We start from the raw sequence: 53,045 nt of genomic DNA, 5'->3' as shown, positions 1-53,045 counted from the left end.
TATATTTATTGATTTTCTAATTCCGTTGATTTCCTTTGAAGCATGCTTAAAGAATATTCATCCATCTCTTCAGTTACATGATAACATGAATAGCAATTGTTAATTTCATATATCAATTTTGAATTTTAGCATTAGGCTTTTAATCTATGTGTCTTTTGAAGCATGTATAATATAGGTAACGTAATTGAGAATTGTAACTCATGATTTTATTTTATTTTATTTTGGATTAAAGTGATTTTGATTCATGATTTATATTTCATGATTTATAGAATGTCTTCTTCGGATGCATTGAGTAATACTCTTAAGAAGAATATTCTATCGGAAGAACCTATAGGTACTAATATTCAAAATACATAAGAGGCTCCTCAATCTCAACCTCAAGAACCCCAACGGATATGTTTAGATGTTTGGATATGTTTAGATGTTTATGTTTGTTATTATTGCTATTTAAGTCTACTTATGGATATTATGTTTGTAATGGTAATTGAGGATTATCTTTGATTTTCTCTAATTTTTTTATTTTTTTCAATTTTTATTAATTTTTACAAAAATCCACAGATATCCACGGAGACCTAGGTCCCCGGCGGATACGGAGTCCCCGTTACCCGTCATGGGGACGGGGCGGGGACGGGGACATATATTGGGGATGGGGTGGGGGGCATGTCCCCGCCTCCATGGGGACCCGTTGCCATCCCTATCCTTGTTAGGCGTATAACGTTTCAACAATCTCAGTATAAAATAATATATCAGTGGTTTTCAGAAATCATTTTTAGTGCTCAGTAAGGCCATCATTCCACTTCGAGTCCTAGATTCGTTTCAAACATCATCAAATCCATAACTCTACAATTCATCATACCAAATGTCTTTATAGTACTATACCACCTCACTCAACTAATCCATCATCAGTACTCCAGAAACCTAAGGCTCCGTCTTCTAAGCTTTTTACCAGAAAATATTTAGTTAAACTCACTTAGGGTATTCTCTATGTTTCAAAGCCTAAAAATAAGTTAAGACACCCTAAATAAGCATTACGGAAGTTTACAAGCTTGCCAGAAAGGTAAAACGGTTAAAAACAAGGTTTTCATTGAAAAACAGGGCAGTGTGCGTACGCATAGGGTTGTGCGCACGCATACCAAGTAAAATTTTCCATTTTGAGTGCACGCATGAATACGTGCGGACGCCCTCAACAGAATGCACTTCCCAACTTGTGCGTACGCATGATGTTGTGCGTATGCATAACTTGCAAATTTCACAGAGTGTGTGTGCGCACAATAGTGTGCGTATGCACAAGTGAAAACATGGCTCCTACTCAGAGTACGCGCACAACAGTGGGCGTGGGCACACAAACCAGAACTCAATTTCTGCAACATCACAGATTTAGATTTTTGACACCAACTTTCAACGATCATATCTTTTTCTACAAAAGTCTAATTTCCACGAAATCTATACCGTTTTAAAGCTCTTTGAATTATCTTTAATTTGATATAAAATTCAATCAATTTTAAAAACTGTAACTCAAGATATGATCTGCCACAGTTGGCCCAAAATCTATTTTTACCAAAAACCTTAAAAACTCAATTTCACCAAACCTCTCAATTTAAAACCAATTGCTCTACATCCAAACTAGTCCTAATGTATCTAAATTACATTCATATATCTTCCAATTCATTCCACAACCTATAATTCACATTTTCATCATTTTCACACCTAATCATCATTTAATTTATTAATCTCTCAAACAATATGCAACAACATCACACATCAATGATTCCTCGTACATACATTCATCACTTACCACCCATCATTATCATAATAGTCATCCATCATGCAACATTAACTCAAAATCAACACTATTTATGAACAACAATCTCATTTCAACAATTATCAACAATCAATACAATTCTATCCTAAGGTCCACTAGTCTAAGTGTTTAGAAATATTACATATTACATAGAGAAAACCGAAATTATACACCAAAATTTGACCCCAACCAAGCTTCCACAAGTTTTTAAGTTCAATCAAGCCACCATACACAATCCAAAAGCTCCAATAATCATAATTTCCAAGCAATACACAATTAATTCATCATAATTAATACTTAGAGTTTACCAAAATCATGAATCCATAAGGGTTCAAGATATTCTTATCTTACCCAACAGTTTTGGGGGCAAAATCCAATAGCAACCAAGTGTTAGAGTGTACCTAAACACCCAAAATCACAAAAATCTCTCAAAAACCAAACTTAAAATTTCAAAATTCACAATAGCTGAAAATTGGGCAGAAATTTTCGAGAAGCTTACCACAATACCTAGCTAGAAGAGACGGGCTCAGCGAGAGTTTCGCGTATCTACAAACGACACGCGAATCGGAACACCATAACTCGAGTTATGGCCACCAGAAGTGGAGAATGAATAGTAACTTCCTCCTTCTCTTTTCTCAACTCAGGCAGCTGTGATTTTAAGTTATGTGGTGAAATGGGGCTGAGTTAGCCTTACTTAAGGTGTTTTATATGTTGGGTTAGGCCTAACTTGGGTCCGGTCTAATCCGTTAGCGTTTTTTACCCAACTTTGGGCCGAACCTTTAAATTTAGCGCCCGCTTTTTAATTCTAAATGTTTTCCTAAGTTTTTCTTCTATTTTTATCTTTCTCGCACAGTACCGGACATATTTAAGCCGGTATTGCCAATACGCGTTTTTATGCAATTTTTCACAAAAAATTATATTTTCAAACTCAGAAAAATATACTGAGTCCAAAAATCATATTTAAATTTTCTAATTAACATTCTAAATTTTCAAATCTTATTTTGGGCAAGTAAATTAATTAATTAAGCAGTTAATTAATCGCGGTTCTTACACCCTGCATATTGAAGGAGCAGAATTTTCTTGCATAGTTTCAAAACATTTTTAGCAGTGATTTCTTGTCACGTGTTGTGCAACAGACAACACGCACTCTGCGTATTGACCACTTGTTCAGCTGGTCTCCATGCACCCGACATGCATGCTCTGAAAACTGGCTGGTATTAGTGGGTTAGTACCTTTAAAGGGGAGGGAGAATTACATGCTTTGTGAGGAGCTTGGTTTCTTCATTCACATTTTACATTCCAGAAAAGGTATTTGAGAGAGATTAAGAGTGGAAGAAGGTGATTTTTGGTGAAAGTGAGAGTAAGTAGTGTGTTTAGTAAAAATGGTATGTAATTATAGAAATGCAACAGAATATGTTATTAACTATTTGAGACAACCTAATTATCTAAGTTTATTATTTTTGTTAATTTAGAACTTAGTATTTGAAATGTATAATTTTTAGTGGGATTATTTTAGTTAATATTATTATTAACCATTGCAATTAATTAAATAATTTAAATACTTATTTTTTATTTTTCTGCGATAATATTAATAATTTTATTTATTTTTTGTTATTAATTCTTTTTTTGTTATAATATTATTGTAATTTAATATGTTAATATGTAATTATTAAAATTAATAAATAATAAAAATATTGATAATTTTTTTAGAACTTCCGTTATTATATTTTTATTTCTTTTTATGTTAAAAATTATTTTTATTGAAATTAGTAAATAACATAATTTATCCTATAATTTTTAAAATTAATAAATAATATAAATCACCTTTTTGAATTTTTTGTAATTATGTTTTTATTTTCTGTTATAAAATTATTATTATATTCTAATTTGCATAAGCGTTTTTTATTTTCTGTTATGATATTATTATTTTTTCAATCTATGATTAATAAAATTAATAAATAATATAAATGGATATTATAAACTTTCAAATTTTTTGTAATTACTTTTTATTTTATTTTATGTTATAAATTTGTATTTTGTAATAGTTAGTTGGTAGTTATTAATATTAATAAGTAATATAAATATAAAAATGTGATTTTTCAAATTTTATATAATTTTTTTGTTTCTCTTTTATTGTTATTTTTATTTTATTGTAATTTTTATTTTATTAATTTTAGTAAATAATATAAATACTAATGCAAATGATCTATAATTATTTTTATTTTATTTTTGTCATTATTTTTGTATTATTTTTTGAATTTTATATAGTTATTTTTATTTTATTTTTAAATTAATTTTTATTTTATTTTTTTGAATATTATATAATTATTTTCTATTTTCTGTTTTCGGTTGTCCTGTACTAGGCTAATAGAAATTTTCTATCCTATAAACTTGATCGACCGGAGATGTGGCATCCGGCGGTTGACTAATCCTTACGAATAACGGGATTCTACCATATCTCGAGAGTTGGAGATATCAGAGAGCATTCTGTGTTGCTATCTGCTCTTGTGGGAAGGTAGAAGCCGGAGACTCATACATTCGTATTGCCAGTCAATGAGGTTATAGTGACACTCGAGGAGTTTTACGCATATTCGGCCTACCGATTGATGAAGAGGTTGTCACCGGTTGGACCAATAGCAGTCAAAACTTCTTAGTCACCCAGAGTCTGGCAATTTTTTATAGCGAAACCCATTGAGAGTAGTTCTAAAACTACATAAAGTTTGCCTGGGTTCACCATATCAGAGACATACAACCTTTAAACACTTAGAATTTTGTTCAGTGATACACTAAGTGTCACATCTTCTGTCTGTTGGGTACCACCTTCTTCGCAGATAAGTTGATGGCATATGCACATGCAAAGTATCTACCATTGTTTTAAAAGTTTGAGTAGATCGGCACCTACAGTTAGGGGTCAGCAACTCTCGCGCATCTTTACAGGTCACTGTGCCATGCATCATGATATGATTGCAAGGAGATGGATGGCCCGCTTGATTTGTTTATTTGAGCGTGGGAGCGAATGTCATAGTTTGCGCCCATTTCAAGGTAGTAGCTTCCACTGGCTGATATACCACTTGCACGGAGGTAATATTACATAATTTATTGGAACTTTACTCGTATTTTATTTATGTTTAACTGGCAATATGTAATTTAAATTCTGTTATAATGTTGTGTATTGCAGTTGTATTGAACTTTACTTGTATTGCGAAATTAATGCATTTAAAAATATTGAGAATTTTTAATTTATATAAAAAAATGAGAAAAAATTGGTGAAGGGACTAGTTTGGTGCACGACATTCAATTTCGGGGACTAAAATGAGTCACTTAATGCAAAGTGAGGGACTAATTTGGTGCATATACAACGATGACATAATGGATGACACGTGAACGAACACTGTTGCGACACGTGGCACAAACGGACACGTGGCCAAATAACATTGTGACACGTGGCACAACCATCCACGTCAGCATGCCACGTGTCACTAGTCACCATATCATCATACCATTACACGTGGCCAAATCATGAAGTGACACGTGTCACTTACAGTCCACGTCATCATGCCATGTCATCACGTCGTTAATGGAAAATGGGTCAGGGACTAATACGGTGCACTTTTTTAATCTCAGGGACGTAATTAATTGGTGCAATTGGAATCTCAGGGACGATTTTAGTACACGACGCCAATCTCAGGGACCATTTTGGGGTTTAACTCGTTGGAGTCATCATCCATGAACTAGAGCCTGGATGTCGATGAGAGCAGCGTCTATTAGGCAAGACAAAGACTATATGGATAAGGTCAGTATGGGTATTAATTTACAAGAATAATTTACGGTATTAATAATTTAATGGCCCATGCAATATTTTGCAGTTTGTCTGGCGGTCGTACATTGGCATCATCGTATCTGCCGAACTACAAGCACACCTTGATGTGTGTGACACGATAGGACCGTTGTTTTCATTCGAGGGTGTCGAATGGTATCCTGCGGATTGAGTGGTTTTTGCAACCTTTTTGTAGTTGATGTTGTACTCCTCCACTGTCCTTGAATACCCAATGTTGACCACAAGCTTTGCAAGTATGGAATCTTGAATTCTCTTAAGAAGTTGCTACCAATGTGCCGAATACAAAACATCCACCATACTCTTGGAGGTTTTTAATCACATCCGCTACAATTTACTGCTTCTCAGATTGACTCATGACGATCGGATATTATACCCACATCGTCTCTTTTTATAACATGCCTTCGTAAATTACTAAAAAAAAAGTGTCACGCATCAGCAGTTTCACCCTCCACGATGGCAAAAGCAATTGGTATAATGTTTTGATTCCCATATTGTGCAACTGCAACCAAAAGGCAACCTTTATATTTTTTGTATAGGTGGATGTCGTCAAGCTGAACTAGCGGCTTACAATATTTGAAAGTTCTTATGCATGGATTGAAACTCCAAAATACTCAATGAAGTATCCTAATACCGTCCACCTCTTTACTCCCATTATACAAGGATCGTGTTTCTATTTGGACTCGTGAACCAGTCATCTTCTAAACTATTTCCAAGAACCACAACAGCAAAACTTGGTAAGATTCTTCCCATCAACAAAAAAATTTGGCTATTGACTTATGCTTTGCCAACCAAACCCTTCGGTAACTAACAATATAGTTGAATCTTGCCTGGACTTTCGCACTTACAGATTTCATCTTTATAGATGGGTCGGATTCAACCAATAGTTTCATAACCTTAGCAATCGTGTCCGAGTCTAACTTGGAGTGATCCTGTGAAATCGTTTTCATGAAACATGTGTGCCTCCCATTGTATCTCCGAATCTCCCAATAAGCTTTCTTTTGTATCAAGCTGGCTCGAATAAGCCAATCACATCCGCGTCCATAAGTCTTGCATTTTGCATAGAATGTCTATAGCTCAGATTCATAAACAATGTAATCGACTCCTCTAGAGATAGTGTAACTCTGAATTGCCGTGATAACTGATTTTCTGGAACTGTATTCCATTCCAATCCTGAACTCTTCGTCCTCAAGACTAGCAACCCCTATAAAAAAATAAATTGTCGCTCATCGTTCCGTCAAAACAAAATTAAGGAAACATACTACCCACTACTTACATACCTATGTTCGCATATTTGGGAAACTCCAGTGCATGCGTGGTGTCAATATCCAAGCTACGCGTAAAAGGTGGAACGTCTATCGATTGACTGACTGCGGGTGAAACCACTAAAGTTTCCACGACTGCCTCACCCCCCATCACCGTCCTCGTCCTTGACACGGCTTTGTACGTAGCTTCGAACTCCTCGTCGCTATCATTGTTCATTTCTTTGTATGTTTCAGCTCTGTCATCTTGCACATCTGGGTCATGTTGAATCTTATCCGCGACTATATGTTCAAATTCAACATACAACTCAATCCTTGGGAGTTGCACCTGAATTTTCTGGTGAATATGAAACATCTGTTGAATACTTGTTTCGTCAATAATCGACATAATCTTAAATTGTATTAAGCTGCCAAATACAACAAGTGGACTCCTATAGAGAATGTTGCTCGCTCTCTATGATCTGACTGAGACCGTATTGTAATTTCACGAATGTTATAGTGCATGAAATCACAAACAAAAATGTATTCTCACACGCAAAGCTCACTCCTTCATACGAATTTTGTATAAGTTCACTGTTGTGGTAAATCACTATATTTGCAGTGTCCTCCATCACACCAACAATGCACTAAAACACCTCTCACAATGAAGTAAAATGATAACGAATTTCGATTTTTATAAGCAGAAAATTTACTTCGTAGGTTATGTGTTACAATACCTTTCAACCAGCATTTAACACATGTACAACACGCAAAGATACGTGTACTTACATGCCTGACATGTATGTATGCGTGTTACTTGAATTTATGCCACATAGATAACACGAACAGTGTATTGTTTCTGATTAAGATACATATCCACCACACTGCATACATGCTGACGTTACATTTACTATATCTTCAATTTTCACCTACATGTATATATACTAAAAATCTCCATTTCTAACAAAAATTCACATTTTCCCTCCATATTAAAAATTTTTAGCCGCAATGCGACATAAGACTCTGAAATGAGTTTTCAAAGGGAATTATATAAATATTAAATACATAAATGTTAAGGAAGCAAAAATGGAAATGCAAGAAGGAATTGATGATTTGTATAGTGTTTATATATGCAACGCATAAATACAATGTACATTTTATTTTTTTAATAGATATGTATGAATTATCTACGCTAACATTACTTATATATGATTTTAATATAGTCACCAAAAATACATGATCTTAATATTTATATATAATTATATTATTTGTTTAACATTATTATTTAGTTTTTAATGAAAATAATCATATAAATATATATGTCTATTTATAATTATTTATAAGAATATTTTAATATATATTAATATAATATTTAAAATAATAAATAAAAAATAAGTAACAACTAAGAAAATATAACACATAATAATTTTTTGGTAAAAACTCAGGCGCACTTAATTTCATGTGAAGTTAATAGTCGAGAATCATTAAATGATTTGATAAGTTTGACTAAATTATTATCTAATGATTCTGAATTATCAACTTCACTTGAATTTGTACCAAATTTTTTATTTATTTATTTTTTTTACTTTTTTAGTTTCCTACGGGCTACGAGAGCTTGACAGCCAAAAACTAATCTATTACTAATCGGAGTTTTATTTATTTATTTGGATTTACGACATGTCATTTTTTCATTCATTTCTTTCTGGATCAGTTGTGGACTTGTGGTCTTACAAACCCTACTAAAATTATAGACAAAAAATTACTTTATACAAATGTGTAAAAAATAGAATCGCACTTAAAAATCGAGTATTCTATTATTAAATTAACAACCCATCCCCCTCCTCTTCTTCTTTTTTTTTTATCTCTTAAGAGCGTATGAGATGAAAGTCTCATGCACGATTTTAAATGAGAGAAAGAAGTGAGGAATTTTCTTTTTGACTCTGACTCTCCCACTTTAATCGTTACTTTTCTTTCTGTTATTCCGAAAGTAGCTGCTCCAACTTTAGTCACTTGAGTGATTTATTTTCTTTATCGGTCCTATAAAAATAGTTACCGTAAATATTTTTTTTTTGGCTATACGGCTGGTTGAGTATTCTCTTTTTGGACAGAGGCTGGTTGAGTTAAGTGGGGTGCTTATAACTTGAAAAGTAGGTCCAAGCCCATGATGTGTAGAGGCCATACCCATATCCATACCCATACCCATGGTATATATATTGGAGCGGGGAACTAACACTAGCACCACCAGTAGGGTTTGCTGAGGCCGTCACTGCAAGAGAGGCAATTGAAGCTCTACACTTGAAGAACAATGGCCGTCGGAAAAAACAAGCGCATCTCCAAGGGAAAGAAGGGTGGCAAGAAGAAAGCGTATGTGTCCCATTCTCCTCTCTCTCTTTACTAAACGATCTTTGAGTTTTCTGAATATGAATTTGTTTGTTTCCATGGGTTTTGCAGCGCCGATCCCTTTGCCAAGAAGGATTGGTACGATATCAAGGCTCCTTCCGTCTTCCAGGTCAAGAATGTGGGCAAAACCCTCGTCACTCGTACTCAGGGCACGAAGGTCTTTGTTTTTTCTCTTTTCTTTTATTTACCTTCATTTTAGATTTAATTTGTAATCCTCTTTATATTCATTCACACATGGAAATTAGTAGTTTAGACGTGTAAATTTTTTTTCTCTATTGTTGAATGATTGTTCAGTTGGATAGTTGGATCCATTGTTTTATGTACGGATATACTGTAGCATTACTCTGCTTGTGAAGCCTTGGAATAATTTTACTGCGCTTTGCCGTCTGCTAGAATATTTTTTAATTTAGGGTGTTAGTAGTTGAAAGGTCAATCTATTAGTACTTATGCTGTTCATATTTTGATGGTTGTGCGAATGTTTCTATAAATGATAGATTGCCTCTGAAGGACTCAAACATAGAGTGTTTGAGGTCTCACTTGCTGATCTTCAAGGGGATGAGGACCACGCCTTCAGGAAGATTAGGCTGAGAGCAGAAGATGTACAAGGAAGGAATGTGCTCACAAATTTCTGGGTATGTTTTATTGCTTAACCTCCTTTAATCTATTTATTATCTTGTATGGCTGTAAACTGATTGAAACTTTTCCTTTAATCTGCAGGGAATGGATTTTACTACTGACAAGCTGAGGTCACTTGTTAAAAAATGGCAAACTTTGATTGAATCACATGTGGACGTGAAGACCACAGATAATTATACCTTGAGGATGTTCTGTATTGGGTTTACCAAGAGACGGTTTAACCAAATGAAAAGAACATGCTACGCGCAATCAAGTCAGATCCGTCAGGTGTGTTAACTGATTAAGCTATGTTTGTTCTGTGTTGAATTTGAAATGTTTTTGCTATTTAATTACAATCCACTTTTATGAGTTATTGAAGATAATATTAATAGGAGTTTAACTGGTGTGTATTAGACAGTTTTTTCTTTAGTAGTAATTTGTTGGGACATAGTATTTGAATTATTGCTATAACCTCAAATTGTTAACCAAATTTGATAATTCATTTGGGCCTTTTGATGGATTTGGGGGATTATAACATTTATATGAACATAGTTTTGCATATTACTAATGTGTGCCCTTATTTGTCTCCTCAGATTCGTAGGAAGATGAGGGAGATCATGACCAACCAGGCGACATCCTGTGATCTCAAGGAGTTGGTCCGTAAGTTCATCCCAGAAATGATTGGTAAAGAGATTGAGAAGGCTACTTCTAGCATTTACCCTCTACAGAATGTGTTCATCAGGAAAGTCAAGATACTCAAAGCCCCTAAATTTGATCTTGGGAAATTGATGGAGGTATGTCCCTTTAGAGGATCCCATGTTTTTGCACATAGGTGAGTTTTAAACCTGATCAGTAAACTGATTGTACGTTGCTGTTGTTGGTCTTTTGCAGGTTCATGGTGATTATTCCGAAGATGTTGGTACTAAGGTGGACAGGCCTGCTGATGAACCAATGGCTGAGGCTACCCCTGAAATTGTTGGGGCTTAAGTGATAAATGGGGTTTTAGATTGTTTTAGGAATGCTCCTGCATTTACTAGTATTTATTTACCAGTTTTGTTTCGACAGTGAGAAACATAATTTTGCTTTCAATCTAAATTTTTGATTTTTTGTCTGCAAGATTTAATTATCGTGTCTGTTGACCTCCCATCTATCCATTTGTTGGTTTTGAAAAGGCAAAAGAAGTTCGCGCAATATAAGCTAAGATCTGTTTATTTGTGCATGCAGTTAGAATTTTAGTAGTATACCAAAGTTTTATGAAGCTTACTATGAATTTAAGATAATCTAATGATACAATTTATTGTTATTACTGTAAAATTTTGAATTTATATAGTACATTTATAGAAATTTAAATTCATTGTTATTAGTTTTTACATAATATAATTGTGAATAGTTGAGTAAATAACGACTCAATTTTATAACTTTTTTCTTTATTTTAGTAATTCATGTATTTTTAATAAAACCAAAGAGAAGATAATGCAAAAGTTTATGGAACCTATAAAAAATGGCAACAGAAAAAGATGAAATTGTGAAACTTATATGAATATATCAATATATTCAAAATGATACAACAATGTTGTTCCAATTAGGGAATTATCTTAATAATGATCTGGTTTAAAGTGTTTTTGCACACAAATATTTTTATTTATTTGTATTCTTTTTAGATCAATATTATTTTTCTTTTATTATATCCTAAAATATATATCTATTTTGAATTTTTGATTCCATACACTAGTTTAAGGTTTAATTTGGTAAAGTATTTTGAAAATGTACTTGTGTTTTTAAAATGCACAAATTCTTTATTTTAAGTTTAATAAATAAAAAAGATTATTTACTTGTCTTTGTAGTTTTTCAAAAATTTGAATGTTTTTATTTTTTAAAGATGATTTGTACTTATTAAAATTAAAAAAATTTAATAAAATTTTAATTAATTAATATTAAAAAATATTAGATACCAAATATTAGATATACCAGTAATATAATTTTTTTCTTCTCTTTTTTCTCCTTTTTTTTTTCTTCTTTTTTTAAATTTGTGTAGTAGGTTTTTCTTTCTTTATTCTTCTTTCTCCTTTTCCTTCTCCTTCTCCTTCTCCTTCTCTATTTCCTCCTCCTCCTCTTCCTCCTCTTTTTTTTTTCTTCTTCTTCTCCTCCAATGTTGCGTCTTTTTCTTTTTCTTTTTCTTTTTCATTATTATCATCACCAACAACACCAACATTTCACAAATTTTTTTATTAGTTCTAATTTTCTCTATTGTCACCAACATTTCACAAACGTTCATTTGTGTGTTAATTGAGCTTCACTTGATACTGTTGATAAATATTGACCAAATTTTTTTATTTTTTAAATAATTTCGATTTATTTCTTAGTTTAATTGAAGTTCATTTGGATCCAAAAATAAATTCGATATGTTTTTGTTTATGATCGAGTCTTTTTGACTGTTTGTTCAAATCTGAACTTCAATTAACAAAAAAATGAAATGAAATTAATTCACAAATAAAATGAAATAAACTAAAAAATAAACCGAAATTATTTAATGATAGCACCAAGTAAATTAGAATCAATAAAGTTATTAACAAAATGTTGGTGTTGTTAGTGATGAAAAGAAAAAAAGTTGGTGATGAAAAGAAAAAAAGAACCTACAAGGAGGAAACGGAAAAGAAGAAGATGAAAACTATTAATAATATGTTTTATGTTATTGAAACACATATGTGTATACACTGATATAATGAAAGTGATTTTTATTGAATTTGTAACCATTTTTTGATTGCCAAAAATATTTGGACGCGTAGCTGGACAATATTGAAAATATACCCCCACTTGTTTGTTAGTTTCTTGGAGTAATTATAAAGAAACATTTAGAAAGTTTGGCAGCGATAATACTAAAAACAGGAAGACAGTAACAAGTGGTTGATTAATTTCTTTTAAAACAAGATATGAAGTGTTAGTGTGTTACGGATATCGTTGCCATACTCTATTAATTCTTGTAGTTGTTGTTGGCTAAAGTAAAATTAAAATCCTAAATTCGATGAACATGAGAGAAGGGTTATTGGAAGATGCAGTTTCAAAATTGCCGAGAATCAGGAAATGCAAATTGTTTTATTAATTAAAAACTTGATTAATAGCAATGATAATTTTGTAAGAGAAATCAAAGCTGGGGATGAAGATCAGATAAGAGGACACTGAACATGAAGGTGTCTCTGCTCTTCCCCTTACGAACGAGATATTTCCTGAGGAGTCCCTCCCTTTGAAAACCGGCCTTCTCCAAGACTCTCTGAGACCCTAAATTTTCAACATCAACCAAAGCTTCAACCCTGTCCAAGTATGGGAACTCGATGAATGCAGCCTTGATAGCTTGCTTTACAGCCTCAGTGACAATCCCTTTGCCCCAGTAGTTGGAACCCAGAACATAGCCAAGTTCCGCCGATTTTTCCCTTGCTTTGTCGACGTCAGCATACGAGCTCAGAGTAATACAGCCGATGGCACGATCCTTGAGGCATATTGCTCTGCGCCATAGAAAGCTGGCTGCAGCGTTTTCAATGAAGTCAATGCCCTGGTCTTTGCTGGTGTAGGGTTCCCGAGAGCAGAAGTTGGCCACTTTTTCGTCACTGGTCCACACCATGAGATCATCGAGATCAGAAAGCCCAAGGGGTCTAAGAGAGAGTTGGGTCAAATCAACGGCAACTGGTTCGGAAAGACAGAGTTGGGACAAATCAATGGCATCTGGTTTGGAAGACGCAGTAGTAGCCTCCATCGTGGATAGGTTTAAGTGTTGTGTTGAAATTGGTCAGCAGTGTTGCATATTTATATAGTGATGGAAATTTGAATAAGGGCTGCTGGCAACCATACTTGACCAAGTCAACAATATCAAGTGGGATTAAGTCTTTATATTTAGTTTTTTTTTTCCCTAAAGATTTTATTTAGCTTGTTGATTAAGCAAATAAAAGTAGTTTTTTTTTAACCTTTTTGAATTTTGAATACATTTTCTGCATTATTTTCTTTTTTCAAACAGTTACTTTTTCTTTTCATTAAAATTTTTCAATCATGATACAAGCTTAAATATCAAGTCTTGCATCTATAACATTATATTTTCATTTTCGCGTTAAGGCTTAAGTGACTATGTCAAAGTCAATGTTAGTGCATGTCAGCATGTGGTGCTTCTATGTTCCTTCGGTTTTCTCACTTCATCGTTTAGCATTATGATTTTTTTTTTTGTTTAAATAAAATTATATGATAGTAAGCTATGTTTGGTTGGAAGGTGTAAAATTTGCATGTGAGCATGGAGAAGAACAAGAATAGAGAAATCAAGAAGGAATTGAGAATTTAACTTGTATAATGATGAGATTTAAAGAATACAAAGCTATAATTTACTATTTATACAAATACTACTTCTAACAGAATGCTATAGCTGCTCTAACTAACTATACAGTTCAGCATGTGCAATCAAACCTACTACTAACAACTTTTTATCAAAAGAGAAATAATAGCTTATATTAACAAATTCTAACTAATAGAATAAATATCAAGTAATAGAAGGAAAGAAACAGAGAGGAAGAAAATAGAAAGGAAAGGAAAGAAATCGAGTGAATTTTTATTTTCTTTAGATGTGTTTGGATGAAAAGAAAATAAGAAAGAAAGAAATGTTATAAAAAGATAATTTTACCCTTTTATTATAAATTATATAAAAAAAGTAAAAGAATAATATTGAAAGTAGAGAGAGATGTAGTTTTCTCTTCATTTTTTTTATATTGTTGGAGGAAAAAAAAATTGGTAGGTTTCACTAATATATTTCCATCTATTTTCTTTTTTCTCCCATTTCTCTCCTCAACCAAACAAAAAAAATAATTATGTTCCTTCTTTTTTTTTCCCCTCCCTTTTCCTTTCTCCCATTTTCACCTCAAACAAACACACAAGTATTAATTGAAAATGCACGGTGAAAACACTATATGCAGTGGTCATGTAAATTAGTTCTACTTGAGAAATAAAAATACATTATTTTAATTTTATTTATGTATTTTTGGAGCTTAAGGCAAAATTTTTCCTAGAATGACATTTTAAACATTATCATAATTAGAATAATTAATAAATAACTTTAGATAGATGGAAACATAAAGATTGCCCAGCCAATGGCATTAATTTAACCCACCAATACAAAAAGACAAAAATAAATATTGAACATAGAAATCATCGAACACTATAGACTATAGAGCTTCAAGTCTTCAACACTCAAACTCTCTGTTTTGTAGATTAACATGCAGAGGTAGTTAAAGCTTGAGAGAAGCAAATTCTGAGTGAAGATCAGTTGGAAGAAAACTATAAATGGCCACATCTCTGCTTTTGCCCTTAACATACACATAATTCCTAAGAACACCCTCTCTTTGGAAACCAGCTTTCTCCAAAACCCTTTGAGACGCCAAATTCTCATTGTCAGTGAGAGCTTCAAGCCTTTCAACCTGAGGATACATGCTGAATACAATCTTAACAACTTGCTTTAGAACATGTGTAACAATCCCTTTTCCCCAGTACTCTGAAGCCAGAATATATCCGACTTCAGCTACTTTTTCTCTGTATCTATCTCTTTGCAAGCACACAGAAACCGACCCTATTGCTTGATTGTCAAGGCAGATGGCCCTATACCATGAAAATATGTTTGGTATTCCGTTGATGAAGTCTATGGCTTCTTCTTTGCTGGTGTAAGGCCCCCAGGTACAGAACTCTGTCACCTTTGCATCGCTTGACCACACCATGTGATCTTCCACATCAGAAAGATCCGTTTCTCGAAGAGTGATCCTAGTTAGATCAATACTCTTACTCTCTTCTTTGGAAGAAACCCCTTCATTCATCTTGATGCTTTCAATTGATCTTTCAACTGCTGCTGATATATATATATATATATATATATATATATATATATATATATATATATATATATATATATATATGGATAAAAGAGATAATTATGTAACTTAGAAAGAAACAAAAATATTTGCGAGACTCAGTACCATACAAAAATTATCATATTTTACATTCTTTAATTATTATTTATTTTATTTTATATTTTTCAATGATTGATGGAATAATTGAGTAATATCAGATATAATAAATGTAAATACAATAATAATGTTATATATATAAAATTATGGATGTTAAATAAATAAGATAATTTTGGTTCGGAAAGAAATCTAGTAGTTGATGTGACTATAGTTGGCTAATTATGGACAAAGATGCCAATAGCCGCCTTAGTTGAATATGTACAAGGAAACAATTCCACCACAGAATGCTTGATATTTTTTATTCTAGCTATGATATGGTAGCATACAACTTGTGCAAATGATAAGGCCCAAAATTCTATGGTTGAAAACATATGAGGCTACTATAAGATGAGGAGAATTAACATGATGTTATCTGAATAAAAAAAAGTCAAAAGCGCATAGATCAAACTTGGTGATCAAGATCAGTTGATAGAACACAGAAAATGATCGTGTCTCTGCTTTTTCCCTTGCGGCACAAATATTTTCTTAGTACTCCCTCTTTTTGGAAACCTGCCTTCTCCAGCACCCTTTGAGACCCCACATTTTCTGCATCAACTAGAGCTTCAAGCCTCTCTAAGTGTGGAAACTCTCTGAATGCAACCTTCTTCACTTGTTTTACAACATAAGTCATAATCCCTCTGGACCAGTATTTAGAACCTAGAACATATCCAAGTTCCACTGATTTCTCCCTTGATTTATCGGAAGCAGAAGACGAGGTCATAGAGATAAAGCCAATAGCATGGTCATTAAGGCATATTGCTCTGCCCCATAGAAACTCGCATGCTCTATTTTGAATAAAGTCAATGCCCTGGTCTTTGCTGCTGTAAGTTTCCCAAGTGCAAAACTTGGTTACTTTTTCATCAGTGGTCCACACCATGAGATCATCAACATCAGAGAGCTGAAGGGGTCGAAGACTAATTTGCGCTAAATCAACACTCTCTTCTCTGTCTCTCTCCATCATAACTAGCTACTCTTGGTTTGGACTACAGATTTTGGAAGCAGTGTTGGCCTATTTATTAAGTGATGATAATGGAACAAAAGAGAATGCTATCCATAAAGAAAGTTCCAAGAAAGAAGGGTATACTTGGAGTAGCCACCAAGCAACGAAGGAAGTGAAAGGAACAATAAAATTATAACAATACTGCTTTTCGCCATGTTTGACTTGTGATTGATGAAATTATTTTACAAAAGCTAGCGTTATGCTTATATGCATATTATGCCGATACCCATGTTTATTGTCATAATATATTTAATATTATTTAAAGATTAATTAAATAATAAATAAATTAATGTTAAATTTAAAATATTTTATATTAAAAAATTTAGTAAAATATTTATTTGATAATTTATATATTATTTCATATAATTATTAAACTAAAATATAATACAAATTAAATCATATTTATTGTTTCAGAAATTTAAATTTATTTATTTAAAAAATATAGATTTTTATATTAGAGTGGTACAAATTCATATTTTTTTTTGTTTTCATTGTTTTTAAAAAAAATAAAAAAATAAAATAGAATAAAAATATAAAAAATATAATATAAAATTATAAATTAATTTTATAATTATGATATATTTAAATGTAATTAATATAAAAATATTGTGCCAAGTTTAAATTTATTTAGAGGAGTTTTAAATAATTGACTAATTGGAATGTGAGATTAAAAAAATGAAATGACAATAATAAAAATCGCATACATATTTTATCAATAATAATAATAATAATAATAATAATAATAATAATAATATTGGTATTAGTAAATAATATAAGAGTTAATAGTTAAAATTATTCTTGAAAAATATTTTGATGTTCATTTTTATCTTTAAAAGATAAAATTAATCAAATTCGTCTCCAAAAAATAATCAACTTAATTGCGATAGTCCTTACACTGAAATGGCTATTATCCTCTTGTTGCTGATAAGATAAGTATATTAAATAATTTCAAATCATTCCTTAAGTCCACTATAGCACCTTTAGAACATTGTCTTCTTCTTCTACCAAGTCCTCCTCCAATCATGGTCGGAACCACACTAGGGCGGGACCAATAGGTCAGCGCGTAATCACCGTCGATGTCAACGGCGGTGGACAGTTCCGGTCGGTGCAAGCTGCGGTGAATTGAATGCCGTCCCAGACAACAATAGAATGAACGTACTGATCCAAATCAGCCCGGGATACTACATGTATACACATATCAGTTAAGTTCTTCATTGCTGGTAGAAAACAATGCCATCATTACCGTCCCAGCATTGTTTGCAATTTCATTAAACATACTACATTTATTTTTTAATTTGGTATGAAGAAAATAAACTAATAAAAGAATAATGTGGTTGATATTGGGAGGTTGTTGGGTGCAGAGAGAAGGTTGTTGTGCCCGTGACGAAGCCGTACATAACGTTTGAGGGAGCGGGAAAAGAAGTGGCGTGATAGAATGGCATGATAGGGCCAGTGACCTTGGTCCCAACGGACAGCAACTGCGTACTTACAGAACTGCTTCTGTCACTGTTTTCGCCAACCATTTCTCTGCTCGCAATATCAGCTTCAAGGTATACACAACTAATTGGCTACTCTTATCATATCTTTATTATTCAAAATTGTTAGACAAATTAATATGCTTCACTAAATTTTTTATTAGATCAATTTTTTTTCTGTTTTGTCCTGGAGCTTTCTTCTCAATGATTTTTTAGTAACATTATCTTTAACTTTCATAACAAACTGCCAGATGAGAGATTCACTAAAATTCATATTGAGGTAGAGTCTTGAGAAAGCTTTTGAGTTGTTTCAATGGCCTGAAAAAAAAATTTAATATAGCTATAGTTTGAATTAATTGCTCCAAGAGCAGCAATGGAAGTGAGAAGAAGAGGGGAGATGAAAGTGAGAGGAAGAGGAGAGATGGAAGTGAGAGAAAGAGGGACGAAAATACCAACACAACCAATCATTGAATTTGGGATTAGGGTTTATAGACTTACGGACTTATCTGAATTTATCTAATAAACTTATCTTATCAACAACAAGAGGGTACACTAAGCAAGTGCCACGCTGGCAGAATAACACAGTTAACCGGCAATGTCAGCGAGCATTAGCCATTAGCCACCTCAACGCAGGAGATAGAGGTGGCAAACGGGTCTAAATCCGCCGGACTGGTCTGCGTAACCTGCCAAAAAAGGCAGATCGGACTGAAAAAATAGGACCGCCAAATAGCAAAAGTCCGCCTAACCCGCACAGCTTAAATCGCGAGTTTTAGCGGGGCCGACTTCCTTGCCGAGTTTTGTATTTTTTGGCAAGGGGGTATTTTTGCAATTTTTTTTTGCAAAAATTCAACTTTTTCTAACCCAATTTACAAGAGAATGAAGATGAAAATTGAGTGTTTTTGATATGTTTATTTTGCTTTGGAGACAATATTTATAATTATGTTTTGGATTATGTTTACTTTGGTTTGAAGACAATATTTATAATTACGAAGATTTTAATGTTTGTGAATATAAAAATTATAATTTTTTATGCCTTTAGAAATTATAAATTTATTAAAATAATTGTGAAATTATATATATTATTTAATAGTTAATAGTAAAAAAAAAAGACATTTGACGGGTTTATCCCGTCAGCCCGCAATTAAGTGGGCGGGGTGGGATTTTAGGACCGCCTCACTGGGCGGGACGGGGTGGGGCGGGGCGGGGCGGGCTTCCCCGTTTGTCACCCCTAGCAGGAGATGACGGAAGGACTAACGCGATCAAGTTGGTTATCTTTCGGAGATGAATTTGATTAATTTTATCTTTCGATGACGAAAATGGAAATCAAAATATTTTTCAAAAAACGATATTGATTATTAACTCATAATATAATAATATTTCATTTCAATTAAGAGAATTATTTCACTTGTTAACATGACATTGTACACTTAACATTAAATGAGTAATACATTAATCATATTAAATTTATTAATTAAAATTGGTGTCTAATAATACTCCTTAATAATTTGATAATATAAAATAATATATTGTTATTAATCAGAACTAAAAAAAATAAAGTCTAATTTTTCAATGATTCTGACTATTAATTAATTAATTAATTAATTAATAGTCAAACTCTAATATATTATTATAAAAATAAACTGTGAATGACCTAAAAAAAAATTATTTCTTTATTCATTCAATTTTTTTTAACAAAGACTTTATTTAATTCACTCATTATAATCATAGAATTCAAACTCTCACAAAAAATTAACGTATTTCTTATTGATTAATCATAATTTTACAACCATTTAAATCATACTCGATAATACAATATTCATTCAACTAACATCTTAAGGTATTAAATGTCCAAAATTAAAGTATAATAAATACTTTGTTAATTACTATGATAAGTCGTAGGTCAAAAGAACATTTAATACTACATTTATGGTGGCATTTATGTTAGTACCTCAAAATCTTTCTCTAACACAATTGAATTTTTTTTTTTTTTTGCAAAAACACCAGCCTATTATTGCAACATCAGTATTATATCTCTTCTTTATTATAAGAATAACTCAATATTGATCATTTACTATTATATTCCTACTTCTTTGTTGTGTCATTTAAAATTATATTAATGACTAATTTAAATATTAAATAAAATAATTAGTCTTCTAAATACAAAACAACAGAAACCTGAAACCTCTTAGGGTTCATATGGAGCACGCAGATTTTACTAGAGACAGCAATGGCAGTTCAGATGGTGGCACAAGAGAAGTGCGCCCACCAGTAAGTCTTCTCTAATGTATGAATATTGTATTTTATCACATAGTTTCTTCTTCCTTCCACATTAATGGTTCTCTGTTCATTTTTTTTATAGATTTAAATCTGTTTCTTGCACATAGTTGTCGATATTTCTTGCTTGGACATTAATGTTTCTTCTTCCTTTGTTTTTTATCGATATTGGTGTTTGATAGCATAAGGGAGATTGTCTTCTACAATTTGAACGCTTTCTTCTATTTTTTTTATTTTAGAATTTAAAAAATTTTAAAAAAATATAGAACCAGAACAGTGCTATTATTTTCATTTAGTGGTCTCTGCACTTTGATTTATTAGAATACTATTTGTTTTATGTTTTTCCGGTTACAAATAAAATTGCTGAGTAGGATCTTAAAGTGGATGATATAATGGAAGAAAGAGTATTCTTTGATGAGATGATAGAAGAGTCAGTTGATACAGAGGAATTTTAAGGAATGTATCAAGATGAAATCAAGCAGTAAGCTGTGAATTCTGAGGATTTAGGGGAGCAAGAATTTCAAGCAATGTTTGATGGAAACGATTTTTTACATCAGATGGATGAAGTATATCGAATAGATGATATTGAAAATATTGCCATGGTTGATTTTCTGAACATTGGTGCTCATGAGATGGAATATTTTCATTTTTCTAATCTTCAGATAGCATTTGATTTCTATAACCATTATGCAAAATTTGTTAGTTTTGGTGCTAGAAAAAGTAAGACTTGGAAAAATAGCAAAGGAGAATATGTGAAGCAATTATTTGTTTGCTCTTGTGAGGGATTTAGACCAGAGAAATATTATAATATGGAAAACAGAAAAAGGGAGCCAAAATCTGAGACTCGTTGTGGTTGCCTGGCTAGGTTTGTAGTTCGTTTTGCGGCTTACACTGGAAGATGGCATGTGGCTTTGTTTGTTGAATCGCAAAAACATGATTGCCTTGATCCTATGTTAGTTGGTTTCCTTCCTACACATAGAAAAATGGCAGAAGCTGATGCTAGTAAAATGAACAACATGAAGGATGCAGACATTAGCAACCCCATATATATGCTATGTTAGCTAATCAAGTAGGTGGTTATGAAAATGTTAATTATACCTTAAGGGATATGTATAATGAGATCACTAGGCGAAGGCGTCATGTCCTAGGTGATGCTAGAGCAGCATTGCGATACCTCAAAAACCAGAAAGCTGAATATCCTTGCCTCTATTATGAGCACATAATTGATGCTAAAGGGGTATTGCGAGCTCTATTTTGGTGTGATGGAAGAAGCCAATTAGATTATGAAGTATTTGGAGATGTGCTTGCCTTTGATGCGACATACAAGAAAAACAAGTACTTGTATCCGGTAGTAGTGTTTTTCAATGTGAATCATCACAATTAAACAATGGTATTTGGAAGTGCTCTAGTTATCAATGAGAGTAAGGAGGTTTAGGTGTGGTTATTACAACAACTATTGGCAGCCATGAAGGGAAAAACACCTGTGTCTGTGATTACAGATGGTACTTCATCAATGAAGTTTGTAATTGAGGTGGTATTCCTAAATACCCATCATAGATTATGTGCTTGACACCTCATTCAAAATGCCACAAGTAATGTTGGAAACCCAAAATTCACATCTATGTTTGACAAGTGTATGCTAGGAGATTATAAGATTAGTGTGTTTGAGCAGAAGTGGTTTGGAATGGTTGAGAAGTTTGGTGTAGCTAAAAAGAATTGAATTATTGACATGTACGAGAAAAGGCATACGCGGGCCACTGCACATATTCGAGGCAAGTTTTTTGCAGGATTTAGGACAACTCGATGCGAAGATTTGCACTCTATTATTGCAAAATATGTTAAATCGCAATATAATTTGGTTGATTTCATAAAGCATTTTAAGCGATGTCTTACCTACCTACGATATAAGGAGATTGAGGCTGACTATGTTTCCATATCTGGTCTGCCGGTACTTACAACAGTATTGGAACCTTTGGAAAGGTCTGCATCAAATGTCTATACACGAGAGATACTTTTTATATTTTGACTAATGCTTGTTAGGGCTGCAAGAATGAAGGTTGCGCAAGATGTGGCATTTGAGTCATTTGTAATTTATACAATATCTAAATATGGAAATCTAAATAGTTCATAGGAAGTGTCTGTGGATAATAAAATGACGAAATTCAATTGTTCATGCTTAAGGAAGGATTCCTTTGGAATTCCGTGTGAGCATATAGTTTGTGTGTAGTGTGCTGGTGTTTTTTAACATCCTTGAGCTGCCAAAGTCTCTTGTGTTGACAAGGTGGTCGAAAAATGCCAAGACAAGCACTTTCGATTCAAGTGGCGTTACTTGGGAGTCTATAATATTGAGCCAATATGGATGCTTGATGGATTGGTGTTGGCAACTGTCCTATGTCGCTAGTCGAAGGCAAGAGAGATTCCACCTTATTCGAGACACTGTTATGAGCCTAATCGAAGATTTCAAGATTGAAGATGAACAAAAAAAGCAAGTTGGTGCTGAAGCTGATAGTTCGGATGGTATTTTTCTTAAGAATCCACAAAATTGTAGATCTAAGTGTTGTCCAGGTGAAAAGGTAAAACGAAAACCACAACGATGTGGTATTTGTTGCATGGAAGGGCACAATAAAATATCTTGTCCATTGGCAAAGGATATTCAGCAGACCAATGCGAGTTGTGAAACTTCTCATGGCATAAATGGGAACCCTTTTGAGGAAGGTTTGGATGCAGATGCAAATGCAGAAATGGTAATATTTGGTTTAATGATTTGCGTATCACAACATGTTAATTATATAATTTTCATTAATAAGAGTGGAGATTGATCAATATTTTGTTTGCATGGATTTTGGGCATCTGATATTGAAGATTATGAAAAAGAGTTTTTGGCAGGAGGTTCTGATGCAAGTGCTGACATGAAATTTAATGAAGAGTTCTCATTGTAATATTATATGAATTTTTATTATGTGCTAATTGAATAAAATGTGGATTATAGAACTTTGTCATTCATATCTAATAATTATAATACAATACTTTTTCTGACTTTAATCCGGTTGCTTGAGATTCATATCATAAAATATAGCATAGGATAAGTCACTGCAACCCAACAAAAAATGGGGATAAAGAAAAAATGAAAAATCTCAGCACACCTTTAGAAAAGAATGAAACCAAGTGTGTTACATTACAAGGCAATTCTTTAACTATATACATGACGCTCAGTACTATTCTTTTGAAAGCTAAAAACATAGAGACATGAAAGAAGTTGTTATGATCAAATGACACTCTCATTTCTTATGATGAAGCTCTCATTTGAGTAGCTAAGTTAAGAATGAATATGCTAGTTTTATTAGTCCTCATTACTTGAAGGCCTACCACAAAGACACACTTTTCTGCGCCTTCTGCTGTTTTTCTTCCCAGTGTGAATGAAGTCCCTCAGCAAGACTACTGTTGGCCGACCGATTCTTGTTCTCGCTTTTTGGTTGTTCTCATCAGCCATTTTCAGCAGAAGATATTGTATGTTCTGAACCTCAAACTGCAACCTTCCTATTTGTTCAGAACTTCTGCAAGCCTGCTCCGTTACTCGCTTTCTTTGGACTTGTCCGGCGTTTTCCAGCTCCGCCGATGTATCTCTTTCTATCATTGAGGTGCCCTCTTCAATAGCCTTTGTCAGTTGGTCATTCATGTTTACTTGTTGCATGACAGCTTCCTCAACTTCTTCTATGTGGCTTTTAACTGTTTCATATTCAACTTCATTTAGCTTCTTGCTCCTCTTCTTTGCCACTGGTTTCTTCTTCAAATCTTGCACACTCATTCGGAGAATGGCCAACTTCTGAGCATCTGAGGCCAGCCTCTCCAAGATCTTTCTCTCACCATCCTGAGTTGTCTCTCTTCTAGTTTTCAGTTGCATGAGATTGTCAATATTCAATTCCTTTTCAACCTCCAATTCTGATGAGTTTTCACACCTTTCAGAATTTTCTGACTGATGGCATGTCACAATTTCATCTGTTGGAGCAGAACTCCGTCTATTCGCTTCACTAACCATTGAATCACCATAGCAGTCCAGTTGAGCAGTTTCGAGTAACTCAAGCATCTGATCATTGGTTCCACAAAGCTCCATCTTGCAGTACTTGGAGTCTAGATCATCTGAGTTGTGATCAAGTGGAATGTCTTTCATCAGTGATCCATTTTCAAACTTTGTTCTCCATGTGCTAAGGTCACGATTGCCCTTGCGCTTATGTGTATGATCCATCACCACTCTTCTGTAGCCATTTCCTTGGTATGAAGCAACTTCCATATTTGCATATTCAGCCGCTTGTATTGGAGCTCTTGCTTCAACATTTTCAGTTAAATTTTCCTTCTTGACACGTCTTACAATTTCTTCCATCATTGCCTTTTCAACCGCTCTAATCCTCCTCTGCATGCTAAGCAAATCTGAAACCCCAACTGGTATCAATTCACTTTTTTGATCTCTTAAAATTTCATTGGTATCTTCTTGGAGACAAGTCTCAACTACTATATCTACATCCTGGACAAAACGTTAATGATAGGACTGGATTAGTGGAAAGCATAATTTTATATACAAACTCTTTTGACATGACAAAAAGGAAGTAATTTATAGAAGTACACAATAGCTAGTAAAAAGGTCAAAACAGAATACTACCTTCTGTTCTTCTCTATTGCCTACAGCATAAGCTTTATTGGTCCAGAGAAGGGAAATGTGTTCCAGAGATGCAAAATCATCTTTTAAAGAGCTTATAGCTGGAATATATGCAGATAACTGTCTCTGGAGTCCTCCAACTTTATTCTCTAGCAATCCAATTCTTTCTAACATCTGTTCGATGACCGAGCTTTTTGCGGCACTTTCATCACCAAGTCTCTTGCAAACTCCAGCCATCTCATTGAGCTTACTTTTCAACAGTGCTTCACAAATGGATGAAATCTGAAGATCAGAAAAGCATGCCGTAGCCTCAGCCTCCCATTGTTCAACTTCATTTGTTTTATCCAGCAACTTTGAATTCAGTATGTCTTCCTTCACCCTGTGCTGTTCAACTTCCTGATGTAGTAATCTCATCTCAGACTGAAAGCTTTTATTTGTTTCATTAAGGCGTTCAATTTCTTTTTTGTGATTCATGCAATTTTTTGAAAGTTCAACAATCTTTCTGTCCATATCTTCTTTGATCATTCTTGATTCTTCTTGTTCCATCTTCAGCTCCTCAATAGCTCTGCAGAACTCGGTGTTCAATGTCTCTGATGCCTTTAGCCTTTTCTCCATTGCTAACAGTTCGGCTTCTTTCTTCTTAACCAGATTTTCTGAGTTTTCAATTTGATGACTTAAATGGAAACTTGTGTCTTTGGCTTCATGCAACTCTTTGTCCATTCTCTCAATTGACTTATTTAGATAAACATTCTCTGCTTCTGTCAACTCGAACCTTTTCCTCAACTTGTCAAGCTCCTGCTTAAGATCACAATTCATACTGCTAACATTGCCGAGGCATTCATAAAGTTCTTTCTTTTCGGTGACTTTCTCAGAGACAGACCTCTCATAGACCAAATTCAGGTTGCTTAGAGCTAGTATCTCGTGAAGAATTACATTATTCTCATCTTCAGCAGCAGAAATTGTATCTTTAAGGTCCAAAACACTCTTAAGCAATGACCTTTTCTCTTCAACCAACTTACTATTTTCTTCCCGAAGCACTTGATTTGCTCTCTGTGAATCTACCAACTCCACATGCAGAACTGCCAATTTTGTCTTCAATGTATTCTCTTTTTCTTCTACATTGGCTACTTCAGAACTTAGTTGCTTGTTCATCTCCTGAAGTTCAACCTTGTCTGTCTGCAGCATAGTATTCTGTTCTCTCATGTTCTCAAGCTCTTGATTCAGTGTCTTTTTGTCTGACTCCAATTTTTCTCCCTCAGACTGATGTTGACAAAGTGAAGATTTGAGGACAGAATTCTCAACAAGCAGCTGCTGCTTCTCCTCTTGGCTTCTCACAACAGAACTTTTCAAGCCCTCAATGCTGCCCAAAATATGCAATATTGGTATTTCCCCTTGCTTGTTACCTTTATCATGCTCAAAATCTAGATCAATCTGAAGAGCCCCACAAACTTGATGAATACACATTTTGAACTTTCTAATTTCATGTAACAAGAACTCTACCTCCATCAGTTGCATGAGATTTTCACTCTCCAACTCTGAGATGACTTTATCAGAAAATTTAGATGCCTCAACATGCTTTTCACATTCAATTAATAAGGCCAAGTTGTTCTGCTCCAAATCTTCTATAGAACTTTGCAAGATGAACATCTCGATCTGAGCATTAACAGCTTTGTCAAGTTCTTCTTCGAATTCTATCTTCCCCGACCGCTGCTCTTTCTGTAGTACATGAACAAGATTCTCCAATTTTGCTAGGCGAGCATCACTTGATTGTTTCTGAATAGTGTGTGTTTCGTTTTGCACCAAAATTGAAGCACGGAGTTCTTCTATTTGACTGTCAGCATTTTCTTTGTCCTTCTCCACATCAGAATACTTCTCTTCCAAATCTGTGAACCTCTTTTCCAGGTTACCTAGTCCTGCTTCAACACTCTCCAACTGAGATATTAGAACCCTTCTTTCAGTTAGAAGATTGTTCTTTTCATCAGTTAGCAACTTGCACAATCCTTCCAAGTGACTTGATTTAGCCTTTGTACCTTCAAGTTCAATCTTTACGTCTGAAAGAGACTTCTCCAACAAGGTATTCATCTCCAGTTGCTTCTTCATACTTTCCTGGATAATTTGCAACTGTGAAAGCAAAGTTGATTTCTCAGCAACAAGAATGGACTTCTCTTCCTGTAGAACTTCACTGGACTCTTGAAATTTCTTTGCTGTTGCTCTTAATCCATCTAACTCATTATACAATGTATACATGGAAAATTCCATAAAGGCATTTTCTATCAAAAGTTCATCCATATCCTTTGACTTTTCACGAAGAGCTTCCTTTTCATTGCGTTCCATTTGGCAGAGCTCCTTGAGCTTCGAGTTCTCTCCTTGTAAATCCTTCACTGATTCTGCAAAACATACAGGATTCAAACCTAAAGTCTGTAGTTGTTCCAGCAATGCCTGATATCTACTATTAAGGTCCAGAACATCTTCCTTTATTTGATGAGCTTCCTGCTGTAGGCCATTGGTTTCCTCAGGATTGATAGCAAACTCTTTTTCAAGTTTCTCATTGATTGCCTTCAATTTAGAGATTTCCGTTTGTTGTTTTTTTATTGACATCGAGGAAGAGAAGTTAAGTCCATGCAGAGTTCTGTTTACTTCTGCAATGCCTTCCATTTCTTCCTTATAATCTTGTTTGGAAACCTCTAAGTCCTTCAACAGCTGAAGCCCATATTTAAGCTCCAAAGCAAGATTCCTCTGCTCCTGTTGTGATTGAGAGTATAACTTCTGCAGAATCTGTAGAATGGATTCAATTTGAAGGAAGTTAGAATGCTCTTCATGCATCAGAGTCTGCAGCCTCTCTATCTCAGCATGCTTGTCTAATAGCTCTTGATCTTTTGCAGCTATCTTCTGAACTAGATCTTCAGCCTCTAACTGAAGCAATTGGTTTGATTTCTCCAACAGATCACAATGCTTTTCAGCACTCTTAAGCTTTTCAGACCCTTCCAAGATCTCTATATTTAGTCGTTCAGAATTTTTTTGGGCATGCAACATTCCCCTCTCCAGTTTAGATATTTTCTCCAAGCATTGCTGGTAAAGGGTGGCTAGAGATTCTTTCTCTTCTTTCAGTTCAGCAAGACTTTTCCTCAGTTCTTTAACTTCATGTTCTGCCTTTTCAAGTTGCCCGTTTATCGTCCTGGAATTCTCCTCAGCAAGGGTAATCTTTGCCTCCAAATCTGATATCTTTTCAAGACACTGCTTATATTGAAGAAGACCAGCATCCTTCTCAGCTTCCACTCTGCTAAGTTCATGCTTGAGATTTTCAGCATTGCTTTCTGCCTTAACAGCTCTCTCATCAAGTCTCTCCGCTTGCAACTTGGCCAGAGATAACATAGCCTCCAGGTTAGCTATACTTTGTAGACACTGGTTGTACTGAACTAGTCCTGCATCCTTGTCAGCTTCTAGCTCTGCTAGCGCTTCCTTCAATACTTTTATTTCAATTTCAGCTTTACTTGCTCGCTCGTCAAGGTCTCCAGCATCCTTTTGTGCCTTGCTAAGATCTCTTTCCATTTGAGATAACTTCTCCAAACTCTTCTGGTACTGAAGGGAGACAGCATTCTTATCAGACAGTATTTTGGCCAGGGCATTCCTTAAGATTTGAGCTTCAGGGATTGAAGAAAGTCCATGTGCTTCTTTCTGCAAATCATCAGGCTCCAAGGATGCACAAATTGGACGAGGCACCCCTGAATTCTGCAGTTCAGCATCAGGGCCTGCAGGATCATCAGTTAACATGTAATTTGCTTCATCAGGAAATGCTTCTGCCATGGTTTTGTGGGCGTGGCGTAGCTCCACCGTTGCATGATCATATCTCTCTGCTAATGCACGGTATGCTCGGTAGAACTCCTCAACTAATTTCATGATTTCTGGGCGCTTCTTATAGTACATTTCTGCCCGCCTTGCAAATGTATCTGCATCCACCTCAAGTAGCTTGATAATTGCTTTGACTTTTGCATCCATGTCTGCATGAAAAATAACACAGAATATAACATGTTAAGGACCATATTCACAAATTACAATTAATGGATCCTAGCAATTCTAAGTTTAAATACCCACTCCAGTCCATCATCTTATTGTAATGAATTAATCATGGTTCACACTTCTTTTAAGAGAACTGAGTATTTCTAATAGACATTATGACAGAATGAAAAAGAAATGTCAATCTCAGCATTAAAAGTATATCAAATTGGAAAGGATTAGTCATTCTTGGAGTGAAATTTTGTAATGCTAAGTTTGTGAGACATACGCAATCTTTTGGAAGGATTTTATAGAAAATCTTATACAAGGCCATAACATCACAGAGCACTACTTCTCAATATCGTCAACTACAGGGTTTGCATATATTTAATCTTTTCAAATATACCAAATAAGAAAGATGTAGAAATCATACGCCATAAACATTCTTAGTGAAGAAGACTCCAGAAAACTTCAGGACCCTGGTTTGTTTCAAAAGTCCCCAAAACATAAGCCATTTGTAAGCTAACAGAGTAACAGATGAACTGAAAATCCGTGATGTATATGTTTGCCATAGCAATGTTAGAACTACTTTCCTCCGGAGAAGCTTAAGTCTAGAATATTCCCACAAGTCCTAACACCATGGACATTAGCATGATGTTCTGATTCTTAGTCCTTCTTATTAGTATCTTGTTACTCCTAACCAATGTGTTTTTGATGAAATTGGTTACAATGAAATTTGGCTTATTGTGGATAGTTTAGCTTCATCTAAACATGCAGCAGTGTTTCTATTAGTTTAGTATGGTGGTTTGCCAGCAAATTCAATGCAAAAATGCACACCAGATAACATAACTACTCAAAGTCTGTAATCTATCTATTCAAATTCCACTAAAAGTCTAAAACAGTATTGAACCTTCAAGATATAGAGGAATTGACCACACCTGTGAGGTTTTCCTGAAGCCATTTTGAATTCTTTGGGCTAATGTGGCTATCCCACAACCAAGAATATAAGCGCCTGGACTCGGAATGTGTCAAGGTTGCCATAGCTATGCTGATGAACACCAGTACAGTTGGTTTTACTTTTGCAAAAGCCTGGTATTGAGTATTGCTCTACTCCAAGACATTTTAGACCAGTTTCTTTATTTATTGTACCTACCATTAAATAAATGCAAATATGTTATCATAGTATAAATTGGCCTAATCAATAAGAAATAAAGCTAAAATTTTCAACATTGATATGGTATTACCTTCCAATTGGAAACAGCTCCAATTTATCAGCGTAGCTAAATGGTTTTTTCAGCTGTTCCCACAATTTGATACAATGAGGCAGCAGTCAGAAGGAAATGAACCAGATCAATCTAGAAAAAAAGAAAAAAGTTATGTCAGGCAACTACTGAACAAGATTACAGTACGAAATATCAAATATGCAGCAGAAGGTTCCATGCTTCATGATGATGCATTTTATCAGATGAACAACTTCAAATGCAACAACCGGGCTCCATTATATAGTATCCATGGACAAGAAGTAAATCTTAGCTTCTGCATGCGAAGAATTACTAACTTAACGGAAGCAGTGATGCAGAATGATTATTGACCATGAAATGTTAAAAGCAGCATAGAGAAGTATACTGAGAAAAAGGCTATGACATATCAAAAAGGTGAAAGAAAAAAAAATAAAGGCAGTGATCATGAGGCCAAAATAAAGGGGAAGAAGCTGAGATCAAGTACTCACCAAGTGAATGAGGAACTTGGAACTTGGTGTTTAACAGTTATCAACAACGACTTCTGGGTGCACAAATAATTATCATTAAAGTGATCAAATGGGTATGAAGAAAACCATGAAAAGCATCAAGCTTTGAAGTTGTTAGGATCAAAGACAGCCCAGAATTATGGAATCTGGAAATGGGATTCCCTTGAGCAGCCGAAAACCTTCCAATTTACTACCCCATTTTCATTTTCTGTGAGCTTACACACAAAATTGAAAATAAAAATGTTCTCTTTCTTCCTCTCCCACTACTGTTCGTGAAACAGGTTATTTGGCAATATATTCTTGCGTGTGTCGGCTGTGACACCGTGTGACGCACGAGCTGTAAAAGGAAACACAGACAAAGACCCACGACAGATTTATATTAAAAAAAAAAAAAAAGAAGAATTTGATGAGTAGTTGTTGTGTTTTTTTATGCTAATTCTCTTGTTTATTGCCATAATAATAATTACATGTACTGTTATAGTAACATTGAAGGAAGGGAATGCGTGCAAATGCAATGCTTTGTCTCCATTTAAACCGTCATTAACGGGATCCATAGCTATGATTATGTCTTAATTACCTTGTTTACTTTTGTCACACTTAATAATTAACAGCAATATTGTGACAACGGTCGTCTTCTTCTGGTTTTTGTGGTTTCAATTTCATCCATCGTTAGCTTGAAAGAGAACTAGTGAACTACCAACCTTACTTGCCATTTAGCAATTCCCTTTCCCACTTTTGTTAAACACGTTGTTCATCTGCAAAAATACTATTTTACATTTGGATATATATAATTTCATTACATATTTGTTAGGAAAATAAATGGTTACACTTAAATGTTAAAATGCATATTCGGTTACAAATAGTAAAGTTACTCTATTCAACATCCAAATAAGTATTGGTTGGTTTCATCTGCTTCTTCCTTTTTTGACTTTTTGACAAAACCGACAATTTCATCATAGTGGGGATGGAATGGAAATATGGGTTATGGCCTTATGGGTATAGAAGAAAGGAGGACTGGACAATACCATTATAATGATCAAATATCAATTTTGTCCCTGTATTGAACTTCTCATCATTATTTATTTTATTTCTTTGGCAATATAATGGTTGGCATGCAAGTAGAATGGCACGTTTATAATTACAAATAATTGGGACAGGTGAGATGCTAAAGCCAAAAGAAGAGGTAGATGGTTTGTCTTTTGTAAAGTACAATGAATTAAACAAAATGATATATGCTAATATAAGTCTTAAAATAAGCATTGCAGAAAATACTTATGACTTGTACATTGTTGTAGGATAGGAGGAGGTACATTTCTTGTTGCGCATGATTACCGCTAAATTCTGGACTTGTGGGCTACAGTTGCAATAAGAATTGGGCACGCATGCATCATAGTCAAACATGTTTTGGTTAGCAAGTAGTGTGTGTCCCACCTTTTTAATCATTCATTATCAGTAGCAAATCACAAAAACAAATAGTTACTTCTTACTTGGCCGGTTGGGATGCTAAACTTTCCATTACCGGATTTTGATTAGAATTGGTAGAGAATATATATATATATATATATATATATAATTTATTTATCCGTTATTAATATATGATTTTCAACTTCTGACAACATATCAAATATCCTAATTCAGAGAATTGAATAGAATAGTTTTGATTCGGTTAATCGATAATTGACTAAATTGAAATTTATTTTGGCCCTTAAAATTTGTATTTAATTTCAATTTTGATTCCTGAATTTTTAGTTACCCAATTAACACTCTTAAATATTAGATCGTGTCTCATGTTTGTCTTTATAGTTATCTCCATTAATGGATATCTGATGTGGCACGTTAAATTAATACGGTGTATATCTACGTGACATCCAGCTCGCTAAAATGAATGTATGATGAGTGAATGAATGTATGATGAGTGAATGATATGACAAAAATTGAATCCACTCAATTTAATCACTATATAGATATTAAAACCCTAATTTGCAACCCACTTTTTCCAAATATTCGAGACTTTGCAAATTATGAGTTCAGGAAGCCTGCAGGAAATTCTGCACGATTACGTTCTCATGGAGTTTTCGTGAGAAACCTTACTCGTGAGAGATTAGGAAAGATTTCTGATTGGTGTGGTTGTGGAATACGTCCAACCTTACTCAAAGTTGGGCGGAGCTGGAGGTGCAGAATTTGGTTCAGGGGATGTGAAAGTATTTTGTCCAAGAGGTGTGTTTGGGATACATGAAGATGGATTTGAGGTGGTGTCAGATATAGGAATTTTTGGATTGGGGTCATTGGGATCAGTTGTGGAACCTCATCACCTTCAAGTTCAGAAATTCCATGCTCAAGGTACACATGCACTACACCTTCATTATTCTTTGTGTGAAAGCACATCTCCAACAATTCCTTGTCATGTGAGAGTGCTTTCAATCCAGTCTTCAAAGACCTCCCAGAAGTTAGCCACCAGCACTCCTTCAAATTGAGAATCTTGTAGTAATTTCTTATTGAGAACATGTCCATTGTATCTTCCTCTAGCCCAAACAACTGTTCAATTTGGTCTCTGATATACACCACTTCTCCATCTTCTTTCGTCTCAAAACTTCTTTCATGGTGGATAACAATTGTTATATCATCATCCATCTACATTGCAAAATAACAAAAATTTCAATAATGAGTACAAAAAACAAAACATGCTTAACTCAGTTTAAACTCCAAACAATAAAATAGAGCATCATTGATTTTTAAACAACAAATTTTTTAAATACAAGCAATAATACACAGATCATATCATTTATTCAAAGACAACAAAAGATACAAATAACCTTCTTTTTTTCAGCAACGAAAATAAAAAACAGATCCTAACATTATTCACATGCAACAACTTTTAATGTCCTAGATATAAACAACAGCTTGTTTCGACAAAACAGTACTATACAAAAACCAAAACAAAGTCAAAAACAGAGTATCAACAAATTTGTAAAAAAAAAAAAAAAAAAAAAAAAAAAAAAAAAAAAAAAAACATTCACTTCCTAATCTGATCTTTGCCGTTTCTTTTTGCGGCAATGCTACTTGTTCAACAACCTCACCTAACAATCTAATACACAACGAATGTTATTCCAATTCTCCTTTTTCACAATCAAGCATGTGAGAAGAACAAAAACGTGGGAAAGAAGAATAGAAGAAAAAAAAAAGAAAAAAGAAGGGTCAAGTTACATCTATGTCTTTATCTATAGGTTGATGCAACCTTTTTACCCAACGAAGCCTTTAAACAACGTCACATTGAGTGAAAATTGGGAGGAGACATAAAACAACGTCGTTTTAAGGTTTCCTACGTGTCAACTTAACGTGTCACATCATATCTCCGTTAACGGAAATAACTATAGGGACAAACGTGAGGCACGATCCAATATTTGGGAGTATTAACTAAAATTTTGGGGTCGAAATTGAGGTCAGGTAAAAATTTCAAAGGGCAAAATAAGTTTCAACTCATAATTAACTACTAGACTGATTTGGTTTAAGGCAAAAATTATTTGATAGTAAATTAATTAAGAATAAAAAAATAATAAAAATATTGGTTAATCAGTCAAACCAGTTTAGTAAATTTTAGTAATTAACTAATTTAAAATAATAAATAAATAATCAAATTTTTATGAAAAAAATTATATAATTTACATATAAATATATTATTTTATTATATTCGATTAAATTACGATCTCGATTAAACATTTAAATTTTTAACTTTACAAACTCGATAATCAATTCGATTTTTAGAACCTCGTATAGGGTAGGGTGTTCACGAATTGGATTGGTTTGGATTTGGAATAAAATAAAAAGCGAACCAATTAAATTGTAATTGGTTCGGATTAATTTGGTTTTATATTTTTTTTTATTTAAACCAAACTAAATCGATTAATAGTGAATTGGTTCAGTTAGGATAATTGAATACATGATGAAATAGAAATTAAAAAAAATTTAAAAATGAGATTTTTTTTTTAAAAAAAAATAATGTAAATATAGTAAATATGTAATATCAATTAACAAGTCAATAATATTTTAACAATAAAAAAATACTCATAAATTCACAATTATAATAGAGTTAGGTTAATTAGAATAAAAGTTATATATATATAATTAGAATTTATATTTTTTATTTAATAAAAAAGTAATCCGATTCACAAGTTAATAATATTTTAACAACAAAAAAATACTCGAGAATCAACAATAATAGAGTTAAGTTAATTCGCGTAAAAGTTATATATATATATATATATATATATAATATATATATATATATATTATTAGAATTTATATTTTTTATTTAATAAACGAGTAATTGGATTTTTGGATTGGTTCAGATTCTGGTTTTTTAAAATTAATATCCGAATCAATTATGATCGGATATCATCGAGTTAGATTCAATTATACCGAATTATTCATTAATTCTAGAACTAATTTAATTAATTCAGTTCGAATTCAAACGAATAATCGAGTTACCCGAATTCGTGGACACCGTAAAAATACTCAATATTTTGCTAGCATATTAAGCTGGTTGACGCTGTTGACTTTTTGATTAATTGAAATGGAGTATGATTGAGTAGTAAAGCTGGCAATGAATCCAATTAATAAGGGAAATATAGATGATGATGAGGATCACAATCACATGGCTTAATTGACAATTAACAATGGTATCCACAAGCTAAGGCAGGCACAATGATAACTTTAAGCACACTGCTATAATCTTCTTTCCTTGTTTAGCATACAAGGTACTATTCTAGTTGATGTTACACCCTAACCAAGCTTAGATGCTTTTAAGACACCGTACTTGAAGCCCCACATGATTTTCATCTTACTCCATTAATTTCGTTTCGGCCCATCAACCTTATTAGACTATTAGTTGATGAACATGTGACACATAGATATATAAATATATATTCGTACACACTTATTATTTTGGTTACTCTTTGAGGATTGAATTGAAGCCTAGGTAATGTGATATCTACCTCTTAATTCTCACTTTCCTCCTACAAACAGCACAACCCTCACCATTCACCAACCACATTCATTCACAGTAGCTCACAAGCCCAACTACAACGTGTCTTTGAAATATAGGAATGAAGAAGTAGGAACTAGGAACCCCATTGTGGACAAGGCACTCTATATTGGTCCCATCCCCATATCACAAAAGATCATGAATCAGATATTGTGTTTTTTTTTTTTTTTTCTTAGATTGTGGCTTTTCAAGCTGAAGCATAAGCTGTTTGGTCAATTTTTGAAGGAAGCTAAGTGACTTAGGAGAGAGATTGGCTTTGTAATTTTGTGTTTGGAAAGAATAATGCCAAATTATTTGTTAACCTAACATAAACTCCTGTATACGGTGAAAACTCAGGTGCAGTTAACTTCATATGAAGTTGATAATTGAGAGTCGTTAAATAATTTAACAAGTTTGGCTAAATTATCATCTAACGACTCTCAACTATTAATTTCATATGAAATTATCTGTACTTCAGTGGCGGAGCTTAGTTGAGACAAGGGGGGCCAAACTTTTGTTAAAAAAATTAGTAGTACTTCTTCAAAAAATAAAAAATAGTTCAGTTGGCTCAAATACTTTATTATGACTTAAAATACCAAAGTTCAATCTTCATCGCTATTCAATAAGTAATACTCCCTCTACTTTTGAGTTCAAATATAAAAAATTAGGTATTTTTTATTTATGTAATTTGATATTATTTTATATTTTACTGTTTATTTAATTTAATTTTTTATATGATAAAAAATATTAGAATATTCAATAAGTATTGATATTATTGTATTTGTATAAATTGATAAAAAATTCAATAAATATTATAAATTTTAATATTTGTTCTTCTAACTTCTTTTTTACATATTTTACAGGATATATATTCAAATTTTTATATAAAATAATCGTGAAAAACTAAAGAATTGATACAATTTTTTAAGAGGAAAGCTAATATTCAAGAAGGAGAACATATAACTTTTATAATATCAACACTTGTAGATAGTTCTTCTACTTTAATAAATCATGAAGAAAGTGAGATACAACCTTCAAAAGTTTAAAGAGTTACGTCTGATGAGTTTGACCTTAATTATTTGGAACGAGACCTTGAAAAACGGCTTTAAATTTGACAATATCACCCAAATCAGAGAAATGAGGTTAGACAAACTTATCTTCAATGGATTCATATCAAAAGTATCTTGACAATTATCTTCTGTCTGGCCCAAAATTTTGTTTCAAGAAGTACTTGAGTATTCACTTTGTGGCCTTGTGGATGATAAAGATATTAAGTTTTTTTATAAAAAAAAATTGATTGGATATAAATATTACATTAACGTTGTTCTTAATAATCCTTAGTCTTACAACTTATTTGTATAAATTCTTGAATCATGAGAATTAGGCAAAGCCCTGTATTAAGGGACAACTTAGTGTTGGTAATGGAAGAATGAGAACATTGATCTTGAATCTATGCAGCTCACAAGATCGTCGTCTTGTTGATGTGGTCAAATAGCAAAGCCCCTCCTCCATTATTGTCACCCGCTAATTAAATAACTAATAATGTTGGCTGGACCAATCTTTCGACTATAATTCACACCTTATTTTTATTTTTACTTCAAAAAATGCATAACTAAAACCCTTTCAACAACATAATGATTGTAACCAAATCTTGTTAGTTCCATTAGCTTAATTTATCCTAAAGAAATTTGAAGTTTTTTTTTTGGGGGATGGAAGTTGTCAGTGTCTATTATTTAAGTATGAATTATAGTAGCTAAAATCTCGATTTAACTCTTAAAATCTTTTGATAATATAATTTTAAATAAATCTATCGATTTTACGAAATTTGTACTAAGTCTAACGATTTTACGATTTAAATCTTATTAAAATTTTACGTTTTACGTTTTTATTTTACTTTTTCGATTTTATGTAAAATCTCAATTTTCTCTGGCTTGGTATGACTGAAGGGAAGGAATCAAATCTCACATATTGAAGAAATTATAATTATTGCAATCAAGTAGCGCCAATAAAACTATTTTTATTAAAATTGATATGATTTATAGGGGAAAAGAAACACTCAGAAAATCGAAATCAAGCGTGATGGACAATGATCAAAAGGACCACATCACCAGAAAATGGGTTCCGTGTTCATGGCTGATTAGGACCAATCAGGGATGCCTACAAAGACACATGTTTTCATATAGGCCAATCAATAAAGAGGAAAGAAATATTAAGATCCCACACTAAACATTTGATGTCAAAGGTTTTTCTATTTTTGTCACGATGTGATGTCCAGTTAAGATTTTTTGCTGTTTACAAACCATGAATTCAATGGCCCATTAGCCCAATATATGATTTTTTATTATCGTTGTTTTTATTGAGCCTGGAAATGCTGTTAAAATTGAACCAATTGCAACATAATGGTCATTCATTAAATGCGTTATGGAAGATATAATAATAGACTTGAATGGGTTTTTTTTGGAAGAGGTGCTCAAAGTCTTTGATTTTAATGAGAAATGGGTTAAGCTGTTAATAAGTTGAAGTTGTGTGAAAAGTGCAAATTATAGGATTAAAATCAATAAAAATTTATCAAGAAAGATAATTTCACAAAGAGAATTAAGAGAAAAAAATCCTTTATTTCCCTATTTATTTATTATTGCTGTAGAAGTTTTTACTATTTTTATGAATGAGGCTCAGAATAAAAATTTAATTACCGATATTAAATTAACTCTTAATGCTCTCTCATTAACTCATTTACTTTTTGCAGATAATTGTATTGTTTTTGCTGAGGCCAAAAAAGAGAAAGTATATAAGATTATTCAAATTCTAAACATTTATACTAAAGTTTCGGATCAAAAAATAAATCTCCAAAAGTTAGAAATTTTCTTTGGCAACGCTATCTCAATTCAAACAAGGGTAAATATAGAAGAAATTTTGGAGATTTCGACTTGGGATAACCCAGGAAAATTCCTTGGCTTACCATTCAAATGGGACAGGTCAAAAAATCAGGCCTCAGCATGGATAGAGGAGAAAATTGATAACAAAATTGAGGGTTAAAAAAAAACCTCTTGAATCAGACAGGGAAAGAGGTATTGATCAAGACAGTAATACAGGCGATTCCGACATACGGTATGAGCGTAGTAAAATTTTGCAAGAACTTTTGCAATAGACTTAGCGCAAAAATCGCAAAATTCTGGTGGGCAACTCAAGGGAAAAGAAGAGGCATATACTAGAAGAGTTGGGAGAAAATAAGGGCAGCGAAAGAGGATGGAGGATTAGGTTTTAAGAATTTTGAAGTACAGAATCTAGCCCATTTAGCTAAGTAGGCATGGAGATTAATCAATAACCTGAAAATAACATAAGTAAAAATTTTAAAACCACTTTTATTTTTTTAATGGCAATTTTTCAGTAGCCAAAAAGAGCAGAAAGGCTTCGTATTGGAATAGCATTTTAGAAGGGAGAGATTTTTTTAAAAGAAAAGATTGATGGAGCATTGGTGACGGATCAGAGATTAATGTAGGAGACGAAAATTGGATTGAAGGAAAGGGGAGAATAGAGCTCCCAATAGGAGACAGGAATATGAAGGTAAAAGAACTCCTAACAGTAGGAGAGGGATGGGATATGGGAAAAATTTAGAGCATTTTTTTAAATTGGGTTGGTGAGAAAATTATGAGGATACCAATAAGCCCAATAAATAAAAAAGATAATCTGATTTGGCCATATAAAGCAAACAGTGAATATACGGTAAAAATTGGGTATCATCTAGCAAAAGAGGAAAAATTCAAATACAAAATCAGGCAACATCAAGTACAGCTCTGAAGAAATTATGGAGAACAATATGGAAAATGCTTATACCTCAAAAATTAAAAATATTTTTTTGGGAGCTTATCATAAGATTTTCGCTATGAATTATAATTTGTTTAAAAGGAAAATGGTGAAGAATCCTACTTACAGCATTTGTCAAGAGGCAATAGAGACAGTGAAACACCGTTATTACTATGTCCATGGACTAGAGCAGTTTAGTATGGATCCCAGATTCAATGGTTGCTTACGCCAACTAATATGACATATTTTGCAAAGTGGCTACTAACAATCATTAAAAGATTGAAGGCTGAAGATGGGTGTGAAATACAGGAGAGGATAAACAGTTTAGGATTTATAAATTGGTCTATATGAAAAGTTAGGAACTACAACAAATCAGCCCAAAAGCAACAATTATTATGGCAAGTATCAAAGAAGCAGAATTCAGGAAATCAATAAAACAGGAAGAGAAAGTAAAAGAAGCAAAAATGAAGAGAAACAAGAAGCAAATTACTTGGAGGCCACCACCGTATAGATGAATCCTTCAATAGAGAAAATGGAGTGATAAGGAAGAGTGATAGCAAGATTCTATCTGGATCAACAAGGAACTTCAAATTAGACAATATTAGACAACATGAATGGTCCTTCGAACATAGCAGTGGGAGCAAGATCCCAGAAACGGAGCTGTTGCAGTTAAATAAAAGATGAGGAGAAAGACCAAGAAGCTTCAAATTTGAGTAATTATTAATAGCATTGGAATATTCAGTGTCCGACTAGTGGGAATCAGAGTTTAGAGGAAGTATTTACCTGGTGTAGCAGAAGGAGATAGCCGCCGAAGCACGGTAGTGAGGAGTTATCCTTCATCCTCTGCGGCGGAGAGACCTTATCGGATTTGTTCAGCCGCATCAAACCTTGATCCAGAACCGATGATCAGCCGGAAGAGGGAACCACCGTGGTCAGCTTGTGGCAGCCATGGAAGCACAGAGACAATGGGAATCGGGTTTTGGGTCGGGTGAGTTGGGGTTCGGGTTCGGTTAGGGTTTTCTGGGCTTAGCCCAAGAACAAAAAAAATGCCCATTCATTCACTTTGGGAACAAATTAACAGCTTTATATATCAAGTCTAGTCTTAAAAAGAAATATTTTTAAGTTAAAAAAAAAAGAAGCATAGCTTTAGATTTAGAAAATTTCGGACCAAAAGAGATAAAAAGTGAATTTCTTCGAGATAACAAAGATTATCTTTCAAGTGGTGAATTTTTGTTTGATCAAGATTTAAAAAAAATGAATTATGTTTGATATGTATTAAGCATCTTTCATTCATTCTTATTTTTTCACATGATATATTAAGAACAATAAAAACAAGAGAAAAGGACAAATAGGTCCTTGACCTTTTGTCTCGCGGATATTTTCGTCTCTGACCATTGAAAAATACTTTTAAGTCCCTGATCTTCACAAAATTTGGACGGATCAGTCCCTGACAGAAGCATTTGGACGGATCAGTCTCTGACGGAGGCATTTGGACGGAGGGACTGATCTGTCCAAATTTTGTGAATGTTAGGGACTTAAAAGTATTTTTTAATGGTCAGAGATAAAAATATCCGCGGGACAAAAAGTCAAGAACCTATTTGTCATTTTCTCTAAAAATAAAGTACTTGCCTTATATATTAATAACCAAATTAAGGTATCTTGATGAATAACTTCGTAATCATTTTTTTTAAATTAGTGCAAATGAACAAAGTAGCCATTACTATGACTTGAAGAAATATCATATTTAAAAAATTCTAAACATTTTGAAAGTCTGTTGACGCGACACTCGATAGTAATACAGTACAACTACACATTTAAATATTTTTTATAATTAAGTCTAATTAAATTAATTTAAATTCAAGAAAAATCATTTTTATCGCATTAGTTACTAGAATGTACACACGTGCGTTTCAATAATGCAAATTCTTATTTATTTTCGTCTTTGTGTTTGCGTTCTTTTTCTTTTTGATTTTTTTCTTTCTTTGTCTTAGCGTATTCTTCTTTCTTCTTCTTCTTAGCATTAAGTGAATTTCAATTAGCACACAAATGAACTGTTCAGATTTAAACAAATAGTTAAAAAGATTCAATTATTAACAAAAAATACATTGAATTCATTTTTGGATCCAAATAAACTTCAATTAAACTAAAAAATGAACCGAAATTACTTAAAAAATAAAAAATTTGGTCAATACTTATCAGTAGCATCAAGTGAATCTCAATCAACACACAAATGAACCGAAATAAACTAAAAAATGAATCGAAATTATTTAATGATGACATCAGAAAAAATCAGAACTAATAAAGATGTTAGTAAAATGTTGGTGTTATTGGTGATGACAATAACGAAAAAGGAAAAGAAAAATAAGAAGACACAACATTGGCGGAGGAGGAGAAGGAGAAGGAGAAGGAGAAAGAAAAGGAGGAGGAGAAGGAGAAGAAGACGCGTAATTTGAAATGTTGTTATAATAACTTGGTTAGACTTGGTTAAGTATTTTGCTTGAATGTAGAGCTTTATTGATAATAATGATAGTGTATACAAGTATTTTTATCCGTAATAATATTACGGGAATATAATTTTTTAAAACTACGACGGTCCTTACATTATAGATTATGGCACAAAAAATTTATAGCATTAAACTACTTTTACATAAAGGTCGTAATGGACAAAAGTCCCTGTCGGCTAAGAAAATCAGGGTCTCTGTAAATAAAAAATTGAATAATAATTTTTTAGTTATTATTTTCATATGAAAGAGTTTAATATTTTACTAATAATTAATTTTAACATTAGTTATCTAAAATTTAAAAGAATTTAACGTGTATACTTTTATATATGTTGCACAAATAAAAATAATTAATTTTTATGCTTGCTATTTAAAAATAATATTTTTTTCTATCTATATATAAAAATATAATTAGATATTAGTATAAAAAAATTATATTGATAGTTATAAAATTAACTCAATTTTTTTCTTAAAATAATTAAATCTTAATTCTAACTTTTATTCACAACATTAGTATTTTTTCTAAATTATATGTAATAAATATTAAAAAAAAAGTAAAAATATAGATTAAAAAGATAAGTAGTAAAAATTTAAAATTTAATAAAAATACGCATATAATAATATTTTTTATTTAAATTATATTATGTTAATTTTATTTTTTTTAGAACAAAAAGATTGAGAAAAATAAAGAATGAGAGAAAAGAGAAAAAAAGATAAAAAAAAAAAAGAATAAGAGAGGGAGTTTGTTAATTTTGGAAGTTAAGAAAAACTTTTATTTTAATTATAAAAAAATATATGGCTACACATTTTAATTCGTCAAATTACTAATATAAATTATAAATTATAAATTATATATAGAGTGAAAAGAATAGAGAGAAATAGAAAAAAATGATGTAAATAAGAGAATGTAAAAAGGAGGTTTACTAATTTTTGAAGAAATATTTTTTTTAAATTTTAATAAAAGAGTATCATATATTCATATGAAACATTTTAGTTAGTAATATATAAATATAATATATAATATAACTATGTTTTAATTTTAATATTTTAATTTAATTTAAATGTAATTAGAGAATGTCATATATATTTTTATTGTCAAATTTGTAATTAGTCATTAATAATAATATATAAGAGACAGTGAGTGAAGAAATGAAAGAGATTGAAAAAAAAAAGAGATAAGTGGAGACAATCTTTTAATTTTAAAAGAAAATATTTAATTTTAATTACAATATAAAAATAAAATGTGATATATTTTGATTGTAAAATTAGTAATATATAATATATACATTGACTCAGAAATAATAAATAAAACTATAATTTCTCTAACAGAAACAGTAGAGATTATTTACTAGAATGATTATAAAGATATATATATAATATAAACACGGATTTAGAAACAATAAATAGAACTATAATTTCTCTAACAAAAACCTGTAAAGATTATTTATTAGAATGATTGTAAAGATTATTTATTAGAATGATTATAAAGATTATAACCATTACTCAAATAAATGCTAAATAATTGAAAGAACTCAAATAAAATAAAACTAAGTCAACTAATTACAATCGAAATAATATAGTCTATCCATACTCATCTAAAGATCCCACTAAAGCTAAAATATACTTAAAACCAAACCACGACCTCTATATGCCTAAAGGCACAAACTACTAACCTCACTGAAAAAGAAAAAGACCTAACTAATATCTATTGACTATCAATTAAAAATTTCTTCCCATTTGGAGAAGTAGTTTTGGTCTAAGTCATGGGAGACCTATCCACTTCTACCTCTCTCTCCAAAAATATCTATCATTTCCTGGTCTGAAACAGCTTGAGAATGCTCAAATGGCTGAGAGCAAAGAGTCCCAAATATCTTTTCTTCTGACAGAAAATTCAATGAACTGTCACATAAAAAAAATCAAAAAATAAATCAAGTCAGCATTAATAAGCAAAATCATCAATTTTATCATTTTAAAGCTAACCAAAAAAACAGCATTTCCAACCTAGACACCCCGTCGAAGTTCTGAATTTCAATTTTCTGTAATGAACTTTCAACAACTTCTTTATCACAGGCTTCTATTTCTACTTCTGGTTGAGTTTCTACTCCTATAAAATTACAACCTAAATCAATAAAATAGTTAGATTCTGACAGGTATTTAATTTGCAAAAGAAGGGACAACTCACCATCCTTTCTACCAAACGTGTTCTTACACGCGTCACATCTACAGTTCATGGAACATCCAATACCAGCCTTTGAAAAACAAATCACACTACCATTAATAACTGATATTATAACTAAAACTAAAGCATTCATGATACATAGCAAAGATGTATGAATACCTGAAAACATTCACAGTATTTCTTTTGGCAGAGTGATTTCTTGCAGTTACATCCTCTCTTGTGTCGTGATGGTGCTGGAGTTTTATTTGGGTCATTCTGAAAGTGAAAAAAATAAATAAATCAATAAAGTTTTAGAACGAGGTTAAATTCCAGCTAGCATAAAATGAGAGTTGAAGTTTAATTTCTGACCCCAATTTCAGGTTCAGAGATGACTTTAGGAGTAAAAGCGAGAGGGTTGCGCGACTCAATCTGCTTGCGAGCTTGAAGGACTTCCTCTCTATGATCAAGTTTGTTGTGGCAATTCTTACATGAGCAGTTGCCAGTGCAGTAGGTACGAGCAGCAAAGCACTCACAATATCTTATCAACAAAAAGTCATAAACAACAAAAATATAAGTTCGATTTCAAAGGCCTGTCACATTGTAACTTACTGCTAATTAATTTATTATTATTATTATTATTATTATTTGATTTTAAATCACTTATTTAACTTACAGTTTCAAACACTTTGACTTTTTGCAATTACAACGCTTGCAGTCTCCATGTCTTTTCTTTTGGGGACTATTTTGATTGACATCTTCATCAACAGTGAAATCTGATGCATAGGAACTATCCTCAATTGGCTGAGGCCCAATGTCTGATAAATCCACCTCCATTGCCAATGGATCCTGATATTCATGGCTGTTATAGATTTGCAGGGAAGTGCAACTAGGAAGATTAACATGAATTCCACAAGACCAATTGTCATTACTTATGACTTTTTTGCCTCCCTTCAAAGCTGCAAGTGCATTCAAATCTAAGCCAACTGCAGGCATAGTGCATTGCTGTGAACTACTATTGCATTTTGCAGCAACCAGTTGCTTTTCATTAGAATGTACAAGAGAATCAAATTTTAAATTATGATCTGAATTCTTCCTTTGCACATTGGCCGTCTCAAAGTCTAGACATCGCCTCCGCTTACTACCGTTCATCACAGAAACAAACTGCAAACAAAAGAAATAGAGCTTCAAATAAATAATTTACTTTTGCCAGGACATACCATGAAGCAATTGGCTAAAATCTAGAGATACTCGCTAGAATTATAATTTATAAATGCAATGCAATGTTCACAACTAAGTATAATATTCATAATTGGTCGCAACAGTAACAAACTTATCTACCTCAACATTTGCTTTGTCTTTTGTATTGCTAGTTATGGCAACGTAATGTTTGTCCTGCATTTGGTCTATGACTGCTAAGGGCTCAGGATGATATTCTTCTATTTTAGCTTTGCTATCATCTCTCAGACCATTATATATGGAAGATTCCGGTATCAGAGACATAAGATGGGAATCTGGCTTCTGCATTATATCCTTAAAAGCCGCTGCTTCATTTGGGGAATTGAAAACGAAGAAATCAGTATCTCCAGAGATTAAATTATCACAATGCTCTGATTCTTGCCCCTTCGGATCAAATCGAACCAACTCCTGATTAAGGACTTCAATTGAATCAAGAGAGTTATCCACATGACCAGGATCATAGCCAGGGTTACCCCAATTATTATATTTTAAGGCCTGTGGTATCTCAGCTGAGAAGTCTGTGTGCTCACCAGGTAGAGCAATCGAATCATCAACTGCAGATATTCCATCATGAAAATTTCCCTGAGATTCCCTCGAGTTATGATATGGATGACATGAATCTGCAATAGCCTCGTCACTTGTCTGAAATTTATTACCATCTTCAGATGACACCCCAGGCCTTGATTTCCCAAAAGGGTTATGCCTAGAGATGTGAATAATAATTAACAAGTCAGAAATAGTTCATTGAACAGTATTCATACAGATATAAGCAAATAAAAAATAATCAAACAAGGAAGAGAGAAAAACCATTTGAACATCACCTCTTGAGCACTTTTGATTCCTTGAAACTGGTGAGATTGGGTGAAGCAAAAGCACGCGGAGGGGATGGAAAGCTAAGCGAGCTAAACGTTTGACCAATCTGATCAGGCTTCTCGGGCTTTATAGGCGACAAACCGTTGATGAAATTGAATACAGGGGAATCCTGCCAAGAGCAAAGAGAAGAAATATAATTAAAAGTAGATTAATTAAAAGGATTAATTCATGTAAAAACAGATAATCAAGACTATAAACAAATACAGCAAATAAGAATGTACTTGTAAATATACATATTCAGCATCATAACTAATTGTACCTTTTGCAGCATTAACCGATGGGAGGAATGAGTGAATGACCACTAACTCCAAAACAGAAGATGATAAGAATATTATAATAAAAAAAAGGAACTTGAAAATTGATACCAGCATGAGACCTCTTAACATTTTTTATGGAAAAGTATTTCAGAGTGCCTAGAGTACCTTCCCCATATAAAATTAAAGGTGCTCTCCGATAAGAGGATAATTATGAAACGCAAACCACAGTACGCGAAACGCAAAGCAAAAGAAACTATTTGCAATCCCTACAAATCAGTGGCGGAGCTTTGTAGTCACAGGGAGCCATTATAAAAAAAAATAGTAGAACCATTACAAAAAGTATAAATAGCATAATTGGTCAAATGTTATGTTACTAATCAGGCTACACCCTCTTTGATACTCACTTCTGTCACTCATCCAGTATTTTTCTTTTATTTCAAATTTAACATGTTGGACCCTCCAAAAGTTATCTTTTTTTTCAAATTTAACATGTTGGCCCCTCCAAAAATTATCCTCAAGTTCCGCCACTGGTGCAAATTGAACTGCATGGTGAGATATTCATAAAACAGATATTCCAAAAACAAGAAAAATCACACACATAGCGTTTTCGTTTTCCATGAATAGACATGCAGAGAAGGCAGAATGGGAAGAAGAAAACGTAAAACCTGGACACGAGAGAGGGAAGGGTTGATCTGGTTCCTCTCCGGCGTGCCCATGACCATTGTTGTGCGTGGCTATATCACAGGCACACAATGCAACAGTTTGTAACTTCGTATGAGTATGAGTATTCCTTATAAACGAGGTACAGAGTATGGAGCTTATCTCTCTCTTCTTCCCCGGAGCTGTTGAGAAAAAGGCGGATAGGGTGGCAAAAGAGAAAAGAAGGGTTTGAAGAAGCGGGAAGGCGGGAAGAGACTATTAAATATTAATTATCTGGTGGGGACTACTCACTAGTCACTATTTCACTTCGTTTTTTTCTCTCTATGGCTCTTATCTTATTCCGTTAGACCGTTATTCGGTTAAAAAGATAGGAAAATAATAAATTATTATTTTAATTATTCTTAAATTATGATAGGAAAATTAATAAAATTATAAATTCATTTTATATTTTTATTAAATTTAAAAAAAAATACTTTTTATATTTAATAGTATGGTTCACTTCTATTTTCTTTTGGAATTATTTAATTCTTTTTTTATTTTTATATATCATATATTTATATTGGATTATATTTTTATAATAAGAAAATAAAAATTTAACTACTTTTAAACCAAGTAATGCATTCACAAATTACAAAAGTTATAAGTTTGATTGGTTAATTATTTTAAATTTTTATTATTTAAAAGAAATAAGGTTAGCATTCATTTATCTTTACACAAAAAGAGAATATTTCTCCGCGAGTGGCTAAGCCACCCCCACTCATGCCTTCGACTTAACCTGACCAACCCGCAAACAATGAAATAAAGAGAAAAAACTGCATAAACTGATAAAATGGGTGCAGACAGAATTGCCGGAAAGAAGCACAGATGGAACTGTCGTTTGTCTGAAGGAAGCGCAGATAGAACTGCCGCTAGTATGGAGGAAGCACATATGGAACTGTAAAGAAGAAGCGCAGACGGAACTGCCGCTTATCTGAAGGAAGTGCAGACGGAACTGCCAAAAAGAAACGCAGACGAAACTGCCACAAGAAAACACAGACGAAACGCAGACAGAACTGTCACGAGAAAACGCAAATGGAACTGCCACGAGAGAACACAAATGGAATTGCCACAAAAGAACGCAGATGGAACTGCAACGAGAGAACGCAGACGGAACTGCCAAAAGAGAGCGAAAACTATATGATTTCTTCGTGAGAATAGGTAAGCAGCGGATGACAATGGTGTTTGATCATTCGACTCAAAAAAACACAAGACATAGAAAATATACTAGTCGGTGAGGTGAAAAAGCATCAAAGGAGTGATAAGAGGGAAAGAAGAATGACATAGAAAAAAATGCAAAAACTACGATGATTTCACCACAAGGAAAACAAACTATCCTCTTCAAGGAGGATACTATGGCTCTGATACCATGTTAGAAATAAGAGACTAAACTGGAAAAGGGATTTGTGTATTATTAAGTGTATTCAAGTTGTCTAGAATAATATAATATAAAAGGGTATTTATAGGTACTAAGAGAATCGTAATAATAAAGACATAATATCCTATAATAAATATTCAGATATGTTAAATAATGCTAATTGATCCTAATTATATTCTAACAATATGAATATACTTATATAAAAATATGTTTCAAGTAGATGTTGAACCAAATTTTTTTGAAAAATTTAAAGCTAAAGCACAAAAATATATTTATAGATATTTTATTTTTTTAACTAAAAATATAATATTATTTGTCATATTTATTGAAATTCCAAGTTAAATATGAATATTGATTTTTAAAATAGAATAAATATATTTTAAACTTTTGCATCTAAAAATAATATTCTATCAATGTTAGAATTATGTAGATAGATAAATAATAGTAAATATAGAATTATTTAGGATGGATAGAACTAAGTACATATTTTTATTGAAAATATGAATTTAAAAATATTATATTCAATTCTCAATAGTCAACCTCTCATTGAACTATTATACCTTCAAAAGATTTTTGAAGAAATGAAATAATTTTAGGTATATAATTTTTTTGTAAAAATTTAATTAATTCAAAATATGTATTGTCGTTGATTAAAATATTATTTATTTATTTTTCTAGCATTCTTTATTATCCAATGATCATATTAATATAATTTAATTCAATAAAATTATTTATCATCATTTGATTGAATAAAAATTCTATTTTATCTGAAAATTTTAGAATTTCTCAACCTCAAGATCATCTATGTTAAATCTAGGGGTGTGCATGGGTTGGGTGAAACCGGGTTTGATGTGACTCAGACCCGACCCGAAATATATACCGGATCTTCTATTTATTAGACCCGAACCTGGCCCTAGACCCGACGAAACATATACATTTTCAGGACACAATTATACCGGGTAAAAACCGGGTGAAAATCGGGCTGTTAACATTACATTACATTGATACCTTCTTATAAGCTAGCATGTGAAAATATCCAAATTTCCAAAACTCCAACCATTATTTGACATGATAAAATTCACTTAGAAAAATATAACAAGAACCAACTCTTCTCTAAAATTAAAGTATAACCATAATCAATACTAATATTGTCTAATAAGACCAAATATTTAAATCAATATAAATAACACAATATTATGCATTAGTCTAAAATTTTATGCATTTTAAACATAAAACATTAACTTATAGTCTTATAATAACTAATAACACAAAATATTAAGGTTTACAATACTTAAATTCCACATAAGAATAGCCATCATCCATCACTAATAACACAAAATATTAATTGTGTATGATAACCGGGCCACCGGGCCGACTTCGGGTGACCCGAGCCATGGCCCGGACCCGACCCGAAATAATGACCTTGTCTATTTTGGAGACCCTTATCCGGCCCTAGATCCGGTGAAATCACACAAAAATAGCCCCTAAAGTGTTCGGAGTCGGGCCGGGCCATGCATACCCCTAGTTAAATCATTAAAAAATATAACTGAGAGTGCGGAAGTGTCCCTTCATTTGAGAGCATGACTGAGATCGGAGAGCTTGGCTCTTGTGGTACGGTTCTTTAATCTTCGTCAACCAAAATCTTATGTATCCTTGATAGGCTGAATCACAATTCCACTATGGAAAAAGAGCTACAGAGACGAATTTGATGTGTTGGAGACCAAAATCCTGAAGTCATTATTTATATTTGAATGTGACATTCAATAAACCCTAAAACTCAAATAAAATAGTATCTATGGTTTTAATCTCATTTATCCAAATCAAAAGTAATAATGACTTATTTAATTTAACATTTATGATAATAAATGAGATCACCGTGATATAAGTTATTTAATGTGAAATTACTTAATTTGCAATTTTTTTTTTGTGACTACTTAATTTGCAATTATAATTAATATATGTATTACCCATAAATATATTAAGAAATAATAATTTCCTAACAATCTTCCACTTAGTCTATGCATATATATTTTCCTGGGATAATCACATCTTATAAATTTTATGCGCACATCTGAATGTTATTTCTCTGATTACTTTAGTAATTTGGTTTGTCTCCTATATCAGTTATGAAATTACCGCAATTTTTATCACATTAGTGTCGCAACGAAACCATGATGATCGCCGTACTAAAATACTCAATCATATAGATCAAATTTGAATGAAAAGATTCAGAAATTACATGCAAAAAGATCTCATGCATGCCTATTTTCAATTTGTCCAATTTGAATAAAAAATTTATTTTATTCGATGATAGACTTAGATGAAACTGCAATGGCAACGCTCGGGCTCATAGCGACGGCGACTAAGTGATGAGTATGTGAAAAAAGAAGAAAAGAACTTAACAGATACTCACAATGAGAGAACGAAAGAGAAAGATAGAGAGAGTGAAAGAGACTCGGCAGGAGAGAGGTGGCGACGGGCTCAAGAGCGATGGTAACGGGATAAGCAACGATGGCGACATGAGCTGTGAAGAGGAAGATAGGAGCTGTGAAGGGGTAGGCGGCAGTGATAAGCTCAACAACAACGATGACGGAGCTATGAGACTTTTTGTGAAGAAGCCGAGAAAAAGACTGTAGGTAAGGATGACTCGATTTCTCTTGCATAGCTATAGAGCATGGACTGAAGCTACGATGAGAGACAAATCCTAATTCCTAAATTCCACCATGTCCCGTCCTAAGCAAAATCTGCCACGACTTGAGTCAAGTTATTACCCTCCCCAACTGGGTATGGACGGGTTGGGTACTCGCGTATTCGGCTGCTCATGTCAAGTCTAACCACGTATTGATGCTCTATTTATTAAGGGTATATTACTAGCCAATGGATTGCTACATACACAAGACGAGATTCTAACTCCTAATAGTTGTTTAAGCAGACGAATAAGATGATTACTTAACAAACTCAAATTGATTAAGATAAATACTAATTATTTTTAATATTTCAATATTAAAAATTCTGAGAGTTTGATTTTAATTATAATTTTATATATTATTCTGTCAGGGTACGAAAATATATACTAGTATATACAATTTCACTATTTATATTTTTTAGTATTTGTATTTGTTGTTTGTGTTCTTTTTGGCCAAATGCAATGTATGTATTAATTTAGAGACTTTGATAATAGAATGAAATGATTCAATTGAAAATTAATATTAAAATTATAAAAAAATACCAAAAAGTACAAAAAGAGTACATATCTATCTTTAATAGAATAGGTTTAACTAATTCTAGAGAGTAAAATTTACTAAGTATGATTAATTAGAATAATAACTAATTTAATTATTCACTATTAATCAAATTCACGTGAGTCTATTAGTTGAAAGTAATACTTTTATGTGGATTTTGTACGAGTCTTTTACTTTTAATCTATTATACTCTGGTGTTACAGTTTCGCAGATCAATCATTTTTCTCTTCTCAAGCAAGTATTTTACTGTTTTTGAGGTAAGCCACATATTGTCGCATTATTTATCCGAAACTAAAAAAACATTTAGTTCAAAGATAAAGTAAAAAGATAGGTATTGTTGCTAGTGATGTAAGTTGTTAATTTTTTACTATTGATTATTTTATTTAAAAGACTACTTTTTTTTTTTAACCATTCATTAACTCTTTTACGCAATATTTCGTATGTAGGAACTAGATTTGCGTGTATCAATGCTGTAACTTTAGTTTTTGTGGATGCTGGAATTCCCATGCATGATCTTGTAACTTCAGTGCTAGATACCTTAATAGCACCCATTTGCTTGGTATGCATCTATTTTACTCGACTTTTCAATTGGCTAAATTCAAGTTTGTGTATTTTTTAAAACTGCTCAACTTTTAATTTAGCTTTGTGGCCGATGTTACAGTTGAAATTATACTAAAATTGAATAAAGTGACATTTTTTCAATTAATTTTCATGGCATCATTTTAATTTTTTATATTTCTTTTAGTCAAGAATGTAAGTTAATTTTAGACTTTTCTTTTTTGTTATTCCAACATGTATTATTTTTTTTTGCTGGCTGTAAATA

General features: G+C 32.7%; 5 protein-coding genes, 1 long non-coding RNA gene and 1 pseudogene across 7 annotated transcripts; 2 read left to right on the top strand and 5 right to left on the bottom strand.

Moving 5' to 3' along the window:
• The first annotated feature begins 9,037 nt into the window (after window positions 1–9,037).
• On the top strand, window positions 9,038–11,007 carry LOC107643238 (small ribosomal subunit protein eS1). Its single transcript, XM_016346828.3, has 6 exons — window positions 9,038–9,240; window positions 9,328–9,433; window positions 9,771–9,908; window positions 9,994–10,179; window positions 10,485–10,685; window positions 10,783–11,007. Exons 1-6 carry the CDS (start codon window positions 9,182–9,184, stop codon window positions 10,876–10,878), a joined length of 786 nt encoding a protein of 261 aa, XP_016202314.1. The 5' UTR covers window positions 9,038–9,181; the 3' UTR covers window positions 10,879–11,007.
• Window positions 11,008–12,955: 1,948 nt separating this feature from the next.
• LOC107643234 (uncharacterized) lies at window positions 12,956–13,680 on the bottom strand. The gene has a single exon (XM_016346824.2). It carries the CDS (start codon window positions 13,637–13,639, stop codon window positions 13,034–13,036), a length of 606 nt encoding a protein of 201 aa, XP_016202310.2. The 5' UTR covers window positions 13,640–13,680; the 3' UTR covers window positions 12,956–13,033.
• Window positions 13,681–14,988: 1,308 nt separating this feature from the next.
• Window positions 14,989–15,777, bottom strand: LOC107643235 (uncharacterized). The gene has a single exon (XM_016346825.3). It carries the CDS (start codon window positions 15,726–15,728, stop codon window positions 15,150–15,152), a length of 579 nt encoding a protein of 192 aa, XP_016202311.1. The 5' UTR covers window positions 15,729–15,777; the 3' UTR covers window positions 14,989–15,149.
• A 2,117-nt stretch (window positions 15,778–17,894) lies between these two features.
• Window positions 17,895–25,116, top strand: LOC148563535 (protein FAR1-RELATED SEQUENCE 5-like; annotated as a pseudogene). The gene is made up of 2 exons (XR_015883298.1): window positions 17,895–18,467; window positions 20,564–25,116. The product of XR_015883298.1 is annotated as a protein FAR1-RELATED SEQUENCE 5-like (transcript).
• LOC107643232 (protein NETWORKED 1A) lies at window positions 23,781–31,454 on the bottom strand. The gene is made up of 5 exons (XM_016346823.3): window positions 31,040–31,454; window positions 30,555–30,665; window positions 30,249–30,459; window positions 25,321–29,315; window positions 23,781–25,185 (listed from the first exon to the last, which is right to left on the bottom strand). The coding sequence occupies exons 3-5, from the start codon at window positions 30,349–30,351 to the stop codon at window positions 24,007–24,009; spliced, it is 5,277 nt and encodes a 1,758-aa protein (XP_016202309.1). The 5' UTR covers window positions 30,352–30,459; window positions 30,555–30,665; window positions 31,040–31,454; the 3' UTR covers window positions 23,781–24,006.
• A 6,667-nt stretch (window positions 31,455–38,121) lies between these two features.
• Window positions 38,122–40,928, bottom strand: LOC107641744 (uncharacterized). Its single transcript, XR_001620410.3, has 3 exons — window positions 40,665–40,928; window positions 40,372–40,541; window positions 38,122–38,234 (listed from the first exon to the last, which is right to left on the bottom strand). It is a non-coding gene; the product is annotated as an uncharacterized LOC107641744 (long non-coding RNA).
• A 3,012-nt stretch (window positions 40,929–43,940) lies between these two features.
• LOC107640306 (protein tesmin/TSO1-like CXC 2) lies at window positions 43,941–47,628 on the bottom strand. The gene is made up of 9 exons (XM_021123281.2): window positions 47,572–47,628; window positions 46,598–46,758; window positions 45,879–46,479; window positions 45,214–45,701; window positions 44,910–45,078; window positions 44,721–44,816; window positions 44,565–44,631; window positions 44,384–44,486; window positions 43,941–44,281 (listed from the first exon to the last, which is right to left on the bottom strand). The coding sequence occupies exons 1-9, from the start codon at window positions 47,626–47,628 to the stop codon at window positions 44,155–44,157; spliced, it is 1,869 nt and encodes a 622-aa protein (XP_020978940.1). The 3' UTR covers window positions 43,941–44,154.
• Between the last annotated feature and the right edge of the window lie 5,417 nt (window positions 47,629–53,045).

Source organism: Arachis ipaensis, chromosome B5, assembly GCF_059453495.1.
Source record: "Arachis ipaensis isolate K30076 ecotype BB chromosome B5, ASM5945349v1, whole genome shotgun sequence".
Lineage (NCBI taxonomy): Eukaryota > Viridiplantae > Streptophyta > Magnoliopsida > Fabales > Fabaceae > Arachis > Arachis ipaensis.
This window is presented reverse-complemented; position numbering and strand designations above follow the sequence as displayed.

Coding starts and splice junctions, on each gene's coding strand:
- LOC107640306 (XM_021123281.2), bottom strand. CDS start 47,628: ATGGTCATGGGCACGCCGGAGAGGAACCAGATCAACCCTTCCCTCTCT. Junction 44,632..44,720: donor AATACTGTGAATGTTTTCAG/GTATTCATACAT, acceptor TGTTTTTCAAAG/GCTGGTATTGGATGTTCCAT. Junction 44,487..44,564: donor CACGTTTGGTAGAAAGGATG/GTGAGTTGTCCC, acceptor GTAATTTTATAG/GAGTAGAAACTCAACCAGAA.
- LOC107643232 (XM_016346823.3), bottom strand. CDS start 30,351: ATGGCAACCTTGACACATTCCGAGTCCAGGCGCTTATATTCTTGGTTG. Junction 29,316..30,248: donor GCTTCAGGAAAACCTCACAG/GTGTGGTCAATT, acceptor TTTTTCATGCAG/ACATGGATGCAAAAGTCAAA. Junction 25,186..25,320: donor GCAATAGAGAAGAACAGAAG/GTAGTATTCTGT, acceptor CGTTTTGTCCAG/GATGTAGATATAGTAGTTGA.
- LOC107643235 (XM_016346825.3), bottom strand. CDS start 15,728: ATGAATGAAGGGGTTTCTTCCAAAGAAGAGAGTAAGAGTATTGATCTA.
- LOC107643234 (XM_016346824.2), bottom strand. CDS start 13,639: ATGGAGGCTACTACTGCGTCTTCCAAACCAGATGCCATTGATTTGTCC.
- LOC107643238 (XM_016346828.3), top strand. CDS start 9,182: ATGGCCGTCGGAAAAAACAAGCGCATCTCCAAGGGAAAGAAGGGTGGC. Junction 9,909..9,993: donor ATGTGCTCACAAATTTCTGG/GTATGTTTTATT, acceptor TTTAATCTGCAG/GGAATGGATTTTACTACTGA. Junction 10,180..10,484: donor AATCAAGTCAGATCCGTCAG/GTGTGTTAACTG, acceptor TTGTCTCCTCAG/ATTCGTAGGAAGATGAGGGA.